Source organism: Taudactylus pleione, unplaced genomic scaffold (assembly GCF_031769625.1).
Source record: "Taudactylus pleione unplaced genomic scaffold, aTauple2 ptg001683l, whole genome shotgun sequence".
Taxonomy (NCBI): Eukaryota; Metazoa; Chordata; class Amphibia; order Anura; family Myobatrachidae; genus Taudactylus; species Taudactylus pleione.
The window spans coordinates 733,301-805,389 of NW_028286080.1; the positions used below are offsets into that span (position 1 = coordinate 733,301).

Below are 72,089 nucleotides of genomic sequence, written 5' to 3' on the forward strand. Positions count from 1 at the left end.
CGCACGCTTGGCACTACTTTGTTGAAGCACGTGCGGCTACTGCGCACACAATTCACAAACACAGAAAATAATTTTTTTTTTGGTTTGGACTGGAGTGTACTTTCGGGGGTTACAGCACCCTTAACGGTCAAGCCAGCCAGCCCTTTACTTATGACACAGGCGCACGCTTGGCACTACTTTGTTGATGCACGTGCGGCTACTGCGCACACAATTCACAAACACAGAAAATAATTTTTTTTTGGTTTGGACTGGAGTGTACTTTCGGGGGTTACAGCACCCTTTAACGGTCAAGCCAGCCGGCCCTTTACTTATGACACAGGCGCACGCTTGGCACTACTTTGTTGATGCACGTGCGGCTACTGCGCACACAATTCACAAACACAGAAAATATATTATTTTTTTAGCACTTGGGGGGAGCACCCCTGATGGACAGAGCACCCCCTGGACAACACTACAGCACCCCTTTAGGACTGGGACACTGCACAGGACTTTGGAGTGGACACAGCCCCTATGGAGAACTGACTGCACAATACAGTCCAGCCAGCCCCTATGGACTTTGAAGTAGTGGACACAGCCCCTATTAACAACAGCAGCACAGCACAACACAGCCAGCCCCTATGGACTTTGAAGTAGTGGACAACAGCAGCACTACACTACACTACACTACACAGCACTAACTCCCACCCTCCCTCTTCACTGTCCACAGCCGAGTGAGAAAATGGCGCCGACGTGGGTACCTTATATAGGATCCAAAACCCGCGAGACTCGGAAGGCGGGATGATGACGTTTTGCCTCGATTTCAGAATCCGAGTCAGGCGGGAAAAGTCGAGCCTGACTCGGATCGGACTCGGATCGGGGGGGCTCGGGGGGGTTCGGATTTCAGAAATCCGAACCCGCTCACCCCTACTTTATACCAACTCTACTGCTACAAAAACACAAATCCTAAGCACCCAGCATACTATATAACCAGCTTTGGCTGCAGCTGCGGTGCTGTATAGCTTAAAATTTTTTTGTAAGAGTCGCGCCATGCATCTCATGTCATATGGCGTAAAAATTATGGGTGTATAAGAGACACGTGTATAAAAATCAGATTTCACTTAGCGAGGATATAAGTGTTCAGAGAGTGTAATTATAGCTGTGTCTTTATGCGAGCGCAAGGGCAAAACCAAGGTGTTTTGCCATCACAAGGCATGTTACGATATTGGCTAGCTTCCACTATTCGATGGTCATCCCTAGTCTATATCATGATGAAGGGCACAGCCAGGAAATGTCTCCAACACAATGGGGGGTGTGGTCACGCACCCGGCATCGTGCCTACCACTTTTCAATTGCTAAGCTGCCCCCATACTCCCCTCCAAGCATCCACCCACCTCCAAATTTGCCCACCGTGGGATAGACATGCCTGTGGCAGAGACGGTGGGACAGAGGCCCTGATTCAGAGCCGGTCGCTCTGAATCAGGGCCGGGCTTTTGTTTTTTTTGACGGCCTCCCGGCCGTTCGCATTGCTGTGGGTGAACATCCACAGCTACTGCGAGCAGCTATGATGATGGTCGCGATGGTCCAGACCACCGCGACCATCGGGCTTGCGACGAGACCCTTGTGGTAGGGTCTCGTGGCAGCAAGCCCCAGAGATTTCGGCTCTAACAGAGCCGGAAGCTCTCCCACTGACATCACTCGTGATGTCAGTGGGGCCGTCCCCAAACGACAGGCGTTCTCATGGGAACGCCTCCGTTTGGGCAGCCACCCCCCCGGCCCGCCCATCAAAGGGGGTGAGCTGTCACTCAACATCGACAGCTCTCCCCCTTACTTGCGAGACTCAGAGCAACGGATTGCCCGTCGCTAGCCGGGTCTTGCGCATGCGCACGACGGAGCCGGCTCCGTCGTGCGCATGCGCTGTGGGCCACCATCGACCCAGTTGCGAGCGCTCAGCGCTTGCCACCGGGTCTGAATCAGGCCCAGAGCCTTCAAATCAGTTGGGAAGTATAGCCTAATAACCATATTCATTTTAATATACAATGGCCCTGATTCAGACCCGGACGCAAGTGGGCGTACGTACGTTCGGCGTACGTAAAAAAATATTTAAATTCAAGCACTCGCTCGTATTTTCGTACGCAGATAAAAATCCACCCCAAACTCAACAGACCCCTCCTCTAACTAACGAGCGTGCCAAAGAGCGAGCGTACATCCCCGAAATGGCTTGAAGGGAACGCACGCACAAGTACAAACCGTTCTCGTTTATTCTGCCTACCTCCCTCAATCGTATCATGCCAATCAATGTATCAATTAGCTTAATTTTTTTTTTTCAACACAATGCAATAAACTTTAATCTTGTCTGTGTTTGTGTTTACCCGCAGAATACGTACGGCTTAAACATTCGCTTTTATTGGTCAAAATACATGTTAGCCCCAATTAAACAATTGTTCTATTTGTTTGGATCCCCGCATATTTTCCGGGGTTCATTTCTTTATTTAAATTTGCTTACGCATGTCACTGCATCAAGCCTATCATAACTCTCAAGAGATTTCTGGCCCTGTCGAACACATGACTCATACACTAACCAATAGAATTGGTCCTGTTAATTTCCAAAATACATTAGCCAATCAAATTTATTTTTGGTGCTCTATTAAAATTAATTTTGAAAAAAGAAATCATGAGATCCGCCATCATGAGAGCCGCCGCATTCATCAGGCGCGAGCTGCTGGTGCTCATGGAGGTGATGGACAGGCGGATCACCAGGCAGCCTCCACCCATCACAAATCGCAGAAAGCGTTCCGCATATGCGGAGGTACGTCGCCGCCTGCGCTCCTTCGGCTCACGCCGACATATCGGCCAGCTGGAGCGCAGGTGGTCGGACCTGCACCGGCGGACGCCCCGCTTGCTGGCATGCTTTCGCATGCAGATCGCGGAAAGTAAGTTTTATGGACTGTGGTTTTCATGTTTATCTTGTGGGCCCTAACTGCGTGTGCATGTTTTCATGTCTGTCCTATTTATTCATTGTACTCATATCTGCATGGCCATGTTTTCATGTCTGTCCGATTTATTCATTGTACTCATATCTGCATGTGCATGTTTTCATGTCTGTCCTATTTATTCATTGTACTCATATCTGCATGTGCATGTTTTCATGTCTGTCCTATTTATTCATTGTACTCATATCTGCATGTGCATGTTTTCATGTCTGTCCGATTTATTCATTGTACTCATATCTGCATGGCCATGTTTTCATGTCTGTCCGATTTATTAATTGTACTCATATCTGCATGGCCATGTCTTCCTATTTTTGTTGTCTTAAGTTTTTTTTTTTTTTTGATTCATGTTGAAACTAACCACAATTTTATTAACATCTTTTAGGGGCACAGCAAAGACTACGGCATCATCGGCAGACAAGACGCCGGTCACGGCCCCTCTCGCCAACCCCCAATTCCTCAATTACCCCCTCCTCCCCAGACCCTGTTGCCGAGATTTCGGGGCTACTTCCCCTCCAGCCCAATTCCCCCTCTCCTCCAACCGCCCCTCCTCCAAATACCCCCTCCCAGGATTCAGCCAACACCCTGCCCCTAGATTTGGGGAATGTAGCCACCTCCGAGGAGGTCGAGGGAGTGGCTTCTCGCTCTGGCGTTTTGGCGAACGGTATGTTTTTTTTTTGGACACCACAAACTGTTTGTATGTAATCATGTGTCGTCCCCTTTTTTGTGGGCTTTTTGGCGCCATTTTTTTTTTTTTTGGGGTTGTCTTTACCTGTTCCTGCTGATTTCACCATACACATATCACACCTGTGGGCATTTTTTTTGGGCCCTTGTATTTTTGGCCGACCACATTTTGGGGTGCTGGGTTTTATCCGTGTAATGATGTTTTTTTTCACAAGCTTTTAAGTTTTGGTTTGCTTGTTTTTTGTTGATTTTGAATGTGGCTTCATTATTGATGTATTAATCCCCATACTTTTGTCACCCACAGAGGAACAGAGGCGTCGGGCTGAAATAGGTCAGTGTGTGGCCCGTATGCGGGAGCAAGTCACCGGGCTGCTGCAGGGCCTTGACCATCTGGCGGTCCTCCTTAGGAATTAGGGTTTTTTTTGTTTTTTTTTAAATTTGTTTTAAAATAAATCAGTTTTAATTAATGCTCTGTCTCATGCGTTTTTTGTAAATCAAAGATTCTTTACACTGACATAAGTAGACTCTTCAAGCAAGGATTGCCAATTATTCTCACTAAAGATTGTGTGTTGTATTTTGAAGGCAAACAGGCACAAGAAACACCTCCCAGTACCAATGTCATTTTCCTTTTTTGGGGTGGGCAACATTATAGTTTACAACATTTTACAGGTTCCTATTTGGTGTGCAAGCTGCTTAGGCCGATCTTACGAAGCCAACTGATTGTACAGGATTCCTTGGTGTGTTGGTTTGTACCCCGAAAAAAAATTACATTTTAGCTCAACTTGCTTCATTACTGGGTTACCCCTTAGGCAAATGTAACGTTTGTGAGCCTGGTTACACTTGCTTCTAACGTGCCCAAAAAGGAACCAAATTACACTCTCAAAAAATTTATTCACAACATAAATCAAAAAACAAAGTGGTCACTCACAAACAAAACACACAGTGATAATCAGAAATACACCACATACCAAAAACAGGAAAAAAACACACAACAAATCAAGAACTGGTTGACGAAGGTCCATGCCCACATGATTCCACAAATATGGCGTTGCAATATGGGTTACATAATATATTCCACAAGTTTCCACATAAAGGTTTTTGAAGGGTAGCAAGAAGTAGTCATCGTGGGAGTGCCAAAGATTATGCAAACAAACAGAAGATGGGGAAAAAAATTATAAAAAAAAAAGATGAACGCAAACAAATCGTAACACATTGGGTATAAACACTGTTGTTTGGTCAATAATTACCTAAAAAATCTGGCCACCACATCATCGCGTATGGCCCCCCCACATACTGACCTCCGACCAACCTCGGGGGGGCCATCCTCAGGTAAGGCATCCTCTGGCTGCATTGGGACACCACTCCTTATGGCGATGTTGTGAAATATCCCACACAGGACCACAATTTTCGAAACCATATCCGGCAAATACATGAGCTCGCCACCAGAGCGGTGGAGGCATCTGAATCGGCCTTTTAAAAGGCCGATACAGTGCTCCACCACTTGCCTGGTGGCTGTAAGTGCGGTATTAAACTCACTTTGTGGGCCTGGTGTGGGAGCCAAATAAGGAGTGAACAGCCAGGGCATGCAAGGGTAGCCACTGTCTCCTGTGAAAAAGAATAGACAACATCAGGATCACTGTGTATCAAGCTTAACATTGTTATGTACTAAAGGTCTCCACTTACCCAGAAGCCACGCATCACCAGCTTGTAGGTTGGTTAATTTGTGCCATATCCCTGATTGCCGGATGACGAAGGAGTCATGTGCACTTCCTGGTAATTTTGCATTCAGGGACAGGATCTGGAGGGAGGCATCACATACCACCATTACATTCAGGGAGTGATAGTGTTTACGGTTGCGAAATATGGCCTCCAGCCGTGCTGGAGGCTGAAGTGGTATGTGAGTACCATCCACAACCCCTATGATGTGTGGGAAGCCAGCTATTTGGTAAAAATTGGCCTTGGCCACACTAAGGGCACCCATATCCAAAGGCATTTTAATAAAATGATGGAGGTGCTTGAAAAGTGCCTCCATCACTGCCCTCAGGATCCTGGAAAAGGAGGATTGTGAGATGCCCGCCACTATTCCCACCGTTGTTTGAAACGATCCTGAGGCACAGAAATGTAACACCGCCATAAATTGCGTAAGTGGTGGTATTGCTGTAGGACTGTCAATTTGCCGCTCAAGATCACTCTCTATTAATGAGAGAGTGTCTATGATGATTTTGGGAGGAAGATGGTAGCGTCTTAAAACCTCATCATTGGGCATTCCAAAAAGGGTGACACGTGTTCGAAATATCTGGGGCCTTGCACGCCTACGATGCCTACGCCTGGGACGAGATTGAGGTTGGCCGGCTTCCGGGAGCATGGCCAGAACAATCCGACCCAGATCAACCTGAAATGGCAAGATTTGAATGTAAGGCTTTTTACCCACCCCAAAATAATATTAAAACAACTTAGCTTGATGATACCATCCATTGCTGCTTACATGCCGGGGTATTGTCATGATACGTCCAAACTGTAAATATTCCCAATATTTAAAAAAATCTGTTCAGTCTGTGCATTTATGTTTGTAAATTTGGTGCAAGACAAAACATAAAATAGGCGAAACACACATTTGGCCAACGAGCAAAACGACATTGCACACAGTACGTCAAATTGGGTTCAAATGTAAGCAAAAAATGCTAAAGGGAAAACCCAAACAAATTTACAGGATGAATAAACAGATAAAAATGCGCTAATTAGTTCGCCAATACAAGTCACTATACAAACAGATAAAAATGCGCTAATTAGTTCGCCAGTACAAGTCACTATACAAACAGATAAAAATGCGCTAATTAGTTCGCCAATACAAGTCACTATACAAACAGATAAAAATGCGCTAATTAGTTCGCAAATACAATTCACTATACAAACAGATAAAAATGCGCTAATTAGTTCGCAAATACAAGTTAAAAAATGGACTTACCAAGAGCTAATATATAAGATTCCCGATCAAAAGGTCTTTGGGGCAAAAACAAATAAAAACCTAACAGAGAGGAAATTAGGAAAAAAAAACTTTAGAAAAATATGAAAAAGAAGGAGACACAAATTGAACCAAAGTTAGACTGTCCAAAACTTACCAAATCAAGAAACGAGCCCAAAAAAAACACCAAAAAAAAAGCGTCCGGAAAATAAAAAGGCAAATATAGCAAACAAAATAAACTCCCAACAACGCCAACTCCAAAATCCGCAAACATGAAACTCCGACCAAGATAACCTCCAACAATCCAAAAACGCCACCTCGACTCAAGACACACCAAGCCATAAATAGTGTTTAATTTCCCGCACAAATTAAGGAGGGATCATAGGAACGCACAATCAATGATGCGGCCGCAAAATAAGGACGCATGTATAAATACGTCACGAAACACAATTAAAATTCTGGTGTATTTCTTGTTTGGAGCTCAGACATGGCTACAGACCAGGGAAACAATGGACAAGAGTCAGGCGGTAAGTCTTTCATGCATTTTGTCTCAATGATTAATTTGAAACATAATATTGGGCAAGTTGTGAAGTTGAAAATTCTGAATATTTACACAAATAGGTGAGGAGGATGACATGGAAGAGGCTGCTGGGCCCAGTATTCCGGCCAAAGCGGGCAAAAAAAAAAGGCAGCCACATTTCACAAGAAAGGAGATGGAGGTTTTGATCCAGAAGTGTGTGGACATCCTGCCACAGGCAGACAGGAATATGAGTATAAGCCAGAAGTGGAGAATGTGGGAAGAGGTAGCCGTTGCTGTCAATAGGGTGGGTGATTATGTCAGTCTAGCCCGGGATGTCAAACGGCGGTAAGTAAACACTTGCCCCCCCTAAAAACAAACCCCATTTTAAACAAAAGGATAATGGTTCCAATTTTATCCCACAGATGGGGCGACTTCAAATATCGCCTAAAGCAAAAACTGGCGGACAGGGCTAGGCATGCAAGGGGGACAGGTGGGGGTCCCACCCCTGTGTCATTGGAGTTGACCGATTTAGAAGAGCTGGCACAGGGGTGTGTGCAGCCTGTGGAGGTGTTTGGCGTGTCCAACATGGATACGGACATGCCAGACTTTGCGGCTCCTCATGTTGTCCCAGGTAAATATTGTGATGTCACCAACTCTGAAATGTTATTGTGCCAATATGTAGATTATAATGTGAGTCTTTTCTCATTTTTCCAACAGAGACACAGGCGGATGAGTCTGCTCCAGAGGGGAGCCTTGGCCGCAGAATTTCTGCTGGCTCTGCAGGGGAGGAACCAGTACATCCGGTTGAGGACCCTGCAGAAGCCAGTCCAGGGCAATCCCCCTCACAGGCAGTGGCCCTCCTCACAGAACTCAATTTCAAATCGGATTTCCATACGGAGATTCTGCAGAGGATGGACGCCAGTCTGATACGGGTGGCTGAGGCCCTGGAGCAAAATGCGGCGGCCAACGTGACCATTGGTCAGGCCCTGGCGGAAAATACCAGGGCCAACATCCGCATCGCCAATGCCCTGGAGCAGCTCGTTCGCCAGCACATGGTGGAGCCGACCTCCTTTCCTGCCGGAACATCAGGATCCTCCACCTCTGGCACAACATCAGCCAATCCTCCAAATGTGCCTAGCCCTGTGCCAAGTCCAGAGGCCACAACATCTGCCTCTGGACAGGCCAGCCCGATGACATCCCGGACCCGGTCTGGCGCCCTCCCTCCCCCAGCCAAACGGGTGAAAAAACGGTGACAGCAATGGCGACTTTTCCCACACTCCTTCTGTGCTTGGCTCATATTCCTTTCTGGACAAAACTTCCCTCTCCTTTCTTGTGAATTGTTTTTAATTTTGAGTTTTACGTTTCATCAAACTTTTCTGTTGGCCCAATTATTGTAACTTTGGGAATGAACCCTGCAAAAATTTTTTTTCTACAATCTGTTTTTTATTTTAGTTTTTGTTTGAGCAATAAAATTCAAAAAAAAATCTGAAATTGTATTCACACATTATTGTCAAAATGGGTTACATTTAATCCTGGGCCAAAAGGCAAAAACGTACAAAAACCACATTTTACATGAATTAAAAAAAAGGGCTCTTTAAGGAACGTTTAAAAATTTACATAACGATGCAAATTCACCAGGCCAAAAGAAAAAGGTAAAAACAAAAAAAACATGATGACATTATTGTTACAATAGGCCCAAACCAAGAAATTGAGGCCAAAATAAACCCCCCCAAATGTACGCAAATTGATTGTGTAATCCTGACATTAGCAGGTATGATTTCCACCTGCGTACGCTTTGTGCTAACCCAAAAAACTGCTTTCAAAACACATACCAAGCCGGTTTTCAATCCAACACTAATTGCTGTTCTGACCACCCGCGATTAATCGCTGCAACATCGTGGAGTGCCGGGACGGAGGAGAAGGCCATCGCCACTGTGGTCGAGTTATCCAGCCCCTAAGCTGTGCGAGCATTTTGAAGGGAAAGAGGATCATCCAGTGACGTATGAGTCGGTCCGAACACATTTTACGTTCGCATCTGCTAATGTATGTACGCCCCAAAAACGCCTCGCCACGCCTGCGTTTTTCAATCTCCACCCCGTCAACACCCAAAAACGCCCTGTTCTGTCAATCACATTGGACATGTCACTTCCTGTACGCTATTTTACGAACGAGTCAAAAAAAGCTCGCAATCTGCCGTACGCACATGCGCAGTGTTACACCGACGCATGCGCGGTTAGTCAACATCGGAACGCAACGAGCGTACTGCTGTTAACGAGCGGCTCTGAATGAGTGCCAATATTAGAAGTCATTTTGACCTTTCCATATCATGACACAAGAAGCAGCACCACTGTCGCACGCAGTTGGCCGATGTTATGTCTGCGCATACGTCTGCGTTGCACCACGCATCGCCCCCCGTTTGTCTGTGAAGACCCTTACACACTACACGATATCTTTACAGATTTGGCCGATTCCAACACATCGGAACAACAAATCGTTAAAAATGTTGTGTGTATGCAGTACATTGTGTAGTGCGCGCTCCCGCGAGGCCGTCAGCCTCATCGCCTGATCTTATGTGCAGCATGTAAGTTCAGTCGTTGCGGCTGGTGATCCCATGCAGCGCTATGTGGGGGGGGGGCGCATATCAGGCACCAGATCGCCCCGTGTGTACAGACCGCCCAATATGATGGCCCGTCAGCGCTGCGATGGTCGGCGACATCTCTGGGTACGCACATCGTTTTAATGTGTACCCAGCTTGCTACTCAGAATCGGACGCACAGCCACTCGTACATTAGGCCGTGCTGAGACAGAGACACTGCACCTGCTGGCGCAAGATTCAATGGTGCGACCAGAGGCGTCTAAATACGCACATTGACGGAAAAGCACTGTCTTAAGGCGCTGCAAGTGTGTCTCGGTGGTTTATAAATCTGCCGTGGCATTAGCACGAAGGCGCAGGTGCCACTGCCACAAAACGTGCGGCCACGTCTGCGTTCGTCACTGAATGAGGCCAATACGGGGACAAGAATCAGGTTTGGAAATTGCTGTAAAATCTGTATGAGCTGGAGGCTGAGAGCCAGAACAAATGTTTAATTCCGCCCCCGGCTTGTCATGCCTGTAATTACAGGGTAGGATGGTGAATCCTACTGAAACTTGGCCAGAGGGAGTTTCCGAAACTGGAAATATTAGTTAATTGTTTTACTTCCAGAGACAGAGGAGAACCACAAACCAACCACAAAGAGCTGCACCTCTACCCCTGTGATACAGACAGACAATATATAGCTACACATGTATAGCCACGCCCCCAGAGGCCCCGCCCAGTCAGTGTCAGTGCTGTCAGTGTCTCATCACAAGGAGGAGTCACTGATACATTGTGTCACACCAGCAGCCAGAGGAAGGAGTCACAGTGTTTCCTGCAGGGTCTCGCAGTCTCTGTTACACACAACCCCCCACTGAGATCAGCATGAAGATCCCTGTCACATGAACGTGCAGTAAGCCCACTGGTGACTATTCCACAGTAACCAGTCCTGTGACTGCTGGGCAGGGGGGGCTGCAATCTGCCATATACCACTCAGGAAGCCACAGGAGGGGGCACATTCCGGGCTACAAGGTACGGTGTTGAGATTTATTCCTATTAATGATGTAGTAAAGCCTGTAGTGCTGTATCATTGTCACCTTCTCATACTGTATACAGCCCTTCAGCTCATAATGGGCATATACAGGATTAGAAACACTAAAAGGACCCCAAAAACAGGGAAAGCCCCATACAGTATATCCGTGTGACTTTCATGTGCTAAACACAGTACAGAGATGTCACACAGGGGTTTCCTGTGCAATTATCAAGAGGGTATTTACCTACTCAGATTATTATTATTATTATTATTATTATTATTATTATTATGTTATTGTTGTCTTTATTTTGATGTTTGTAAATAGTGTTTTATGTTGTGCAAAGATTATTTGAGAAACACCAGACGTTCGGCCTAACTGCAGCTAAAAATAGATGCCACTGTCTTAATTATTAATTGCTTGGTTGCATTTGGATGTCTGTCGTCTTGTGTTGACCGTGTAACATACCATGGGCTCAATCCAGTTAGCCGTGACGATCTTGCGGGTGCTAGTCATAGCCGCACTTTACGGCAGCCCGAACTCGCACAAAAGTGCTCGCAGCCCCATAGGGCTCTGAGCAAAATGGTGAGAATTCGGGCTCGGAGAGGGCTGCGAGATGCGGTGCCGTTGCCGGCGTTTTAACGCTGTGGCAACGGTAACTCGCACCCTTCGCAGACAATCGGATTGACCCCCGTGAATCTGATTCAGAGATGCACACGATGTCGATGTCAGACACAATGATTGATTTTTTGACTACGGCGCATGCGGCAAAGCTGCACTGCGCACGCCCACCAATGGATTTGAGATGGCAGATACAGTGAGGATTTGTTCGCAAAGTGAGTGGCAGGTAGTCAGCGTTTGGGGAAAGTTACGGGGGATGGCTAGAGAAACGCGGGAGCGTAGGGACCATTTTCTGCGCGTGTCCTAGTGAGATTCTACGTATTCGTACGCAGCCGTAGTAGCGTCTTTGGTGAGGTGCTCATTCTGAGACAGCAATAGTCCTGATCAGAGGTTCACTGTACGACCGATGTTTCCGCATTTGATGTGAGACGCCATCGGTGGGAGTCTCTGTGCACAATACATCAGCAAAAATCATTCGCATAGTTTGTAGATCGTAGTCATGACAGGATTTGTGCGCACCTCCGAACCAGGCCCCACGTCCGGTTAATATATGCAGGACTTCAAACCAGCCCTGTTTGTTTCCCATCTGTAATCTAATACCCCTTTTCCACCCAAATTCCGGGTCTGACCCGGAGTTGGAACAGTGGACCTCATTCAGAGGCGGTCGCAAGAAGCGATCGCTCTCTATGAATGAGGGCGGGTGCTTCTTTTTTGTGTGTGTGTGACCTCTTGGTTGCAAGCTAAGCTGTGGGTTACCACCCACAGCTTAGCTAGCGACCAGGGTGATGGTCGCGATGGTCAAGACCATCGCAACCATCGGGGCTTGCGACCAGACCCTGAGGTTGGGTCTGGGCACTCGCAAGCCCCAGGGAGCTTTCTGCTCTGATCGAGCAGGAAGCTCCCCACTGATATCACTGATGATGTCAGTGTGGCCGTCCACAAAACGGTAGGCGTTCCTTAAGGAACGCCTCCGTTTTGGAAACCACCCCCCTGGCCCGTCTACAAAACGGGGTGAGCTGTTGATCAACATCGACAGCCGCCCCTTTTATAGCGAGCTCATGAGCAAGAGAGAGTTTCTCTCTCGCTCCGGGGCTTGCGCACGCGCAGTGTGGCCACCGTGCATGCGCAGGGCTACCCATCGACCCGGTTGCGAGCACATCGGTGCTTGCGACCGGGTCTGAATGACCCCCAGAGTTCCTATCCGGAACAGACCTAGAATTTAGCCGGCGCCGACTTGGGTTCTTCCCAAGTCGGCGCCACTCACACCGGAGTCGGGTCTGCATAGACCCGGCTTTCCCGGCGTGAAAGTGGACGCTTGGAGATGATGTAATCTGCAAGCGCCACTGAAGCCGGACCAATCGGCCGCCTTGCAGCGCACTCCAGGTCATCGTGACCCGGAGTGCACTGTTCTCACAGCAGGGTTTCACGGGCTACGCCAGTGTTAAACCCTGCTATTTACCTGGGTGGATTGCCGGGTCACTCGACCCGGCGATCCAACCCTCACCCCTTTTACACCAGGGAGCTGCCCGGGTTAACCCTGCAATAACCCGGGTTTTAGCTTCGGTGTAAAAGGGGTATTACCAACACATCAGAACGACAAATCATTAAAAATGTGTAGTGTGTATGCAGTACATTGTGTAGGGCTCGCTCCCATGGGCCGTCAGTCTCATCGGGGGGGGCGCATATCGGGCACCAAATCGACCAGTGTGTACGGACCACATGATATGTCGGCCCGTCTGGGATCTTCGTTGACATCGCTGGGTACACACATCGTTTAGTGTGTACCCAGTTTTAGATGCCCTCTTAGGATGCTGCTAAAGTAGTGTGACTCTGTTTACTGGAATAGGATTCTAGAGGCAAAACACAGCGAATACATTATAACTTCAAGATGGCAGCAGGTGGAGTGTGTGGAAACTTTGCTGGGATCGGTGCATATAGTGTGAGAGAGGTGCAGGAATGTGCTTCCTGTTAGGGATGGACATTTGTGCTCAGTGCTTCTCTGCCAATGGCCGTATTTATACCTCAGTGTGAGAGAGGTGCAGGAATGTGCTTCCTGTTAGGGATGGACATTGGTGCTCAATGCTTCTCTGCCAATGGCCATATTTATACCTCAGTGTGAGAGAGGTGCAGGAATGTGCTTCCTGTTAGGGATGGACATTGGTGCTCAATGCTTCTCTGCCAATGGCCGTATTTATACCTCAGTGTGAGAGAGGTGCAGGAATGTGCTTCCTGTTAGGGATGGACATTGGTGCTCAGTGCGTCTCTGCCATTGGCCGTATTTATACCTCAGTGTGAGAGAGGTGCAGGAATGCGCTTCCTGTTAGGGATGGACATTGGTGCTCAGTGCTTCTCTGCCACTGGCCGTATTTATACCTCAGTGTGAGAGAGGTGCCGGAATGCGCTTCCTGTTAGGGATGGACATTGGTGCTCAATGCTTCTCTGCCAATGGCCATATTTATACCTCAGTGTGAGAGAGGTGCAGGAATGTGCTTCCTGTTAGGGATGGACATTTGTGCTCAGTGCTTCTCTGCCATTGGCCGTATTTATACCTCAGTGTGAGAGAGGTGCAGGAATGTGCTTCCTGTTAGGGATGGACATTGGTGCTCAATGCTTCCTTGCCATTGGCCGTATTTATACCTCAGTGTGAGAGAGGTGCAGGAATGTGCTTCCTGTTAGGGATGGACATTGGTGCTCAATGCTTCTCTGCCAATGGCCGTATTTATACCTCAGTGTGAGAGAGGTGCAGGAATGTGCTTCCTGTTAGGGATGGACATTGGTGCTCAATGCTTCTCTGCCAATGGCCGTATTTATACCTCAGTGTGAGAGAGGTGCAGGAATGTGCTTCCTGTTAGGGATGGATATTGGTGCTCAATGCTTCTCTGCCAATGGCCGTATTTATACCTCAGTGCGAGAGAGGTGCAGGAATGTGCTTCCTGTTAGGGATGGACATTGGTGCTCAATGCTTCTCTGCCAATGGCCGTATTTATACCTCAGTGCGAGAGAGGTGCAGGAATGTGCTACCTGTTAGGGATGGACATTGGTGCTCAGTGCTTCTCTGCCAATGGCCGTATTTATACCTCAGTGTGAGAGAGGTGCAGGAATGTGCTTCCTGTTAGGGATGGACATTGGTGCTTAATGCTTCTCTGCCAATGGCAGTAATTATACCTCAGGGTGAGAGAGGTGCAGGAATGTGCTTCCTGTTAGGGATGGACATTGGTGCTCAGTGCTTCTCTGCCAATGGCCGTATTTATACCTCAGTGTGAGAGAGGTGCAGGAATGCGCTTCCTGTTAGGGATGGACATTGGTGCTCAGTGCTTCTCTGCCAATGGCCGTATTTATACCTCAGTGTGAGAGAGGTGCCGGAATGTGCTTCCTGTTAGGGATGGACATTGGTGCTCAGTGCTTCTCTGCCAATGGCCGTATTTATACCTCAGTGTGAGAGAGGTGCAGGAATGTGCTTCCTGTTAGGGATGGACATTGGCGCTCAGTGCTTCTCTGCCAATGGCCGTATTTATACCTCAGTGTGAGAGAGGTGCAGGAATGTGCTTCCTGTTAGGGATGGACATTGGTGCTTAATGCTTCTCTGCCAATGGCAGTAATTATACCTCAGGGTGAGAGAGGTGCAGGAATGTGCTTCCTGTTAGGGATGGACATTGGTGCTCAGTGCTTCTCTGCCAATGGCCGTATTTATACCTCAGTGTGAGAGAGGTGCAGGAATGTGCTTCCTGTTAGGGATGGACATTGGTGCTCAGTGCTTCTCTGCCAATGGCAGTATTTATACCTTTCCAATGACTGCGCCCACCACCAGCGAATGGTGTGGAAGCGACGGCCAAATGGTGTAAAAATGCAGCTGAATTCAGCAGTTTAACATCAAGGCTGCCCACTGCTCGCTCTTGCTCATGCGTGAATCATAGCAATGGTTTCTCATCCAATTCCTTAGATGCGATAGTTAATTACTATCATAGCGCTAGATTCGATGGTGGTTGCCCTTCCACCACTAGCGTATTAATGTATGGGCACACTGGGCAGCTGCCCAGGACCCCGCGATTCTAGGGGAGGGGACTTTAAGAAAGGACGGGCAAGGTCGGGGTGTCTCTGGAGCTTCTTGGGAGGCAGGTAGAGAATGCAGCCCAATATCATAATCATATGAACACACAGAATATATTCAATGTAATCATTATATCCTGCTGCCATATAGATAGAATAAACATTTATAGCAGTGGTTCCAAACAAAATTAAGAAATTCAGAAAAAATTAAATGAAGTAAATTGTGCTTATATGTCACCCTTTAGGGTCAGTCTTTTTTTTTTTGAATGGCGGCAATTAGCACTTGTTTTGCCTATCACACTGACTAAAAATAATTTATTTGGTACTGAACCACTAACCCAGGGCACCCCTGCAAGTGCCTCTAGGCACCCCAGGGTGCCATGGCACTCAGTTTGGGAACCACTGATTTATAGTCATTCAGCTCTGGCACGGTGCTGTTATAGATGGTATATATATAAGCCCAACTTTTTCAGGGTCTTAACTAACCTGTAATTATGCACCTGTATCCGCAGTTATCCTGAGGACAGCCATATATAACTGCAGCCAGCCAGAGCCTACTACTAAATGTTTATTTTATCTATATGGCTGCAGGATAGAAGAATACAGTAAATACAGACTTTGTGTTTATATACCGTATGTATGATATATTATATAACAAAGCTTTGCTACATTCTGTACATGAAAAGAGTTTTAAGCCACAGCTACGAGTATTCTGATTGTATTTTATGCTGAATACAGGCTATATATATATATATATATATATATATAAAATATATTTCACCTTACATAAGCTTTTTTATTCACAATACTGCTGATCTTTGTTCATCCACATTTGTAGTGGCTAATCAGCCCCTTGTGCGCCAAAGTGCCTCATTCCAAACTATTCTAGAAATCAGGGCAGACGGTGTGAACTCTCCCTGTAGGCAGCACCGGGGTCATTACACTGTCCACAAACAGGAGAAGCTCAGGTGTCTACACACTATACGCAGAGAAAGCTGCCCGCTCGGCCACTTTGTGTGTAATCCTCAATCAGAGCGGCCGGGGAGCATCTTCCTCTGCCTGTCTCTCAGCCGGCTGCCCCATGTACTGAGCGAGCGGCCGCACACTCCATGCTATATTACACACAATCAGAGCGGCCGCACACTCCATGCTGGATCACACACAATCAGAGCGGCCGCACACTCCATGCTGGATCACACACAATCAGAGCGGCCGGGGAGCATCTTCCTCTGCCTGTCTCTCAGCCGGCTGCCCCGTGCACTGAGCGAGCGGCCGCACACTCCATGCTGGATCACACACAATCAGAGCGGCCGCACACTCCATGCTATATTACACACAATCAGAGTGGCCGGGGAGCATCTTCCTCTGCCTGCCTCTCAGCCGGCTGCCCCATGCACTGAGCGAGCGGCCGCACACTCCATGCTGGATCACACACAATCAGAGCGGCCAGGGAGCATCTTCCTCTGCCTGTCTCTCAGCCGGCTGCCCCGTCCACTGAGCGAGCGGCCGCACACTCCATGCTGGATCACACACAATCAGAGCGGCCGCACACTCCATGCTGGATCACACACAATCAGAGCGGCCGGGGAGCATCTTCCTCTGCCTGCCTCTCAGCCGGCTGCCCCATTCACTGAGCGAGCGGCCGCACACTCCATGCTGGATCACACACAATCAGAGCGGCCGGGGAGCATCTTCCTCTGCCTGTCTCTCAGCCGGCTGCCCCATTCACTGAGCGAGCGGCCGCACACTCCATGCTAATTTACACACAATCAGAGCGGCCGGGGAGCATCTCTACCTGTCTCCCAGCGTGCAGTCAGACATTGAATGGCTGTCAGCATGCTGATTGGTGGATGTCTGGAGCATGTGGGGAGACGGCGTGGGACCACAGGAGGTAAGTTATGAATTTTTTTTTAAAATTTTGGGACTGATTTTTTTGTGTGGAGGGGGGGTTGGATTGCCAGATCTAGGGTCTACTTGTATTAATTAGGGGGCATTTAGGCATCCAATATGGGGTCTGAATGTATTCATTGAGGAGAGAGGGCAGTGGGTGTCTGCTCTGGGGTCTGATTTTATTAATGGGGGAGGGGGGATCAGTGGGTGTCCAATCTGGGGTCTGATTTTTTTTACGGGGGAGGGGGCAGTGGGTGTCTGATCTCAGGGGCCCGAGTACATTGCTTTGCCAGGGGCCTGCAATGCTGTTAAGATGGCTCAGTCGTCCACCATTCTCTGGCGGGCTTCCTGTGTCCATCGTTACTTCCTGTATCACCCAGGTACCAATTCTAGACTTTGGGTTGGAGGACAAGATAATTGCATGAGTTTCATTTCATGTTATACTGGCGGGATTCCCAGATTAGTGGCTCGTTCCACCCACATAGTTATTTTCTTTATACATGTCACGACTGAGTCGGTAAATGGGTCTTTTGTACAATAAGTGGCAGATTTATCAAACAGGTAACAGGCAAGTGGCGGTGTTGTTCAAAGCAACCAATCAGATTATAGTTATAATTTTATCTATTGCATTCCAGAAAATGATAGGCAGAAGCTGATTGGTTGCTATGTCCAGCACCTCCCACTTGTCTGAAACATCTACCTCATTCGATGCAGATTTACTGGCCTCACGAGCTGGCAGGAGGTGGCCATTCTGAGTAAGCTTTGGACGCAGGCATCAGATCCTGAACGGAGGCGTCTTTTTCCTTCAGACACCTCCTGCAGCATTAGCATATATCTTACCAATTACCAATGTGACCATGGAATGAAGACAGTCGGATGTCCCATCACTTTTTTTAACATATTGGGAGGAAATGGAAAACTTAATTAACGAGGGGGGTTTGTCCACAATTCATAATAGACAGACCTTAAAGTCACAATTTTCCATCATCCAGCCTCTGCATTTCCATCCGGGCCGGTGAATCCCTTTAGCAGTGTCTGTACCTATATATGTAAGAGTGGAACAGATAGGCTCATGCACCCCTAAATGTATTGCACCAGCATCACGTGTGCGTTTCAGGTGAAAATTTAAAGCGGCACTAACATTAAGTTCACAGCTCGGTGTGCTTTACAATTAATGTTAGTGCCACTTTAAATTTTCACCTGAAACCCGCCGCTTCACAAATATAGGCCCTGGTTGGTTTAGATCAGTGATTCCCACAGTAGGTGGTACCACCCCCAGCGGTGTCATCTCTTCCGAGTTCCTGACCCGGCTGATGTCCAGATGTGTCCACATGCATCTATCCTCCGTGCGCTACAAGTCGTGATTCACATAACGCGGGAGCTAGGTGTCACTTGGTAGCGCCGAGCATATTTCCGTACGACTTTTTACCTTCAAATGCGTCTTATTCGCACAGTGATGCGATTAGGAAGCACAATCTTCTGCTGATTAAAATGATATGCGGCATGCCTATATTCTGTGTGCGTCTGCGGGTGTATCTGTATATGAAATGCTATGTTACAGTGTCATGGGATGTGACACTGTAATGTAGCGTTTTGAATGCAGATGCACCCGCAGACGCACACAGAACATAGACATGCCGCATATCATTTTAATCAGCAGAAGCTTGTGCGTCCGATTCGCATCACTCTTAGAGTAGAAGTATCTCTCTGCATTATAAGACAGTATAACTCTTGTTGCATTTATTGGTGCTAACATGTTTTTTCATGGTTCAGCCATATTAATAATAAAATAAATACATGCGTGGAGATAATTTGAGGCTGGTAGAGGAGCTTTATTTTTGTCACTGTAATTATAGTGAGATCATGGAAAATACTTGTGCGTTCTGTGATTCAGTGGCTCCTTTTTTTAGATGTGGCTCACACAGTATATTCACAGTGGTTGACTTGGAAATGAAAGGTTTGGTGAGTTATTCTTGGGAAATGATATATGTTTTTTTTCCATGTGTTATGAATAAATTCTTGTCATATGTTCTCACTGAGGATAGAAAACTTTCTCTACAGGTCTAAACCTTCAGATGCAAAATATTTCTATCATTAGTGCTGTGTAACCATGGGGTCTATTTACTAAGCCTTGGATGCAGATAAAGTACCAGCTCCTAACTGCCATGTCACAGGCTGTGTTTGAAAAATGACAGTTAGGAGCTGATTGGCTGGTACTTTATCTTCGTCCACTTTATCTCTCTCCAGTCTGTTCGGGAGTTGGATCCCCCGGAGGATTGGACATGTGTGTAATCAGCTTAAGCGAAACCCAGTGTAATGCTGAGTATTACCGGGGCTCTCCTGGTACCCCGGCCGCTGCGTATCAGGGATTTACTGTAATACATATTGCTAATATGGCTCCTAAGTAATAAATAACGCCTAGATCCCCCAGTACTAAATAATTCTTTAATTTTGTCCCCGTTTATTAACTTAATAATGCATAGAGCCCCCATTTATAAAATACGTAAACCACCCTTTAGTAAATGCCCCCCCCCCAGAAGATGCAGGAAGAGGAGATGAAAACGATGCCGGTAACTAATGGTAAATAACCTATTGGGCCACGCTCACCATTTGTAGTACTCGTTACTTGTACTCTTTATGAGCAGACGGGGACAAAGTTATTTTTGTTTAAAAAAATTGCGTCCGAAATTCTATATATTACTTTCCTATCTGTTTATTAAAGGGCCACCACCAGTCTCTCACCGGCGATAACGTCCAAGTCTATATAACAAGGGTCGCACAATAAATCTCAGGATGGAGATGACAGACTATATAAAAATGACTTTGTTGTTTAAACTTGGGTTATAAAATAGCACAGGGAGCAGAGGGCCTAATTCTGCGCACTGCTGAACGCAGATTCCCGATGTTCGGGAATCTGCGCAGGTGCCAGGCGACCCATTCTGCGCATGTGTGAGCCTGCACGTAAACTGTCAGCAGACGGTCAGTGATTGACAGTCTGCTGCCGTTTGGGGGCGGCGATGGCCTCAGTTTCCTGAAACGGCGGCGTGTCGCCACCGTTGGGGGGGGGGGGGGGGAGGGAAGAGGCCAGGATCTCCCTTGGCTGACGGAGATTTCTGGCTTCTTCCACGCAGCTGTGACGGCCGGCTGCGGGACCCCATGGGTCACCCTAGCCGGCCGATGGTCCGCAGAGTATTTAATACTGTATTGGACAACGCAGCCCGGATACGTAATGCACCAGGAGGCGTGATACCCCCTCCTTACCATATCAGCACGGACGGAATAGCTAAGCTGCTTGCGAGTTCAGGCCCTGAGATATGATCTTATACCCTTTATGCAAAAGCCACAAGCCCCATTGGCCAAATCTATACCCATCTCCAGCGCATAAGTCTGAAATTTTAGGCGTCACTTCACATTATCACATTATCATTTACCATAAGAACTCCACTGAGGTAGTGTAAACAGTGGAAAGTAATATATGGAATCTGAATGAAATTTTTGGATATTGTTTAATGTAAATTGAAATCCATAATCGTGTACCTATATACTGTTCCACAGCAAACTACTTTGATTAATCAAATGTTTCACTGTAGTTGTTGTTGTTTCTCTGAAAATAGACTGTAAAAACATGTAAAACTAAATATTTGCAAAACAAATGTGAGTAACCTCTGCTCAACCGTAGCCTAATATTACCAGGGGAGAGAAATAGTCCTAAACTGGATTTCAGTGCCCCTACATAGAAGGCTTTTGTCACATGAGCTAAAGAATGCCAGAAATATACATATAACCTCTGCCTTTACTGGCCATTCAAATTAATATACATTTATTGCATACTGTATACTGTATTTTTTTGCCTATACAATTCTGGTGTCTTGTCGCTTATTTGACAATAGCTGTTGACATTTTCCTGGGATCCTCCCTAGTGCACGATACCCCCTGCGATTAGCAGCTATGGTAAAATAATTTGCTGATTTACTGCGCCTATGATAAGTGTGGGGATTGGAAAATGTGTACTAATAATATATATTAGGTGCTTCAAATACACACAGCAGCTCGACGCCACTGTCAAGGTCACCGGCAAGCTAATACAATCTGAAGGAAAAGAGAATAGAGGTTAAAAACGCAGAGCGGACACCTGTAAAACAAATATCTTCTCGATCTCAACTTATAATTAATACAAAAATGATTCTAAAAATCATTTTTCATTCGATTGGAACGACCGATAGTGTAATAAGTGCCGTGTGTGAGCATGATTACGATGCCAAAGCGCGATCCCGCTGTCGTTGGTCATGGACGCTGATCAATTAAACCTGCAGAAAGATATCGGCCTATCTTTCACAATTTGGCACACATCGTTTCCTGTGTATGAACGATGCGATGGACGATTTGTCGTCACTGATCCTGGCCACTCCCCCCCCCTCCATTTTGTGCCAGACGACGAGGACGACAGAGAGAGCTGCAGTGTGCATCGTCTGGGGAGAAACGATAGATCATGAACAATTTGCAATTGTTACCGACCCATCTATATTGTTTGGTCGTTTGTACAATCGTTCCATTTGTAGGCACGATATTGTTTGTTCAGGATTTCGAGGGAAAGGGGGCCTTTACTCTTGGCCTCAGTGGATTTTTGAAACATAAACCATATTTACATTTTTTTCTTCTTATTTGTCTGTTTATATCAACAACATGTTGATAATGGTAGTCTACAAAAAAAAATAGTTGATAAAGTTTAAAAATAACTTTTTAACATTCAAAATATTTTTGTACATTAGCCAATGTTTTATTTTCTGCACACGTATAAAGGGATGGAAAGAGGCACACATGGTAGACGGAGAGAGAGGCTGGCACAGAAAGGGGAGGGATGGGGAGAGACGCTAGCACAGGGGAAAGGGAGAAACTGGCATAGAGAGGGTAGAGCGAGAAAGGATGGGGAAGAGATGAGGGCAGAAAGACTAGCATAGAGAGGGAGAGAGACTAGCATAGAGGGGGAGGACAGACTAGCATAGAGAGGGAGGAGAGTGACTAGCATAGAGAGGGGGAGAGACTAGCATAGAGGGTGGGGGGGGAGACTAGCATAGAGGGTGGGGGGGAGAGATTAGCATAGAGAGGGGGAGAGACTAGTGTAGAGAGGGAGGGGAGAGACTAGCATAGAGGGCGGGGGGGAGAGACTAGCATAGAGAGGGGGAGAGACTAGCATAGAGGAGGGGGAGAGACTAGCATAGAGGGAATAGAGACTAGCATAGAGGGGAGGAGAGACTAGTGTAGAGAGGGAGGGGAGAGACTAGCATAGAGGAGGGGGAGGGACTAGCATAGAGAGGGGGAGAGACTAGCAAAGAGGGGGAGAGACTAGCAAAGAGGGGGAGAGACTAGCATAGAGGGGGGAGAGACTAGCATAGAGGGGGAGAGAGACTAGCATAGAGGGGGGAAGAGACTAGTGTAGAGAGGGAGGGGAGAGACTAGCATAGAGAGGGGGAGAGACTAGCATAGAGAGGGGGAGAGACTAGCATAGAGAGGGGGAGAGACTAGCATAGAGAGGGGGAGAGACTAGCATAGAGAGGGAGAGAGACTAGCATAGAGAGGGGGAGGGACTAGCATAGAGGGGGGGAGGGACTAGCATAGAGAGGGGGAGAGACTAGCATAGAGAGGGGGAGACACTAGCATAGAGAGGGGGACATACTAGCATAGAGGGGGGGAGGGACTAGCATAGAGAGGGGGAGAGACTAGCATAGAGGGGGGGAGACTAGCATAGAGAGGGGGAGAGACTAGCATAGAGAGGGGGAGAGACTAGCATAGAGAGGGAGAGAGACTAGCAAAGAGAGGGAGAGAGACTAGCATAGAGCGGGAGAGAGACTAGCATAGAGCGGGAGAGAGACTAGCATAGAGCATGGGAGAGACTAGCATAGAGAGGGAGAGAGACTAGCAAAGAGAGGGAGAGAGACTAGCATAGAGCGGGAGAGAGACTAGCATAGAGCATGGGAGAGACTAGCATAGAGCGGGGGAGAGACTAGCATAGAGCGGGGGAGAGACTAGCATAGAGCGGGGTAGAGACTAGCATAGAGAGGGGGAGAGACTAGCATAGAGAGGGGGAGAGACTAGCATAGAGAGGGGGAGAGACTAGCATAGAGCGGGAGAGAGACTAGCATAGAGCATGGGAGAGACTAGCATAGAGCGGGGGAGAGACTAGCATAGAGCGGGAGAGAGACTAGCATAGAGCGGGAGAGAGACTAGCATAGAGAGGGGGAGAGACTAACATAGAGAGGGGGAGAGACTAGCATAGAGAGGGAGAGAGACTAGCATAGACAGGGGAGAGACTAGCATAGAGCGGGGAGAGGCTAGCATAGAGCGGGGGAGAGACTAGCATAGACGTGGGAAAGGGAGAGGTTGGCACAGATGGGAAGGGAGATACTGGAATAGAGAATGGAGAGGGAGAAAGGATGAGATAGAGGTGGGATAGAAAATCTGGCACAGACAGAAAGGGGAGAGACTGGCATGGAGAGGGGGGATAGAAAGGCTGGCACAGACAGAAAGGGGAGAGACTGGCATGGAGAGGGGGGTAGGCACTGACTGGAAGGGGAGTGGCTAGTATAGAGTGGAGGAGAGACTGGTATAGAGAGTGACACTAGCACAAAACGGGGAGGGGGAGCGCAGAGGCTGGCAGAGATGGGAAGAGAGATAATGGGATAGAACGGTAGAAAGGTTGGCACTGACAGGAAGTGGGGTGGTGCTGGCACAGATGGGGAGGGGGAGAAAAGCTGTCACATAACCAGTTTTCAATTGAGGTTTTAAATTAAAACAATTGTCCTTGTGAGTCACCTTGGGTGGTAATGATCTTTCCTCTTTGTTGCACATTACAGGTTACAGTAGAGACTGAAGTATGTCCGAGATCCTCCACGAGCTGTTACGTGTTTCGGAGAAGGCCGCGTGTATAGCGCGAGCATGCCGCCAGGAAGAGACCCTTTTCCAGCTCCTAATTGAAGAAAAAAAAGAAGATGAAAAAAATAAAAAGTTTCTCACCGACTTCAAAACTCTGGCGGACGTTTTAGTCCAGGAAGTGATAAAACACGACCTTGGGAAAAAGGTAACGAGTATCAAAGAGATACTGTCCATGTCCAAGGATGGATGGTGATTACATCCCTCCTGGGAAAAGTTTCGCTCATCCCCGTGCTGCACCCACGCTATTCACCGGTATTTCTTTTTCGGTAGCCAACTTTCTGCACATTAAATTTATGCCTTACCAGGATGATTATCTGTGGGGTCTTCCAAGTCACGCTACCTGGTACCAGTTTACTTCAGTGCCCTATAAATCATTGCCAGTCAGGTTTTATAGGTTTAGACAAGGGTTAAAGTGGGCAAGAACGGGGTGGAACTGAGTTCCGTCACCTCTAATGGTAGGTGGAACTAGTTCCCCCCCTCTGCCATGTCCCTGAATAGAAGTCCTACAGACAGAGTACCACTTTCTGGTGGCGACCGCTTCACCATCCTCGGTTTCCGGCTCCATGTTCCTCATCCTCGTCCGCGGCCTGCCCCTCCCTGTCACTCACTTTGTGGCCCTGCGTCCCGGTGGCTTCTTTTGCGGCACAGAGTATGTGACATCATGCCCTTAGTGCACTGAGGAGCCATGGAGAGGAGCAAGGGCCAGCGCAGGCACGAAGGTGAGCTACTGCTAGAGGGACATGGGAGGGATAAGCTGCTGGAGGTAGAGGAGACACAGGGGCGGGGAGCTGCTGCTAAATGGACCCGGGGGGGCATAAGCTGCTGGTGGGAGAGGAGCACAGGGGCGGGGAGCTACTGCTAGAGGGACCCGGGGGGCATAAGCTGCTGGTGGGAGAGGAGACACGGGCAGGGAGCTGCTGCTAGAGGGACCCGGGGGGGCATAAGCTGCTGGTCGGAGAGGAGACACGGGCAGGGAGCTGCTGCTAGAGGGACCCGGGGGGGCATAAGCTGCTGGTGGGAGAGGAGCACAGGGGCGGGGAGCTACTGCTAGAGGGACCCGGGGGGGCATAAGCTGCTGGTGGGAGAGGAGACACGGGCAGGGAGCTGCTGCTAGAGGGACCCGGGGGGGCATAAGCTGCTGGTCGGAGAGGAGACACGGGCAGGGAGCTGCTGCTAGAGGGACCCGGGGGGGCATAAGCTGCTGATGGGAGAGGAGACACAGGGGCAGGGAGCTGCTGGTGGGGGACACGGGCAGGGAACTGATGGTGAGGGACGCAGGGGCAGGGAGCTAATGGAAGGACACAAGGGGGTAAGTTGGAGAGACACGGGGGTGTTGGAGCGAAGACACGGGAATGGGGTGAGATGCAGGGGGCTGATGCTTGTGAAACACAGTAAGATGGTGCTGAAGAGACGGTGGGATAGAGAACTTTTTTTTTTCTTTAACGACCGAACATTGTAGACTCAACTAAAATGTATTTCACACTGTCATAGCCCCCAAAGCTCCCGGGGGCCTAGGCTGCCCCCGGCCATTCACTTTAAAGGTGTGTGTGTGTGTCTGTGTGTGTTCGTGTCTGTGTCTGTCTGTCTCTTTACATTGTTCTGGCCTCTCTGAGTATCTCCGCCTAATGTGTGGGGAGTGGGCGGCGGGGGAGGTGAGTTTCCACCACCTCTCTAGGAACAATAAAAGACAACAACAAAAAAACATTTGAAAGGCAGAAACCAATTAGCATTATAGCGCTTGAATCTGAGTAGAACGCAGCAGCCTCTATTGGCGGCCGCCGTTCTGTGAGTTTATGCAAATGGCGCTACAAACTCCTCCCCTGTGTACATCCGTGCGGCCGAATGTGCAAAGACTGAGACGCCCACACGCAGTAATACCGAATTGGTGCGTCTTTTACGCCACCATCGAAACTTTCACCAGCCCTATGGCTTCCGATGCCTGCGCTTGTGCATCTGGGAATGCAGCCATTTGTATAGACACGCCCGCGTCGCTCCCATAATACACCCACTAAACAGATAATTTTTGCATGGCATCGTCCCAGGAACGCCCGTCACTTTCCCCCTGCATTTCAGATCCTGCCCGTTTCAATCGCAACAGCGCCTTTTGCGTACGTTCAGTTTATCGTTTGAGCTTTTAGAAGTTTTTACGTATGCGCAGTTGCAAAACATGGATCAACTACGTCGTGATCGGCATTGCGTGCGGATTGCGTGTGACTTAAGATCAGGCCCATAGTCCGTGTACAAGGACGCCAAAACCTCTCTACCATAATGTGTATTTACCGATGTTAGGTGTTTATGATACAGTAGGTTGTTGTGTGTATTTAATAAATGTAATAGTGTTATTATATTTGTCTGTCTCCCACCTTATGTTTGATCGTTCTTCTTGGAATGTTGAATATGCAGAGAGCCGTCCTATAAAAGATATGCACATTCTCATAGTCTATAGATTGTAAGGGGTAAATTTACTAAAGTGAGCGTTTTTAGAAGTGAGTTTTAAAAGTGATGTTGCCCATAGCAACCAATCAGATTCTACTTAAGTTAACTAGCACCTTCTAGAAGATAATAGTTAGAATCTGATTGGTTTCTTTGGGCAACATCACTTTTAAAACTCTCACTTGAGTAAATTTACCCCTAAGCCTACGAGCAGGGCCCTCCTACCCCTATGTCTGTCTGTTATTCCCCAGTTTTGTTCTATTAATGTTGTTTCCAATTGTAAAGATCAATGTGATCTGCTGCGCTAGATAAGAAACTGTTAATATTAATAATAGTGTATAAAACCAGCATTATCCAACACAAACAAATAGTGGATCCCACTGTCTATAATACCTGAGCCAGAAACTGCTGCAAAGCGATCGTGCAATGGACTTACAGAAGGTAGCCGCCATTCCCTCATTGACCGTTATCGATCCATTCTATGGGGGGAATTTAAGGGCAAATCCGTTTGCCGAGTTGAATCTGCACGGCAACCGTTGCACCTCACGGCAACAGGATCTCGCACAAATGTGTTCGCTACCTCATAGGGTAGCGAGAACTTTTGTGCAAATGAGGCATTCGTCCAGCCACCAAAGGGTGCGAGATGGGCTGCCGTTGCCACGCAATTTGCACCCTTCGCCGACAATTGAATTCCCCCCCTATGACTGTACACTTAGGGCCTCATTCAGACCCGCTCGCAAGCGCTGAGCGCTCGCAAGCGGGTCGATGTTGAGGCCCTGCGCACGCGCAGTGGCCGCACTGCGCGTGCGCAAGCCCCGGAGCGAGAGAAAAATTCTCTCGCTCCGGGGCTCACTACAAGTAGGCGGGGTGGGGGGGGTGGCTAGCCAAACAGAGGCGTTCCCGGCCCCACTGACATCACTCGTGATGTCAGTGGTGAGCTTCCGGCTCTGTTAGAGCCGAAAGCTCACTGGGGCTTGCGGCAGACGAGACCCTACCACAAGGGTCTCGTCGCAAGCCCCATCAACCTGGCCGCTCGCTAAAGCTGTGGGTAGTCACCCACAGCTTAAAGGCCAGGAGGCCGGCTCTTTACAGAGAAGCGGCCACCCTCATTCAGAGCGAGCGCTCACATTTTGCGAGCGGCTCTGAATGAGGTCCTTAATCTTCCATTATAACGTCTCCCTCACAAGTATGACAAACATTAACTTGACCAGCAATCACTGTAGACCAAACTTTGACCCATGTGCCTGTTGGGTTCGCTCAAAATCACTATTAAGCATTAAGTCAATGGGGGGTCCTACACTGCTGCGTGCGCGCCTACACAACTGTTACGGACGTTGTACAACTTTACTCACCCCCCCAGGAGTCCTCTATGCAGGCCTGACATTAAACGTGAGGGTTGGTCTCTCCTCTATCTGCTGAGCAAGTACACAGTCAACCTATGCCCCCAAATCTTAGGGTAAGTCAGCCCTTAGTCATCCCTCTCATTAGATTTTTGGTGGAGCATCTCCCTTGCAGCAGGACTTCACAAAATTCCCCTTTGATTTTAGGCAGGGGATCTCCCCTGTAGCGCATCTTTGTGGGGGGTAGGAATCCTGAGATGGCCAGATGGGATGTCTCAAAGTCTGGCTGCGGTGTCCATATAACCTTTTATGTTCTGCATTAGCCCCAGCATTAGAAGTGCAGCGTAGTCTCCCATGGTGGGCGCCTGTTTGCCTGGGATGTGGTGCTTAAGTCCTACAATTTAGTGCCCTTGGGTCAGTCACCTTGTTGTGGCTCGGGGTCTCGCAACTCAGGCACCTGTGAGTCAAACGTTCGCAAACAGGTAGTCCAAGGAGTATCAGGTTTATAACTTGTATCGCCTACAACTGACTTCTTTCTGAACCTGCTTCAGTCAGTGGGCTTTCCTTTGGGGAAACCGGATGACTTTGTAAACACTCCTCGTTTATTATGAGGGACCCCACTCCACTAGTCCAGAATTGTGTTTATTGCCCCGACGTTAGCAACCAGTGGGGCAGGGTGTGGGGCTATTTGAGTGTGGGGCTCTGCCTGTCTGGGTGGGTGCCTCAAGCTGGGTTTTTTTTGTAGCCCCTCCTCCCAGGCCAATTCTTTTATAGGCTTCATCCCTGTGCTGACCAGGCTGGGGCTAATTCCCCTATGTCAGGGGAACACATGTGTTCCTTTTTTATAATGGGATCTGACATAGGCCCTCATTCAGAGCCGCTCGCAATTAGCGCTCGCTCGTTCAGTAAAAGGGGGTGGTTATTCAAAAGAACCGTACGCTCCTTGCGGTCTGTTGCCGCCTCCATGTCTGAACGAGCGAGCAAAACATGCGCTCGTTCATTTAATAAAAACGCCCCCTGGCCGCTCGCATCATACGTCATGTCCGCTATTTATTAGATTAATCGAGTACATCGAACAGCGTATGAACTGCTCGCTAGTCTTGTGGTTGGTTTTTCCTACCGAAATCTTGCCAGCAGTTTTGGCTAAAAGACAACCAACTGACGTGGTCAATGACGCTGCTGTATTAATTATGCACACCCATAAAACGCCCGCTTTGACCTTTAAGCACGCCTGCGTTCGGATCTCCACTCCCCGTTTTCAAGCACCTTCCCCTGTTACCACCCACATACGCCTCATTCTGTCACTCAAAATAGCAGGCACTCGCTATCTAGCGAACAAACAATTTTCCGCCGCACAGACTGGTTCGTGCATGCGTATTACAATCCGTACGCAGTTGTGCAAACATCGCTCGGAGCGAACGAGCAGCCGCTAATGAGCGGCTCTGAATCAGGCCCATAGTCAGTGGTTGGTTTCACCTATGTCAGAGGGACCCTGGAGTCTGCTAATGTATTTTAAGGGAAAAGGTCACACGGTGCCTGAGTTTTTAGTCAATTTTTTTTTTTTAAAGGATAGTTTTACCATATGGCTTGGGACTTCTCAATCTATTATACAGTACGTCACATATGATAACCTGCAAACCGCAGTAACTCCTTTAACCAAGGAATTCTTTGTTCTTATCGTTCATTCATATTTCGGCTCCTGGTGATGATTTTCATTATGTTTATTTTATATTCCTGCATAAAGCTTTATACTTTGTTTGTATTATTCATATTTTGTCACCTTCCCTTTTGTGTTATGAATATTTTATGCCTTATATTATGTAAGATTATTGAATTTTGCTGTTTCAGTTTCCAGGTTTAGAGAAAAATGTAAGAGGAGAAGAATCCAATGAGTTTACCAATGAACTTGGTAAGTAACATGTATTATTATTATATTATAAGGAAACGTGTTCCGGGGATTTTGGAAACACGTAACCGGCTATAAACAGAATATTCCGTAGTGCTGTGAGGAACTGTACCCTGAAAACATGTCCCGTCTTAGGTTGCCGACAACGTGGTAATGTGTGTCGGCCGAGGGGCGATGTGGCAATGGTTGTCGGCCGAGGCGCTAGGTGTTTCTACTGAGGGGATAGATGTGTTATAAAGGAGGGGTGAGCAGAAATTAGTTACTACATTGTTGAGGGGGAAATGTTTTACTGCAGAAGCCATAATGGGATGTGTTATAACAGTGGTGATGGGGGGATGTGTTATTACAGTGGTGATGGGGGGGATGTGTTATTACAGTGGTGATGGAGGGGATGTGTTATTACTGTGGTGATGGGGGGATGTGTTATTACTGTGGTGATGGGGGGGATGTGTTATTACAGTGGTGATAGGAGGGATGTGGTATTGCAGTGGTGATAGGAGGGATGTGGTATTGCAGTGGTGATAGGGGGGATGTGTTATTGCAGTGCTGATGGGGGGATGTGTTATTGCAGTGGTGATGGGGGATGTGTTATTACAGTGGTGATAGGAGGGATGTGTTATTACAGTGGTGATAGGAGGGATGTGGTATTGCAGTGGTGATAGGAGGGATGTGTTATTGCAGTGGTGATAGGGGGGATGTGTTATTGCAGTGGTGATGGGGGGATGTGTTATTGCAGTAATGATGGAGGGATGTGTTATTGCAGTGGTGATGGGGGGATGTGTTATTACAGTGGTGATGGGGGGGATGTGTTATTACAGTGGTGATGGGGGGGATGTGTTATTACAGTGGTGATAGGGGGGATGTGTTATTGCAGTGGTTATAGGAGGGATATGTTATTGCAGTGGTGGTAGGAGGGATGTGTTATTGCAGTGGTGATAAGGGGGATGTGTTATTGCAGTGGTGATGGGGGGGATGGGTTATTGCAGTGGTGATGGGGGGGATGTGTTATTGCAGTGGTGATAGGAGGGATGTGTTATTGCAGTGGTGATTAGGGGGATGTGTTATTGCAGTGGTGATGGGGGGGATGTGTTATTGCAGTGGTGATGGAGGGATGTGTTATTACAGTGGTGATGGGGGGGATGTGTTATTACAGTGGTGATAGGGGGGATGTGTTATTGCAGTGGTGATAGGGGGGCTGATGTGTTATTGCAGTGGTGATAGGGGGGCTGATGTGTTATTGCAGTGGTGATAGGAGGAATGTGTTATTGCAGTGGTGATGGGGCGATGATGTGTTATTATAGTGGTGATAGGAGGGATGTGTTATTGCAGTGGTGATAGGGGGGATGTGTTATTGTAGTGGTGATAGGGGGGATGTGTTATTGCAGTGGTGATAGGGAGGATGTGTTATTGCAGTGGTGATAGGGGGGATGTGTTATTGTACGGTGATAGGGGGGATGTGATATTGCAGTGGTGATAGGGGGGCTGTGTTATTACAGTGGTAGGGGGGATGTGTTATTGTACGGTGATGGGGGGATGTGTTATTGCGGTGGTGATAGGGGGGCTGTGTTATTGCAGTGGTGATAGGGGGGATGTGTTATTGCAGTGGTGATAAGGGGGATGTGTTATTGCAGTGGTAATAGGGGGGATGTGTTATTGTACGGTGATAGGGGGGCTGTGTTATTGCAGTGGTGATAGGGGGAATGTGATATTGCAGTGGTGATAGGGGGAATGTGATATTGCAGTGATGATAGGGGGATGTGTTATTACAGTGGTGATAGGGGGGATGTGTTATTGCAGTGGTGATAAGGGGGATCTGTTATTGCAGTGGTGATAGGGGGGATGTGTTATTGTACGGTGATAGGAGGGCTGTGTTATTGCAGTGGTGATAGGGGGGATGTGATATTGCAGTGGTGATAGGAGGGATGTGTTATTGCAGTGGTGATGGGAGGGATGTGTTATTGCAGTGGTGATAGGGGGGATGTGTTATTGCAGGGGTGATGGGGGTATGTGTTATTGCAGTGATGATAGGGGGAATGTGATATTGCAGTGGTGATAGGGGGATGTGTTATTGCAGTGGTGATAGGGGGGATGTGTTATTGCAGTGATGATAGGGGGATGTGTTTATTGCAGTGGCGATAGGGGGGATGTGTTATTGTACGGTGATAGAGGGGGATGTGTTATTAAAGTGGTGATAGGAGGGATGTGTTATTGCAGTGGTGATAGGGGGATGTGTTATTACAGTGGTGATAGGGGGGATGTGTTATTACAGTGGTGATAGGGGGGATGTGTTATTGCAGTGGTGATAAGAGGGATGTGTTATTGCAGTGGTGATAGGAGGGATGTGTTATTGCAGTGGTGATAGGGGGGATGTGATATTGCAGTGGTGATAGGGGGATGTGTTATTGCAGTGGGTGGTGATAGGGGGGATGTGTTTTTACAGTGGTGATAGGAGGGATGTGTTATTACAGTGGTGATAGGAGGGATGTGTTATTGCAGTGGTGATAGGAGGGATGTGTTATTGCAATGGTGATAGGGGGGCTGATGTGTTATTGCAGTGGTGATAGGGGGCTGATATGTTATTGCAGTGGTGATAGGGGGAATGTGTTATTGCAGTGGTGATAAGAGGGATGTGTTATTGCAGTGGTGATAAGAGGGATGTGTTATTGCAGTGGTGATAGGAGGGATGTGTTATTGCAGTGATGATAGGAGGGATGTGTTATTGCAGTGGTTATAGGGGGGATGTGTTATTGCAGTGGTGATGGGGCGATGATGTGTTATTACAGTGGTGATAGGAGGGATGTGTTATTGCAGTGGTGATAGGGGGGATGTGTTATTGTAGTGGTGATAGGGGGTGTTATTGCAGTGGTGATAAGGGGGATGTGTTATTGCAGTGGTGATAGGGGGGATGTGTTATTGTACGGTGATAGGGGGGCTGTGTTATTGCAGTGGTGATAGGGGGAATGTGATATTGCAGTGGTGATAGGGGGATGTGTTATTGCAGTGGTGATAGGGGGGATGTGTTATTGCAGTGGAGATAAGGGGGATGTGTTATTGCAGTGGTGATAGGGGGGGATGTGTTATTGCAGTGGTGATGGGGGGATGTGTTATTACAGTGGTGATGGGGGGGATGTGTTATTACAGTGGTGATGGGGGGGATGTGTTATTGCAGTGGTGATAGGGGGGCTGATGTGTTATTGCAGTGGTGATAGGGGGGCTGATGTGTTATTGCAGTGGTGATAGGAGGAATGTGTTATTGCAGTGGTGATGGGGCAATGATGTGTTATTACAGTGGTGATAGGAGGGATGTGTTATTGCAGTGGTGATAGGGGGGATGTGTTATTGCAGTGGTGATAGGGGGATGTGTTATTGCAGTGGTGATAGGGAGGATGTGTTATTGCAGTGGTGATAGGGGGGATGTGTTATTGTACGGTGATAGGGGGGATGTGATATTGCAGTGGTGATAGGGGGGCTGTGTTATTACAGTGGTAGGGGGGATGTGTTATTGTACGGTGATGGGGGGGATGTGTTATTGCGGTGGTGATAGGGGGGCTGTGTTATTGCAGTGGTGATAGGGGGGATGTGTTATTGCAGTGGTGATAAGGGGGATGTGTTATTGCAGTGGTGATAGGGGGGATGTGTTATTGTACGGTGATAGGGGGGCTGTGTTATTGTACGGTGATAGGGGGGCTGTGTTATTGCAGTGGTGATAGGGGGAATGTGATATTGCAGTGGTGATAGGGGGAATGTGATATTGCAGTGGTGATAGGGGGATGTGTTATTGCAGTGGTGATAGGGGGGATGTGTTATTGCAGTGGTGATAAGGGGGATGTGTTATTGCAGTGGTGATAGGGGGGATGTGTTATTGTACGGTGATAGGAGGGCTGTGTTATTGCAGTGGTGATAGGGGGGATGTGATATTGCAGTGGTGATAGGAGGGATGTGTTATTGCAGTGGTGATGGGAGGGATGTGTTATTGCAGTGGTGATAGGGGGTATGTGTTATTGCAGTGATGATAGGGGGAATGTGATATTGCAGTGGTGATAGGGGGATGTGTTATTGCAGTGGTGATAGGGGGATGTGTTATTGCAGTGGTGATAGGGGGGATATGTTATTGCAGTGATGATAGGGGGGATGTGTTTATTGCAGTGGCGATAGGGGGGATGTGTTATTGTACGGTGATAGAGGGGGATGTGTTATTAAAGTGGTGATAGGAGGGATGTGTTATTGTAGTGGTGATAGGGGGATGTGTTATTACAGTGGTGATAGGGGGGATGTGTTACTACAGTGGTGATAGGGGGGATGTGTTATTGCAGTGGTGATAGGAGGGATGTGTTATTGCTGTGGTGATAGGAGGGATGTGTTATTGCAGTGGGTGGTGATAGGGGGGATGTGTTATTGCAGTGGTGATAGGGGGGATGTGATATTGCAGTGGTGATAGGGGGATGTGTTATTGCAGTGGGTGGTGATAGGTGGGATGTGTTATTACAGTGGTGATGGGGGGATGTGTTATTACAGTGGTGATAGGAGGGATGTGTTATTGCAGTGGTGATAGGAGGGATGTGTTATTGCAGTTGTGATAAGGGGGATGTGTTATTGCAGTGGTGATGGGGGGGATGTGTTATTGCAGTGGTGATAGGAGGGATGTGTTATTGCAGTGGTGATAGGAGGGATGTGTTATTGCAGTGGTGATAAGGGGGATGTGTTATTGCAGTGGTGATGGGGGGGATGTGTTATTACAGTGGTGATGGGGGGGATGTGTTATTACAGTGGTGATGGGGGATGTGTTATTGCAATGGTGATAGGGGGGCTGATGTGTTATTGCAGTGGTGATTAGGGGGGCTGATGTGTTATTGCAGTGGTGATAGGGGGAATGTGTTATTGCAGTGGTGATAGGAGGGATGTGTTATTGCAGTGGTGATAGGAGGGATGTGTTATTGCAGTGATGATAGGAGGGATGTGTTATTGCAGTGGTTATAGGGGGGATGTGTTATTGCAGTGGTGATGGGGCGATGATGTGTTATTACAGTGGTGATAGGAGGGATGTGTTATTGCAGTGGTGATAGGGGGGATGTGTTATTGTAGTGGTGATAGGGGGTGTTATTGCAGTGGTGATAAGGGGGATGTGTTATTGCAGTGGTGATAGGGGGGATGTGTTATTGTACGGTATTAGGGGGGATGTGATATTGCAGTGGTGATAGGGGGGCTGTGTTATTGCAGTGGTGATAGCGGGGATGTGTTATTGTACGGTGATGGGGGGGATGTGTTATTGCAGTGGTGATGGGGTTGATGTGTTATTGCAGTGGTGATAAGGGGGATGTGTTATTGCAGTGATGATAGGGGGAATGTGATATTGCAGTGGTGATAGGGGGATGTGTTATTGCAGTGGTGATAGGGGGATGTGTTATTGCAGTGGTGATAGGGGGGATATGTTATTGCAGTGATGATAGGGGGGATGTGTTTATTGCAGTGGCGATAGGGGGGATGTGTTATTGTACGGTGATAGAGGGGGATGTGTTATTAAAGTGGTGATAGGAGGGATGTGTTATTGTAGTGGTGATAGGGGGATGTGTTATTACAGTGGTGATAGGGGGGATGTGTTACTACAGTGGTGATAGGGGGGATGTGTTATTGCAGTGGTGATAGGAGGGATGTGTTATTGCTGTGGTGATAGGAGGGATGTGTTATTGCAGTGGGTGGTGATAGGGGGGATGTGTTATTGCAGTGGTGATAGGGGGGATGTGATATTGCAGTGGTGATAGGGGGATGTGTTATTGCAGTGGGTGGTGATAGGTGGGATGTGTTATTACAGTGGTGATGGGGGGATGTGTTATTACAGTGGTGATAGGAGGGATGTGTTATTGCAGTGGTTATAGGAGGGATGTGTTATTGCAGTTGTGATAAGGGGGATGTGTTATTGCAGTGGTGATGGGGGGATGTGTTATTGCAGTGGTGATAGGAGGGATGTGTTATTGCAGTGGTGATAGGAGGGATGTGTTATTGCAGTGGTGATAAGGGGGATGTGTTATTGCAGTGGTGATGGGGGGGATGTGTTATTACAGTGGTGATGGGGGGGATGTGTTATTACAGTGGTGATGGGGGATGTGTTATTGCAATGGTGATAGGGGGGCTGATGTGTTATTGCAGTGGTGATAGGGGGGCTGATGTGTTATTGCAGTGGTGATAGGGGGAATGTGTTATTGCAGTGGTGATAGGAGGGATGTGTTATTGCAGTGGTGATAGGAGGGATGTGTTATTGCAGTGATGATAGGAGGGATGTGTTATTGCAGTGGTTATAGGGGGGATGTGTTATTGCAGTGGTGATGGGGCGATGATGTGTTATTACAGTGGTGATAGGAGGGATGTGTTATTGCAGTGGTGATATTGGGGATGTGTTATTGTAGTGGTGATAGGGGGTGTTATTGCAGTGGTGATAAGGGGGATGTGTTATTGCAGTGGTGATAGGGGGGATGTGTTATTGTACGGTATTAGGGGGGATGTGATATTGCAGTGGTGATAGGGGGGCTGTGTTATTGCAGTGGTGATAGCGGGGATGTGTTATTGTACGGTGATGGGGGGGATGTGTTATTGCAGTGGTGATGGGGGGGATGTGTTATTGCAGTGGTGATAAGGGGGATGTGTTATTGCAGTGGTGATAGGGGGGATGTGTTATTGTACGGTGATAGGGGGGCTGTGTTATTGCAGTGGTGATAGGGGGAATGTGATATTGCAGTGGTGATAGGGGGATGTGTTATTGCAGTGGTGATAGGGGGGATGTGTTATTGCAGTGGTGATAGGGGGGATGTGTTATTGCAGTGGTGATAAGGGGGATGTGTTATTGCAGTGGTGATAGGGGGGATGTGTTATTGTACGGTGATAGGAGGGCTGTGTTATTGCAGTGGTGATAGGGGGGATGTGATATTGCAGTGGTGATAGGAGGGCTGTGTTATTGCAGTGGTGATAGGGGGGCTGTGTAATTGCAGTGGTGATAGGGGGGATGTGTTATTGTAGTTGTGATAGGGGGGATGTGTTATTGCAGTGATGATAGGGGGAGTGTGAGATTGCAGTGGTGATAGGGGGATGTGTTATTGCAGTGGTTATAGGGGGGATGTGTTATTGCAGTGATTATAGGGGGGATGTGTTTATTGCAGTGGTGATAGGGGGGATGTGTTATTGTACGGTGATAGAGGGGGATGTGTTATTGCAGTGGTGATAGGGGGATGTGTTATTGCAGTGGTGATAGGGGGGATGTGTTATTGTACGGTGATAGGGGGGGATGTGATATTGCAGTGGTGATAGGGGGGATGTGTTATTGCAGTGATGATAGGGGGGATGTGATAATGCAGTGGTTATAGGGGGGATGTGTTATTGTACAGTGATACTGGGGATGTGTTATTGCAGTGGTGATAGGGGCAATGATGTGTTATTACAGTGGTGATAGGGGGGATGTGTTATTGCAGTGGTGATAGGGGGGATGTGTTATTGTAGTGGTGATAGGGGGGTTGTGTTATTGCAGTGATGATAGGGGGGGATGTGATATTGCAGTGGTGATAGGGAGGATGTTTTATTGTACGGTGATAGGGGGGATATGTGATATTGCAGTGGTAATAGGGGGGATGTGTTATTGCAGTGGTGATAGGGGGGATGTGTTATTGCAGTGGTGATAGGGGGGTTGTGTTATTGTACAGTGATACGGGGGATGTGATATTGCAGTGGTGATAGGGGGGCTGTGTTATTGTAGTGATAGGGGGGATGTGTTATTGCAGTGGTGATAGGAGGGATGTGTTATTGCAGTGGTGATAGGGGGGGATGTGTTATTGCAGTGGTGATAGGGGGGATGTGTTATTGTACGGTGATAGGGGGGATGTGATATTGCAGTGGTGATAGGGGGGCTGTGTTATTGCAGTGGTGATAGCGGGGATGTGTTATTGTACGGTGATAAGGGGGATGTGTTTTTGCAGTGGTGATAGGGGGGATGTGTTATTGTACGGTGATAGGGGGGCTGTGTTATTGCAGTGGTGATAGGGGGAATGTGATATTGCAGTGGTGATAGGGGGATGTGTTATTGCAGTGGTGATAGGGGGGATGTGTTATTGCAGTGGAGATAAGGGGGATGTGTTATTGCAGTGGTGATAGGGGGGGATGTGTTATTGCAGTGGTGATGGGGGGATGTGTTATTACAGTGGTGATGGGGGGGATGTGTTATTACAGTGGTGATGGGGGGGATGTGTTATTGCAGTGGTGATAGGGGGGCTGATGTGTTATTGCAGTGGTGATAGGGGGGCTGATGTGTTATTGCAGTGGTGATAGGAGGAATGTGTTATTGCAGTGGTGATGGGGCAATGATGTGTTATTACAGTGGTGATAGGAGGGATGTGTTATTGCAGTGGTGATAGGGGGGATGTGTTATTGTAGTGGTGATAGGGGGATGTGTTATTGCAGTGGTGATAGGGAGGATGTGTTATTGCAGTGGTGATAGGGGGGATGTGTTATTGTACGGTGATAGGGGGGATGTGATATTGCAGTGGTGATAGGGGGGCTGTGTTATTACAGTGGTAGGGGGGATGTGTTATTGTACGGTGATGGGGGGGATGTGTTATTGCGGTGGTGATAGGGGGGCTGTGTTATTGCAGTGGTGATAGGGGGGATGTGTTATTGCAGTGGTGATAAGGGGGATGTGTTATTGCAGTGGTGATAGGGGGGATGTGTTATTGTACGGTGATAGGGGGGATGTGTTATTGTACGGTGATAGGGGGAATGTGATATTGCAGTGGTGATAGGGGGATGTGTTATTGCAGTGGTGATAGGGGGAATGTGATATTGCAGTGGTGATAGGGGGAATGTGATATTGCAGTGGTGATAGGGGGATGTGTTATTGCAGTGGTGATAGGGGGATGTGTTATTGCAGTGGTGATAAGGGGGATGTGTTATTGCAGTGGTGATAGGGGGGATGTGTTATTGTACGGTGATAGGAGGGCTGTGTTATTGCAGTGGTGATAGGGGGGATGTGATATTGCAGTGGTGATAGGAGGGATGTGTTATTGCAGTGGTGATGGGAGGGATGTGTTATTGCAGTGGTGATAGGGGGTATGTGTTATTGCAGTGATGATAGGGGGAATGTGATATTGCAGTGGTGATAGGGGGATGTGTTATTGCAGTGGTGATAGGGGGATGTGTTATTGCAGTGGTGATAGGGGGGATATGTTATTGCAGTGATGATAGGGGGGATGTGTTTATTGCAGTGGCGATAGGGGGGATGTGTTATTGTACGGTGATAGAGGGGGATGTGTTATTAAAGTGGTGATAGGAGGGATGTGTTATTGTAGTGGTGATAGGGGGATGTGTTATTACAGTGGTGATAGGGGGGATGTGTTACTACAGTGGTGATAGGGGGGATGTGTTATTGCAGTGGTGATAGGAGGGATGTGTTATTGCTGTGGTGATAGGAGGGATGTGTTATTGCAGTGGGTGGTGATAGGGGGGATGTGTTATTGCAGTGGTGATAGGGGGGATGTGATATTGCAGTGGTGATAGGGGGATGTGTTATTGCAGTGGGTGGTGATAGGTGGGATGTGTTATTACAGTGGTGATGGGGGGATGTGTTATTACAGTGGTGATAGGAGGGATGTGTTATTGCAGTGGTTATAGGAGGGATGTGTTATTGCAGTTGTGATAAGGGGGATGTGTTATTGCAGTGGTGATGGGGGGATGTGTTATTGCAGTGGTGATAGGAGGGATGTGTTATTGCAGTGGTGATAGGAGGGATGTGTTATTGCAGTGGTGATAAGGGGGATGTGTTATTGCAGTGGTGATGGGGGGATGTGTTTCTTACAGTGGTGATGGGGGGGATGTGTTATTACAGTGGTGATGGGGGATGTGTTATTGCAATGGTGATAGGGGGGTTGATGTGTTATTGCAGTAGTGATAGGGGGGCTGATGTGTTATTGCAGTGGTGATAGGGGGAATGTGTTATTGCAGTGGTGATAGGAGGGATGTGTTATTGCAGTGGTGATAGGAGGGATGTGTTATTGCAGTGATGATAGGAGGGATGTGTTATTGCAGTGGTTATAGGGGGGATGTGTTATTGCAGTGGTGATGGGGCGATGATGTGTTATTACAGTGGTGATAGGAGGGATGTGTTATTGCAGTGGTGATAGGGGGGATGTGTTATTGTAGTGGTGATAGGGGGTGTTATTGCAGTGGTGATAAGGGGGATGTGTTATTGCAGTGGTGATAGGGGGGATGTGTTATTGTACGGTATTAGGGGGGATGTGATATTGCAGTGGTGATAGGGGGGCTGTGTTATTGCAGTGGTGATAGCGGGGATGTGTTATTGTACGGTGATGGGGGGGATGTGTTATTGCAGTGGTGATGGGGGGGATGTGTTATTGCAGTGGTGATAAGGGGGATGTGTTATTGCAGTGGTGATAGGGGGATGTGTTATTGTACGGTGATAGGGGGGCTGTGTTATTGCAGTGGTGATAGGGGGAATGTGATATTGCAGTGGTGATAGGGGGATGTGTTATTGCAGTGGTGATAGGGGGGATGTGTTATTGCAGTGGTGATAGGGGGGATGTGTTATTGCAGTGGTGATAAGGGGGATGTGTTATTGCAGTGGTGATAAGGGGGATGTGTTATTGTACGGTGATAGGAGGGCTGTGTTATTGCAGTGGTGATAGGGGGGATGTGATATTGCAGTGGTGATAGGAGGGCTGTGTTATTGCAGTGGTGATAGGGGGGCTGTGTAATTGCAGTGGTGATAGGGGGGATGTGTTATTGTAGTTGTGATAGGGGGGATGTGTTATTGCAGTGATGATAGGGGGAGTGTGAGATTGCAGTGGTGATAGGGGGATGTGTTATTGCAGTGGTTATAGGGGGGATGTGTTATTGCAGTGATTATAGGGGGGATGTGTTTATTGCAGTGGTGATGGGGGGGATGTGTTATTGTACGGTGATAGAGGGGGATGTGTTATTGCAGTGGTGATAGGGGGATGTGTTATTGCAGTGGTGATAGGGGGGATGTGTTATTGTACGGTGATAGGGGGGGATGTGATATTGCAGTGGTGATAGGGGGGATGTGTTATTGCAGTGATGATAGGGGGGATGTGATAATGCAGTGGTTATAGGGGGGATGTGTTATTGTACAGTGATACTGGGGATGTGTTATTGCAGTGGTGATAGGGGCAATGATGTGTTATTACAGTGGTGATAGGGGGGATGTGTTATTGCAGTGGTGATAGGGGGGATGTGTTATTGTAGTGGTGATAGGGGGGTTGTGTTATTGCAGTGATGATAGGGGGGGATGTGATATTGCAGTGGTGATAGGGAGGATGTTTTATTGTACGGTGATAGGGGGGATATGTGATATTGCAGTGGTGATAGGGGGGATGTGTTATTGCAGTGGTGATAGGGGGGATGTGTTATTGCAGTGGTGATAGGGGGGTTGTGTTATTGTACAGTGATACGGGGGATGTGATATTGCAGTGGTGATAGGGGGGCTGTGTTATTGTAGTGATAGGGGGGATGTGTTATTGCAGTGGTGATAGGAGGGATGTGTTATTGCAGTGGTGATAGGGGGGGATGTGTTATTGCAGTGGTGATAGGGGGGATGTGTTATTACAGTGGTGATAGGGGGGATGTGTTATTACAGTGGTAATAGGGCGGATGTGTTATTACAGTGGTGATAGGGAGGATGTGTTATTGTACGGTGATAGGGGGGCTGTGTTATTGCAGTGGTGATAGGGGGAATGTGATATTGCAGTGGTGATAGGGGGATGTGTTATTGCAGTGGTGATAGGGGGGATGTGTTATTGCAGTGGTGATAAGGGGGATGTGTTATTGCAGTGGTGATAGGGGGGATGTGTTATTGTACGGTGATAGGAGGGCTGTGTTATTGCAGTGGTGATAGGGGGGATGTGATATTGCAGTGGTGATAGAAGGGCTGTGTTATTGCAGTGGTGATAGGGGGCTGTGTAATTGCAGTGGTGATAGGGGGGATGTGTTATTGCAGTTGTGATAAGGGGGATGTGTTATTGCAGTGATGATAGGGGGAGTGTGATATTGCAGTGGTGATAGGGGGATGTGTTATTGCAGTGGTGATAGGGGGGATGTGTTATTGCAGTGATTATAGGGGGGATGTGTTTATTGCAGTGGTGATAGGGGGGATGTGTTATTGTACGGTGATAGAGGGGGATGTGTTATTGCAGTGGTGATAGGGGGATGTGTTATTGCAGTGGTGATAGGGGGGATGTGTTATTGTACGGTGATAGGGGGGGATGTGATATTGCAGTGGTGATAGGGGGGATGTGTTATCGCAGTGATGATAGAGGGGATGTGATAATGCAGTGGTTATAGGGGGGATGTGTTATTGTACAGTGATACTGGGGATGTGTTAATGCAGTGGTGATAGGGGCAATGATGTGTTATTACAGTGGTGATAGGGGGGGATGGGTTATTGCAGTGGTGATAGGGGGGATGTGTTATTGTAGTGGTGATAGGGGGGTTGTGTTATTGCAGTGATGATAGGGGGGATGTGATATTGCAGTGGTGATAGGGAGGATGTTTTATTGTACGGTGATAGGGGGGATATGTGATATTGCAGTGGTGATAGGGGGATGTGTTATTGCAGTGGTGATAGGGGGGATGTGTTATTGCAGTGGTGATAGGGGGGTTGTGTTATTGTACAGTGATACGGGGGATGTGATATTGCAGTGGTGATAGGGGTGCTGTGTTATTGTAGTGATAGGGGGGATGTGTTATTGCAGTGGTGATAGGAGGGATGTGTTATTGCAGTGGTGATAGGGGGGGATGTGTTATTGCAGTGGTGATAGGGGGGATGTGTTATTACAGTGGTGATAGGGGGGATGTGTTATTACAGTGGTGATAGGGCGGATGTGTTATTACAGTGGTGATAGGGAGGATGTGTTATTGTACGGTGATAGGGGGGATGTGATATTGCAGTGGTGATAGGGGGCATGTGATATTGCAGTGGTGATGGGGGGGATGTGTTATTGTAGTGGTGTTTGGGGGATGTGTTATAGCAGTGGTAATGGGGTGATGATGTGTTATTGTACGGTGATAGAGGGGATGTGTTATTGCAGTGGTGATAGGGGGGATGTGTTATTGCAGTGGTGATAGGGGGGATGTGTTATTGCAGTGGTGATAAGGGGGATGTGTTATTGCAGTGGTGATAAGGGGGATGTGTTATTGCAGTGGTGATAAGGGGGATGTGTTATTGTACGGTGATGGGGGGGATGTGTTATTGCAGTGGTGATGGGGGGATGTGTTATTGCAGTGGTGATAGGGGGGAGTGTTATTGCAGTGGTGATAGGGGAGCTGGTGTGTTATTGCAGTGGTGATAGGGGGGCTGATGTGTTATTGCAGGGGTGATAGGGGCGATGATGTGTTATTGCAGTGGTGATAGGGGATGTGTTATTGCAGTGGTGATAGGGGTATGTGTTATTGCAGTGGTGATAGGGGGCATGTGTTATTGCAGTGGTGATAGGAGGGATGTGTTATTGCAGTGATGATAGGGGGGATGTGTTATTGCAGTGGTGATAGGAGGGATGTGTTATTGCAGTGGTTATAGGAGGGATGTGTTATTACAGTGATGATAGGAGGTATGTGTTATTGCAGTGGTGATAGGGGGGATGTGTTATTGTACGGTGATAGGGGGAATGTGTTATTGCAGTTGTGATAGGGGGGATGTGTTATTGCAGTGGTGATAGGGGGGATGTGTTATTGCAGTGGTGATAGGAGGAATGTGTTATTGCAGTGGTGATAGGGGGGATGTGTTATTGTACGGTGATAGGGGGCATGTGTTATTGCAGTGATGATAGGGGGGATGTGTTATTGCAGTGATGATAGGGGGGATGTGTTATTGCAGTGGTGATAGGGGGGATGTGTTATTGCAGTTGTGATAGGGGGGATGTGTTATTGCAGTGGTGATAGGGGGGATGTGTTATTGCAGTGATGATAGGGGGGATGTGTTATTGCAGTGATGATTGGAGGGATGTGTTATTACAGTGATTGGAGGGATGTGTTATTACAGTGGTGATAGGGGGGATGTGTTATTGCAATGGTGATATCGGGGATGTGTTATTGCAGTGGTGATGGGGCGATGATGTGTTATTGCAGTGGTGATTGTGGAGATGTTATTGCAGTGGTGATACGTATGTCTACGCATGTTAAGTGATCGCACAGTGGTTAGCAAAGCTGCCTCCTAGCACTGGGGATTTTGTTTCGATACCCACCAAGGCCCTATCTGTGTGCAGTTTGTATGTTCTCCGGTGTTTGTGTGGGCTTCCTCTGAGTGCTTCATGTTCCTCCTGCAAATCCAAAAACGCACTGATAGGACTGGAAATGGACTTTTTTACATTTTTAACAGCAGAATAGATTTACACTAGAAACATTCATTACATGTAAATAAACATTCGATATAACTTTAGTTCCACTTTGTGAAGAACATTCTTCATTGGATCATCATAGGTTCAGTGCAGTAGGTTTAAGAAATGGCTTCTAAAGATGGCGATCACATTTACCCATAATCCATCATTTCTCACCGTGCAGCCTGAGAGAGGTGGAGCCACGTGTACCGCTGACATACAGAGAACACGTATGTTTGATGAAAGTAATTATGCTCTTTATATGCAGGAGAGAAAATCATAGTGAGAGTCTGCCCCACCGAGGAGGAAACGAAGAGCCTATTGCAGAAGGTTCTGGACAACAACGAGGCGGCAGCCGGGGCATTGGCACATGTTGTTCACCAGGAGGTGGTTGTAACAGACAAGTCTATAGATGGCGTCACCGTGAGCATTCCACAAAACAACATTGCCGTCTGGGTGGATCCCATTGGTAAGTTATTACCACCAGGCATTATTGCACACTGCAATAAATAAATTCCCATATGTCGCTGTCACATGACCTGGCACCCCATGAGGCATCAGCTGTGCCTCTCTAGTGTATCATTACCGGTCCCAGCCACTGACCCCTCTTTCGGTCAGCCGGTGACTGGTAAGTGTGGGGGAAGCTTTGGGGAATAGGGAATTGCTCAAATTCTCAGAAGACCAATTCCCGCGCCCACTGTGACTCTCAGATCTTTGTCGTCTCCCACAATTTCTTAGTCCCGTACCATAAGATAGCAACGAAATAATCACCCAAATTTATCCCTGTTTGTGGCCATATTGTCATGCGCACTCAGGGCCTGATTCAGTGGTCAGCGTTAATCCCGTCGCAGCTGCGCTTCTGTACGCAGCGGTACTAAGAGAACAGGCTAATGCCGCAGCCGCTGGGACTTGTACAGAACCGCCCACTGCGGCATCTCTTATCCGCCAATTGCATACAAAGATACACCATCGGTCACACGATCAAACGTCTGAGAAACCCTGCGGGTGCTGTTAATGTCAGTCACAACAATTCCGCCAGGACTGCGTACAAAGCCTCTACATGCTAGACGATATTTTGAATGATAGGGCCGATTCCGGCGCATCGTAACGACAAATTGTCAAGTGTGTTCGCTCTATGCGCACTCCTGCGGCATTGTCCGTCGCATCTTCAGATCTTCTCTGCAAGCAGGAAGATCTGTCAATCTCGTTATCTTTCCCCGCAAATCGTGCAGTGTGTACACACTACAGAACCATCAGGCGATATGGTTACATTATATAGTTAACGATCTAACCACCAAACGATGCAAGATATATTGTTCAGTCGTTCGTTGGGTTGCACAGTGTGTATGGACTAGATCGTTTGTCCGGGAGTTCAAGGGAATTCGTTGACGACATCACATCGTTTGCAAGTCGTCTAGTGTGTACCTAGTTTTAGCCATCGCTACGCAGTGTGACACAGACGCATGATATCGCCTCTCATTATAGCTGGTAGAATAACTGAATCTTCAGCAATGATCCCAGTATATAGTATCTTCAAACAAAAAGTACAGGCCTGGGGGAACATAAATCCAGTAGAAGAACAAAATAAAAACACAAGCACACGGGACTTCTTATTGCTTTATGTAGTTAGGGTGTTATTATTGCTTCACGATTACACATGATCACCGACAGTAACTACTGAGTCTGTGGGTGCCAGGATATAGAAGATTGGGCAGTTCTAGTGGTATGCAATCGGGAAGCCGACTGCCTAAATACCGGCAGCCGGCTTCCCGACTGTCATATCCCGGCAAGGGTGAAATGCCGGGCGTCTAGATGTAGACGCCTGGCATTTCCCCGACGCCAGGAGACCGGCGTCCGGCATCCCGATTGTAGCGATGCCAGGCGCCGCGAGCAGACAGCCGTGCGGGGGGGGGAGGGTTAGGTTTAGGGCACCTGGGGGGGACTTAGGGTTAGGCTAGGGGGAGGGATGGTTTGGGTTAGGCACCCCCCCGGGGGACTTAGGTTTAGGCAGCGGGGAAGGGGGTGGTTAGGGTTAGGCACTTACAGGGGGGATTAGGGTTAGGCACTTAGGGGGGAGGTTAGGGTTAGGCACCCCTAAGGAGGGTTAGGTTAGTTTAGTCTATACTTACCTATCCACGATCGGGATTTCCAGCGCTGTCGGGCTTTTGCTGCCGGGATCTCTGCTGATGTCGGGCTGCCGGGAATCGAACCGCCGGCCATGCGGCCGCCGGTATTTCATACCAATTCCGTTCTAGTGCCCTCCATTCCCTGGCTCTAAAGATTTTTTCCGTAGTGTAGTGGTGGGGCAATGACATCATCATTAGGCGACTCTTCTCCCGCCCCGCCTACCTCACCAGGAAATACCAGTTGGCAATGGGCAAGTATTATTTTTGCTCCCTTTAACGCCATTAGTGTTAGGAAGGAGTAGGACTCTCTTCTTTAGCACTTTAGGGGTATATGCGGAGGGCGAGTTCCACTCGTCCTTAGCGTTAAAGGGGTTAAATTAAGCTGCTTACAGATATGCTTGCTTTTCTGGATGGATTGAAACTACTGGCAACAAAATGATACACCATTTTGGTTATACTATTGGATAATTTCAAAATAGATTGAATCGTAGACCATCAGGACACAATTGGTAATGTAGCTGAATTGTTAAATGAAACCTTATTACATCTGGTATTGCTGCAGTGATTGTAAAGAGAAAATAAATAAATACAAAGTTGCATCATTGGCAATAGCGCCACCTGCTGTTAGTAATAGAGAACTTTGATCATCTGAAGCAGTGGTTTCCAAACGTTCTCATTTCGAGGCACTCTTAGGGATTCCATCATTTTGTTTAAAGGATACCCCATAGCTAAAATAACGTAATAAGAGCCCGATTTAGACATTGGAATAGAGTAAGATAAAGCAAATAACTGCACATCTGGACAAACTATGTTGCAAATACTGGACATCTTGTTGAGTTTATTGGAAGTATAATACCAGCCTCAGAGGTGAATCTGCAATCAGAAGCAGATAGATATTGGGCAGCAAAATGGTTATAAATACTTCCTCGCAGCATTGGGGTCATGCGTTCAATTCCAAAGGTGGCCCTATCTGTGTGGAGTTTGTACGTTCTCACTCAGTTTGCGTAGGTATCCTCCAGGTGCTCTGGTTTTTCCCCACAATGACATACTGGTAGATTAATTGGCTTATCAATCCTCGCTTGTAGTATGTGTTTGACCATATGGTAGGGAATATAATAAACTCCAGTGGAGCAGGTATAGAAGTGAATTTATTGAATACAAGAGGGAGATTTATCAAACTTTCTAAAGAGGACATGTGGAGCTGTTGCCCATAGCAACCAATCAGCTCCTAACTGTCATTTTTCAAATATAGGGCAGAATGTATTAATGGCAAAATGCGATGGGCTCCCAGGTCATAAACCCAGAAGTCGTCCTTATCGGATAGAGCTGTCCTTTGCAGTTTTAGGGCGTATTTAATTAGCGGCGAAAAGCCGTAATCTGCAAAAAAGTATCGCGTATGACGTCATTTCGCCAGGCGGAAACTTTTCGCCGTATTCAATTGCAAAGGCTTTTCACATACGCGGAAAGTCAATACAATGTAATAGGCGAAGAAGTTTTGCCTATGAATACCCGGCGGAAAAAAGTGAAGAATTGCGGTTTTGGGGTGCAAAGGTGCGGAAACCACTCTGCACTCTTTGGACAGCCCCCCAAAGGATAACTCTGTCTCAAAAAAGCACAAAAAAAAGAGGAACACCCCAAAAAAGCACTTTGAAAATGGGGACGAAAAAGTACAAAGTGGGAGTACAAATGCAAAAACTAGCGAAATAGACTTTGGGGGGGGGGGGTCTGCAAGTATCGGGGAGGTGTTTTTTTGATTGAAGGTGCGTTTTTAACGCTTTTTAGACCTTTACCAAATTTTAACCATGCTTGCACCCATTTTCATGTACCCCAAATTTGCTGGGACTAGTTAATTTCACCAAAACAAACTGCTAATGCTATTCTCCACCACTTCTACAAAGACGCTAATTAGCAGCTAATGAGAGCATTGCAGTACCCCAAATAGCTTCAGCAGGGCTATTCGGGGGCATTTACCGTGAACCCCAATGTTAGTGCATCTTTTGGGGGGGGTCAGGCTGATTTCCCCAAATCTGACAGATTTTTCGCCTGTTTGAGTTTCGCCGGGACGCGTTTTTGCGTCCTTTGCCATTGAATACGGGTATAAGTGGGGACGCACCCGATAGGTTTCTGCGGCCAAAACACGCGATCTAGGCGGAAACTAGATTCCGCTGACGGCTCCGAAATTATCGCGGCTATTTGAATACGCCCTTTAATCTGTAAAGTGCTACATAATATGAAATTGCTATATTCAAAATTCTTCAATAATACATAGCGCTAGAAATGTTCACCATTTTTTTTTTAAATACGGTTTTGCACATATCCATGGAGAGTCCGCTCTTCAGTCTTGTCTGCCAGATGTTGGGAAGTGTCTGAATTATTATACAGTATTATTATACATATTCTATTCTAGAAACATTGATACCCTCCTATTTCTTCTGACTGTGTCCTATTCCAGACTCCACCTACCAGTATATAAAGGGATCGGCTGATATTAAACCAAACAAAGGAATTTATCCCAAAGGCCTCCAGTGTGTGACTGTGTTAATAGGCGTCTACCTTATAGACACAGGACTCCCAGTCCTGGGGGTGATTAATCAGCCTTTCGCTATAAAGGATCCTATAACACTCCGGTAAGAAATTTGTCACTTTTTTTTTTTTCTTTTTAATAAACCGATTTGTATGTAATATACATTTAAGAAAATCCTACATTAAATTGTCTGTTACTTTAACTTTCACCAGTAAAGGGCACCTTGGGGGCGGGGGCACCTTGGGGGTGGGAGCAATGTTTCGGGAGGAGCAAACTGGGCTTGGCGGGTGCTCAGAGGGTCTTTTTTATCCCCCACTGTATATAAATGTTCAGTTTCAGCTGTTGGTGGCTGAACAGAAAGCAGGGCTGGAATACTAATACTTACTGGCCTACTATTATATCGTAGTATCATCTGAGGTTTAGAAGTGTTGTCCAGGTACAGAGTTATGTAATATCATAGGTTAGACCGGAATCGGTATGATTCACCGACGGACCCATTCCCGGCGGTTCAAATCCCGACAGCGGCAGCCCGACAAGGATGAAAATCCCGATCGTCCCCAGGTAAGTATTCACTAACCTATTCTACCCCCTAACCCTTAGGGGTGCCTGACCCTAACCTTCCCCCCCCCAGTGCCTAAACCTAACCCCCCCTTCCCCGCCGCCTAAACCGAAGTCCCCCCCCCCCCCTACCCTAACCTCCCGAGGGCGTGCCTAACCCTAAGTCCCCCCCCCGGGAACCCTAAACCTAACCCCCTTCCCGCGGCTGCCCACGCTCTGCGCCCGGCGTCCCTTTGATCGGGATGCCGGTGTCTAGATTTAGTCGCTTGTCATTTAACCCTCGCCGGTTAGACCTTTGCGGGAGGTTAACAGCAGTGAGTCCTGGTTACCCAACTCTGCCCAAGACTAACCGCTAGCAGCAGTTTGACACAGAAGTTTGGTTGTGACAAAGATATATAGTATATAGTGGACTCTTGCTGGGCTGGTACATTGTCATTGGTTCACTGTAAACATTATAATGGCATTGCTTGTTATATTGTGCCATGGGCACCCTCAACTGTCTATATAACCGTTTATCATTGAGCTTTGCTTGTATTTAGTGATATTGGGCACGATGCCTCCCGCCACCCTTCGCATGCATACCGGCGTTAGTTACGCCGGCATGCATGAAGAAAATCGCAAAGGACCGCTGTCTCGGTAAGAGTGATCCTTTGCGAATGAGGGAGTTCCAGATCTTTGACCCAGATGACAAATGCGCCGCATCCAAGCCCCGGAATTCATCGCATTCCGTGGTTTGGTGCATATGACAAATGCGGTGAAAACCCGTATTTGACCGCATTTCTCCCTTTTGCTGCATCCCGCTCCTGATGGCGTTATCCTATAGGAGCAGATGAGCGTCTATCTGGAGAGCGCTGTGAGAGGGATAAACGCCCTAAGGTCTTCTAAGATTGCCTTGGAGACGACATTAGTTGTTTTTTCCTCCTGACGTCAACACGAAAAGACGCAAAAAGGGCTACGTAACGTTGTCCATGAGAAACACAGTCTCCACTTAGGTCAGCTCCAGCCACGTTGCGTGCCTGTCCCTGCGCTTTATTTATTGTTACGCCAAAGCCGGCTCTTACCGGGAATTGGACTCGTTTGAAATTAAAGAATCATTTTTCACATAAATGAAATAAGAACGGTAATAAAAGGGAAAAACTGACATTGTGTATCTTATCTTATATCAATTTTTCTAGAGAAACCGATAATACGTTTAATTCTCTTCATGGTATAAAATAAAGTCCATCGTTTTGATATATATTTAACGGTTCAGGCAGCGTAAGCCCTGAAAGAGCTCGGACCTCCGTTTTTCCATGAACTGGCGTCACTAAAACCGTCGCTCGGCTCCCTTTTGCCAGAATCGGTATGATTTACCGCCGGACGCCCGGCATGGGTGAAAATCCCGATCGTAGACTAACCTAATTCCCGCCCCTAACCCTCCCCTAGGGGTGCCTAACCCTAACCTTCCCCCCAGTGCCTAACCCTAATCCCCCCTCTAAGTGCTTAAACCTATCCCCCCCTTCCCCGCAGCCTAAACCCAAGTCCCCCGGGGGGTGCCTAACCCTAAGTCCCCCCTGGGGGTGCCTACCCCTAACCCTTCCTCCCCCTAGCCTAACCCTAATCTCCCGGGGGGGTTCCTAACCCTAAGTCCCCCTCCGGGAGCCCTAAACCTAACCCTCCACCCCCCGCGGCTGTCCGCACCTGGCGCACGGCATCCCTTCGATTGGGATGCCGTGCGCCAGTCTCCCGGCGTCGATAAAATGACAGGCGTCTAGATTTAGACGCCTGTCATTTAACCCTCGCCGGGATAAAGCAGTCGGGAAGCCGGCTGTCAGGATTAGGTCCGCAGGCTTCCCAATTGCATACCCTTACATTAATGTGTCCTACACCTTAACCTTCCTCCACACATGCTCTATAGAATAGTGACAACTGCATCAAAATCCATCCTGTGGTTCTCGAGATTAGTCTGAACACACAGTTAGACACCTGCCAGGGACTTTCATTTATACTACCGCTCTCAATAAATTAAACCAGAGGTACCCAAACGTGGTCCTCAAGGCTCCCCAACAGTCCAGGTTTTAGAGATATCCATGGTTGAGCACAGGTGACTTAATTAGTACCTCAGTCAATTTGATTTAACCACCTGTGCTCAACCATGGATATCTCTAAAACCTGGACTGTTGGGGAGCCTTGAGGACTGCGTTTGGGAACCTCTGAATTAAACCATAATTTCTCCCCTACTGATGTATATTGATTTAATATTTCCCCCATAAGAGAATTATAACGCTCCCTGCCTCCTTATTCAGTACATAACGATTGCCAACATTATAACTATATTGTTATTCCTGACCTACTGATTGGCCAGAGCGCTCACACAGTAGCGCTTTTTCTATCATCAGGCGACCGTTTCTAAACCCGGCTCTTAGTAAATCTGGGGTTTCTATACCTATAATGGTGATGATCTATCGATATGCTATAATTTTTTGAAAGTATGGATTCCAGGCAAGATGGCGGTGGTTTGGGGGTTTTCGTAAGTCTGCAGGATACAATCCCGGGAATAGAACGCCACTATACTGCCGACAAAGCAAACTAGCCACTTTGTAAATATACTCCACAGCGTCATGTCCGTTATAATGGAGCGTGACAATGATCGCTATGCTTTTCATGGCGTTAATTTGTGTCGTTTTTGTCTTTTTTTTTTAGGTGGAAAGGTCAGTGGTATTGGGGATTGTCTTATATGGGATCCAACATCTGCTCTCTACAGTCATCGTCTTCCAATGGACTAACGGACCACGGACTAGAATGCGGCTCCCCTCCGCTCGCTGCACATGGAAAGCGCTCCTACGCTGCCGTAACCAGCTCGGCAGAGGCAAAAAGTGTTCTCTGTGCTCTCTCTGCGGCGTGCAGCGGAAACCTGCACTTTGCTGCCGGAGCGGGATACAAGTGCCTCTGTGCCATCCAAGGGCTTGTGGATTTCTATGTGTTTTCAGAAGACACCACCTTTAAGTGGGATACCTGCGCTCCCCACGCCATCCTGAGATCGCTGGGAGGCGGGATGCTGGACCTCGCAGAGTGCCTCAAATCCGCGCAGCAGAGTAACAAACTATCCGCCAGGCCACACGTCCTGTACAATTCCGAAGTGCAGGGGACAAGGGGAGCCGACAGATGGGCCAACAAAGGGGGGCTTGTGGCTTACAGGTCAGAAGAAGACCTAGAAGGTTTCATGGACCTCTTTGTGAAAAACTTGTCATTACAGAATGAGCTGCATTAATAAGATGCTTAGAGCCTATGTTATTTTTAAGTTGACTCAACACATGTATGTTACACTTCCTGCATGCATGCACACAGTATACTGAAATATCATTGCTATTATAGTCTATAGCCAAAAAAAAGAGTATTTATTTATAACTGGATTGGGGAATATTTTAGCCCTCGGTAACCAGGTGAGGACAATAATGTCTATTGATGAAAGAGATATTTTATTGTGAAACCTTTGGCAACGCAAAGGCCCATGGGTAATAATATAAGGCGCTATTCTGCGCCATAAATCCAGATTATGCAGTATCACTTAAGCACTACAGATTTTAAACAAATAAAACATTTTTTTATATATATATAATATATATAACTACACACGTTGGACCGGCACTCTGCTGAACCAAGTAAATAGTACTCCCGTGCTCAAAAAATGGATATGGATAGTAGCAAAAATAGCGGCACTTGGAGATTTAAAGAATTATTTAATGTGTTCCACACACATATAGAACCGACGTTTCGGAGCCACATGCCCCTTTGTCAAGGTTCTAATTCAATAATTCTTTAAATCTCCAAGTGCTGCTATATAATATATATATATATATATATATATATATATATGTATACTATATTTATTTGTATCGTTTTTATAGGGCTGGGTCTGATCTTAAAGTATCTTTAGGGAAAAGAGGAAAATGTATGCAGGCTGAAAATTCTGCATAAAATCAAGTATATTACTATTTCATATAATTATGTGTTTAAATAGGGTACAATACTATTATTACTGGCAATTTATACAGCATCGCAGACATGTGGGTATACAGCAGTCATTGACGCCATCATAAATCTGTTTTTTATAACTTTTGCTCTGTCTTTTAAACTTACTCTTCTTGGATATGTTTTAATTCTAATTGTTTATTAAAACATCAAATGGTGATTGTGCTGTACTGCTGAGAGTTGACTTTTGTTGTTACCATTTTATATCCGAATAGAAATACTTTTATTTATTGGTGGTTTATTTCAGCAATCCTGGTGGCACTTAGGCTCCGATTCAGAGTTTCGTGCAGGTGTGCTCTGCTGATGGATCTCGCCAGGTTTCGTGACTGCGCATTCATCGGAGGCAGGATACACATCTTTCATCAACTCCGGGCGAATTCAGAGTCGTGCGCATCTTCACTTGCTGCTTGGTGGGTGTACCACAGCGTCAACCGTGCGTTTGCACTTAGGATGAGAGTGCCGTGGGCGTGTAGATGGAATTACGGGCTATTCAGCGTGTGGGTGCAGAGGTACGTCTGATTTCAGACGGATCTCATTGTATCAAGGATAGTGCTGGTGCAAGTCCGCGCTCACAGTGATGGCGGATGCTTTCACCATGGGGGCGGTTACACAGATGCATTCTTCTCTGAATTTGGCCCTTTCTTGCACAACCCTTTACATATATATATATATATATATATATATATATATATATATATATATATATAACAATTTCAGTACTTTGCTATTTGCTTTTGTTGTTTCCTGTATTAGATTATTTTTATTGTTTATTATTTCCACAGTGGATATTCTGTAGCTGGCTTTCTAATTAATTTTCATTCCAAGTATCAGCTAATCCTTATCTTAATCCTTAATGAACCTGTCATGCAGGATTAAAAGTGTCATCCACTGTAATTCTTAAGGAACATCTCAGTGAAATATAATTACTTATACGCGATTCCTGAGACAATCGGCCGCAGTACTGTGCCCCTCCCTCTCTGCCAGGTGTTTCCGCCCCAGTGTCGGTGGGGACTCTCCTCTTGGTCGGCTTCCATCTTTTTCTCCAAGGGTTATTTTGTACTGCATGTTTTGGACTGCTGATTATAAAGATTAGTAGGAAATTATAATGATACAGTATTACTGTGGTGTCCAAAAGGAAGACCTAGATAACTTGTAAATCTTACAGAAAAGAGGGGGGCCGCAAAGTCTAGCAGATTCATGTACCAGTGACGCATCAGTACTGCACTGACAGTTCAGGGGATCTCAGTAAAGGTTCATATTTCTTTCTTTTGCAGATGTAGCATATAGAAACACTACAATGCACAGCACTACATTTTTTTTAATGGAATTCACATAAATGGCTTTATTATATATATATATATATATATATATATATATATATATATATATACAATCTATATATATATATATATGTGTGTGTGTGTGTGTGTATATATATATATATATATATAATTTTTTTTGTAGTATTTTGAAATATCATTTTGATGCTATACTTATATGTTTTGAGTTATGAATGAGCTTAAATTATATTTAAGAAATAAAAAAATTACAAAAAATGTATTCAAAGTGAAAAAAGAAATATTAAATTAACTATATACATTTTTTTTTTCTATTTTAATAAAAATAACAGCATTTATAGGATCTCTCCAGAATATGAATATTTAATAATTTTGCCATAGCTTTTTCTTTTTATTATTTATATGTAACTTAATTACCATATGGAAAATCTATAACGTTTAACAATTTGGTGTGTTGTATGTATTTTATGTATCCCTTTTTATCTAGGTGTTGGTAATGACGTGTTTTCATATTACGTTTTTTTCATTAAAGAAAAAACTTGAGCAACTGTAAGAACATGTTGTTATTATTAGAAACCAAATTTATTTATTTTTTTGCTTTTCGGTGTATTCGCAAGTCAACATTTCTTCTGTTTTGAATGCAATGGTATTAAGATGATTCTTGTATTTTATTTGTGTTTTTTTTCCTACAGTAAGTCACTTTCATCTACGATGGGGAGAAAAAAAAAAAAAGAGCTCAGTGATTAAAAATCTTATCTTCCTAAGTAAGGGGTGGGCAATAAGCGGACCCCCAGATGTTGTAGAGCTACACATCCCAACAGTTTTGCTATTTGGCCAGGCTAAAACTGTTGCAAGGCATGCTGGGATTTGTAGTTCAACAACAGCTGCAGGGCCGCTTATTGCCTAAATGTGGACCTAGATGGTGGTAATCCCTGCTGAGGGCCTGATTCACAGATGGACGCAATGCTGAGGTTAACGCAGTAGAGCAATTATTAATAATCTGCGCATGCGTCAAGTTTCATTTACATTGTTGCTTGCAGTGACTATTTACTTGCAAAGTGATTGACGGGCAGGGGCCGTTTGTCGGCAGCAATTGGGGGGGGGGGGCATTTCGTGACCATTTTCGGGGCTTATCCCATACACGTTAAAAAAGGTTCCGGTGACTCCGTTCCCGCGGCCATTCTACGAAACCATGAAGTCACTCAGAAGGCCGATTGCTGCGTCTTTTTTACGCAGTCGCTTGGATTTGCAAACCCGCCTGTGGGCGCCTTGATACAAATCCCGGCAGCTGCGACATTTGCTTATTTTCACACCGCTGCGGCGTACAACCTAGCAGCTGCAGCGTCATTAGCGTCCGTCACTGAATCGGGCCCTGGGGACGGACAATCTGGCGGATATTTTGCGCCCAGCTCGGGGCCAGTGTAATTGCTGTTACTAATAATGGAACAACAGTGGGCGATGCGACCATGTGCGTAATGTCATCCGAATACTCAAATTAGCATAAGGTGATAAATCGGGTTGCCAGAGAAGGAATCAGTATGACATGCCACCGGACGTGAGCCCGGCGGATGTAATACCGACGCCGGAAGACAGTGAAGATAATGTAAGTAACTATACTATCCCTAACCCTAACCCTCCCTTAGTGGTGCCTATCCCTAACCTTCCCCCTAGTGCCTAACCCTAACCTCCCCTCAGGGGTGCCTAAACCTAACTTCCCCTAGCCTAACCCTTCTGGGGAGGTGCCTAACCCTAATTCCCCTGGGAGCCACTAGACCTAACCCTCCGCCACCTGCGGCTGTCCGCTCCCGACGCCCGGCCTGCCTTCGTCCGGTATGCCGGGCGTCGGGATTTCGGTGGGTGGATGATAGGCGTCGGGATTTCGACGCCTATCATTAGTCCCATGCCGGGATTTGCCAGTCTGGAAGCCGACGGTTGGCATTTCAACCGCCGGCTTCCTGACCACATACCGCCGTGGATTTCTGGGATAAAATACAGTACACACCATCAGCTTTAAATACTGACTTTAGAGTCACAGTGGCATTATAAAGAGGCCAAACTAGAACAGCGTTAATACAATTGAATTTACTCTTGTGCAGAGAACACACTTGGGGGTATACGAGATTGATATTGGTGGTGCCTACTAAGACCAAGCTATGTAGACGTGTGCCATGGTGGGAATAATGTGTGTGTTGGGTGGGCTGTGGTGCTGGTGGGTATACCAATACCTACAAAGACCCATCTGAGCTGAGGTCACTGTGACGTCATTACACACATTGATCAAATTGTGGAAGACTAAGAAACTTTGCTTTATTTCCATTTATACTATTTTTACAGCACTATTGTAAATAAGATGACATCCATTATATTCCTACTATTTTTCTTTGCTCCCTAAGGGTATTGACCGCCGTGCTCGTGCCAGTTTAGCCCTGTTTACAAAACAGGAAGTTGGCATTCCATGACAAGTGGTGCATTGTAAGTAAATGTGACAGCTTTGTTTGGATGTAATTAGCTGTATTGGGAACACATGACTGCTACCCAATAAGGACGCAGAGTTGTTAAAGTTTCCATCCCCTGAAATAGCTGATTAAAGGTGGTCTCCTGAGAGCTTCCCAAGGACTTGATCAGAAGTGACAAAGCCTCAGAGATGCTGCAAAGCTATCATTGGCCCTGACCCCCTGTACTGTGCTCGAATTGTATTGGGTATCAGATGCTCACTATGTAGTAGGGCACCACCCCTGCAGCCACGGAGAGACTCGCCATTCGCCCATGAGGTCAGTCAAAATGAATGATCTTGACTCTAATTTAATGGGGTTATAGCTGCTCTTGGACTGAGCCACCATACTCATGCAGCTCTTCACTAGGACCAAGCATCTACCATCAGTGGGGCTCCAAAATCACCTGGAGTGGCCCTGTTGCTCCCTCACCCACTCATCTGTCCGCTCTTCCTCACCTGATGTCTTTCTCACATCCTTTGTTATTGTGGCTTCGGCCTAGTCCTCCCACCATTTGGAGGCCCTCCCACTGCAGCCTGTTGCTCCCATGCAGCCTACTCTCTGTAATCGGGCACCCAAAACCCTCAATTTGAGCACCCAAACCTGCTAAGATCTTTACAAATCTGGCTCAGCCTCAGGAAGCAGAAGCTCCGCGTCCATGCTCCAACCTGGCCTACTCACCACCTTAGCCGTCAAAGGCCCTCATTCAGAGCCGGACGCTCTGAGCAGAGCGCTCGCTCTGAATGAGGGCCGTCCTCCATAAAAATGGAGCGTCCTCCTGGACGCTCGTATAGCTGCGGGTCACCACCCACAGCACATACGAGCGTGCAGGATGATGGTCGCGATGGTCTTGACCATCGCGACCATCGCCAGTGAGACCAGAAGCCTGTGGTCGGGGTTTTCGACCACAAGCCCTGGAGTGATTTTGGCTCTATCAGAGCCAAAATTACTCCCACTGACATCACTGGTGATGTCAGTGGGGCCGGCTTCTGACGGTAGGCGTTCCCATGGGAACGCCTCCGTCTGGCAGGCATGCCCCCGGCACGCCCACCAAAGGGGGCGTGCTGTCAATCAACATCGACAGCACGCCCCCTTTGATCAGACACAACGAGCGAAGGAAAGTCCTTTGCTCGTCGCGTCTGGCGCATGCGCGCGACGGAGCTCCCTCCGTCGTGCGCATGCGCATTGCACACCATCGACCCACTTGCGAGCGGACAGCCGCTTGCGAGTGGGTCTGAATGAGGCCCAAAGTTCTTACTCCACACAAGCAAAGCCACTACTACAGTATGTCTCAAACCTGGTCCTCATGGCCAGGTACTAAGGACATCCATGCTTGAGCACAGGTGGTATAATTATTCCCTCATTTTGATTTACCCATTCGCAGACAGTCATTCTTAAAAAAAAAAAAAAAAAAAAAATGTATAATAAATACAACTTACACATTCAGACATCAAATATAAAAGTATAAAAAAAAAAATGGAAATACAAAATAAATGCTGGCGGCTTCTCAGGTGCTGGGTTAGTGTTGCAGAAACATGAGAGTGCAGAATGCATATGAACTCCTACCTGCAATTATCTTCTTATTATGGAACCGGCCGTACAGTCCTACTAGCAGAAGGGAATAGTTAAGTCCTTTGGATCAAAAAGTCTTAATACACAGAGAGAGCGCCACTTGTGTAGCAGGAGGGGAAGTTAGAGTGTTCGGTATATTTTGTAGACTTCAGGATGTCCACGTGGTCGTAATGCTGACATACTTGGCTTGACAACATTGACCAAGTCGACATTCATCATGTTGATAATGAAATGTCAACATGATTAGAATGTCGACACAATGTTCCTGGTGGTCCAATTGTGACTTACCTGATGGTCAGCTGACTCTTAGTTTCAACTGTTTTTGCAGTGAGAATCACTAACCCCTACCCCTCTCCCAATAGCCTTACCCTAACCTTTTTCCTAGTGCTTAAACCTAATCTCCACTCCCCGCAGCCTAACCCTCTATCCTCTCCCAGCCTGATCCTCCCGCTATTGCCTAACCCTAACTTTCTGCTACCGCAGCCTAACCCTCCCATCTCACAGCCTAGCCCTAACCTTTCCATCTCGCTGCCTACAGTAGTCCTAACCCTTCCATCCCACAGCCTAAACCTCCTCTCCTGCAGCCTAACCCTCACCCTAGTGTCTAACCCTAACCTCCCTTCTCGTAGCCTAACCTTAACCTCCCCCCCCGTAGCCTAACCCTATCTCTCCCGTTCCACGGCCTAACCATAATCTTCCTCCTAGTGCCTAACCGTAACCTCCCCTCTCCCTAGTATTTAACTCTCCACTTCTGTAGCCTAACCCTAGCCCTCCCCCTAGAGCCTAAACATAACCACCCTTCCTGCAGCCTAACTTTCTTTTTCTGCAACCCAGCGCCGTATCTGGACGGCAGTGCGCCCTGTGCAGCACTGCCGCCCCTCTCACTCCCACCCCGCCCCCCTCCTCCCCCTGAGCGCTTACCTTTCCATCCAGGAGCGTGGAGGGCGGGCGGAACCTTTCGCCGGTGTTCTTGGTGCGCTGCTCCTCCTGCAGACTTCTGGAGCCGGGAAGTGTGTGGCTGGTGACCCTGGAGGCTTCTGCCCTGTGCGGAGGCACCGGCCACACCCCCCCCCCCTACGGCCCTGTTGCAACCTAACCCTCCCCCTAATGCCTAACTTCCCCTTAGTGCCTAACCCTCCAACCCTCCCTCCTAGTGCATAACCCCTAACCTCCCCTCCCACAGCCTAACCCTCCCCCTAGTGCCTGACCCTAAACTCACCTTCCACAGCCTAATAAACTGTCGGCATTCTGCAGAGTGTCGGCATATCACATGTCGACATTGTAAATGTCAACACAATGACTGCATCCAGGAAGTTAGGAGCCATAATGCTGAAGGTCATATGCTGACCCCTTAATAGTAACTATGTGAGGGAAAGTCAGCAGCCCCTCATTCACATACCTCACATTCTTCTGTCTGCCGCACAGGTTGGTTGAAATCCACTCACTATTATCCTGCCTTTCTGTAATTGTCCTTTGTACGACCCAGTATCTCACCTACCACGTGATGTTACTATAATGCGCTGTGCTTACACTATGGTTATCCGGTATAATACTTATGCCCTGTAATTCTGCTGTGTTTTTATGTTTGTACAGTGCTGTAGATACTTTGCAGCATCTCATATAAATAAAATATAATAACTATAATTTGCTGCCGGAGGTGAAGGGCGATAGACTGACGGTAATACGGGAGAGGTCAGGGGAAGGGAGGTAATTGAGAGGCTCCAGTGTACAGGTGCTATTAAGGCTGACGGAGCTGACGAGTACTTAGGACAAAGAAGTATGGAGGGAGAAGAGAAGTGGACCAAGGACAGACATGTCATTGACAACTACTAGAAGGGGTACAGCCATACCTAGGAGATGCAGATGACCAATCGGGGCGGCAGTGCCTTTCGAATCAAGTCATGCCCCATCCCCGACTAGGGTCCTCGTGATGGGGCCATGGCTAAAATGCAACAAATTGTGTCATATTGGTTCGGCGGGTCCCAGTAATAGGACGTGTGGCTATTAAATAACGAGACTGATGCTATAATTTAGGTTGAATATATTAAGTACATTTTATCCCCATTCCCCTTCTATGTCCTCCTCTTCTGCAGCCACACACTGCTGCCCTCTTATCTTCCATTGGTCAGAGCCGCGCTGTAGCTCAGTATCTGTCTGCTGTCTCCACAGCTCCCTCATATTCTTCTTTACCTCAGTAACTGATGCACAACGGGTTCCCTTGTTACAGATGTGACTTTAGGGAAAAGAGAGAAGTCACAGGGTGCTAGGCCTGGCGAGTATGGAGGGTGCTCTAGCACTGCCATCAGTTTCTCAGCCAATAACTGCGTCATAGAGAGAGCTGTGTGGGCTGGTGCGTTGTCCTGATGGAGGATGAAACCATTTTTTCCACTACTCTGTCCTCTTTCTCCTGATTCTCTCCCACAAAGTTACTAGAAGATTTTTGTGGTAATGTTGAGTCACCATTGCACCTTCTGGGACCCAATCTTCCAAAATAACACCCTTGATATAACAAAAAAAACATTAATATGGCTTTGAATTTGAATTTGCTTTCACATGCTTTCGTGATTCTTGGTGCTGATGGTGTTCCCCAGGACATGGATTGGCGTTTTGTCTCAGGATCGTACTGGAAGATCCGTGTTTCACCACAGGTAAAATAACATTTATCTAAAAAATACGAATCCACTTGAATTTGTTTCAAAATGTCTGTACAAATTCAGTTTCCATTTTCTATCTTCTCGGCAGTGAGAAGCCTGGGAACCATCTTAGCACAAGCTTTTGTCATGTTAAGCTTTTGATGCAAAACTTGCCTAACAGTTTCAGTTGATGTTATTTACCATTTCTGCTATCGTTCGACGGTCAATTTGAACAATTTTCTACATTTTTTTACACATTTTCATTATTTTTTTTTTCTTATGTGGAAGGCCTTCCGGAACGTTCATCGTCTTCATCATCCTCACGACCGTCACTAAATCTTTTGTGCCACTCAAACACTCGTGCACGTGACATACAATCTGCGAAAAAGATTTGTTGGGCGTTTTGTTCAATTTAACTAAAGGTTTACTTTAACACATTGTTCTACTTTTGAAGTATTTCTACAACGCAAGTGATAAACACAACTTCTTCTTCTTCCTGCAAAACCGTTTTGGGTTAGTCCAAGGTCAACTCTCGCGGGAGTACGGGGGATTACCCGAAAGTCTCCCACTTCTTGCAGGACAGTAGGTACGTATGGGTAGAGCACAGGGGCGAGAGGGGACAAACTGCTCCTTCATGGGAGTGGGTATGTGTTCCTGCAGTGGTGATCAGGGGGTGAATGTGTTACTACAGAGGTGATGGGGACCGGTCAAAAGTTTTAGAACACCCCCATCTTTCATTTTTTTTATTGAATTTTAAGCAATTCAAGTCAAGTAAACAATCTGAAATGGTACAAAGGTAAGCGGTAAACTGATAGAGGTTAAAATAAATAACATTTTTCTTTTTTTTTTAAAAAGAGGTATTTTTCAGGGAACAAGCGATGGGTTAAGAACTTACAGCTGTTCTGCAGCAATGAATGAGAGACTTACCTGGGCCATGATGCACTGAGGACAGAGAGAAGATCTTGTGGACCATTTAATCAAAATGTGAAATTTTTGGTCCATCATGCAGAGATTTTCTACGCTGTTGAGTAGACAAAAGTATAGTTACTTAGTGCGTGGAGTTTATTTACTAATTATTGTAGACCATACTGTACTTGTCTATTCTCCCAGGACGGCCAGGAGCCGAAAATCGGGTGCCACTCCTAGCCCCCCGCAAGAGTAGGCAAATTTCTCGGAATGGCTGCTGCCCCCTCCCCACACACCAGCACCCACTTAGCTAATGCAAGTGGGTGGTCTGGCGGTGGTTGGGGGCGCGATGACGCTAGGATCGCGTCATCGTAACCCCGCCTCCCGCTTTACAATGCCGGTAATATCGGCATTGTAAAGCGGGGTGGTCGGGGCCGTGTTGACGCGATTCAGTGTGAATAGAATGTTTTTGGAAGGAAACCCATGCAGACATTGGTAGGACATAAGGTGGAGAGTGATAAACGACCAACCAATCAGCTCCTAACTGTCAAACACAGTCTGTAACATGACAGGAGCTGAGTGCAGGCGCATAACTACCATGAGTGCAGTGCGTGCGGTTGCTAAGGGGATCGGCGTACCCTGCACCCAGCTCACCTCGGCGGCATTACAAGGAGAGAAGCCACCGATGATCCCTTCTGCAAACTACTTTTTAGTCACAGGCACAATGCAGCCTGTGACTAGGAAGCCGTTTGCTACACCGGCCGGATCATCAGTGCTGCAGGCCCCCTCCTCTGATACGTCTCATTGGAGATGCTGGGAGGAGGAGTGGCTATGATGACATCCCCGGACCATGGCCACGCCTCCTCCCAGGTTCAGTGAGGAGAGATAGAGCCGTGTGCCAGGCTCAGGAGAGGTTAGGGTTAGGCACCCCCCGGGAGACTTAGGGTTAGGCTGCGGAGACGGGGGGTTAGGCACCCTAAAGGAGGGTTGGGGGGGGAATAGGGTTAGTAAATACCTTTTTAGCTGTCAGGATCTACACTGCTGCCGGTCTTCCGGCGTAGGTATTTCATACCGATCTTGTCTGTTTTATGTGTACGGGGCACTGCACAGGGGGGACCACTACTGGGGGGCACTGTTTAAGGGACTCTTCATAGGTGGGGCCAACTACTGGGGGTACTCTATAAGGGTCACTGCACAGGGGGACCAATGCTGGGTGCTCTCCATAGGGGGGACCACTACTGAGGGCACTGCATAGGGGGGCCACTGTGTAAGGGGCACTACATAGGGGAACCACTACTGGGGGCACTACATAGGGGGACCACTACTGGGGGCACTGCATAGAGGGGACAACTACTGGGGGCACTGTACAAGGGCTTCTGTAGCTATCCAAGGAAGGGGGGGGGGCTAGGCTGAAGCTATGCCTAGGGTGCCAAGAAACTTTGCACTGGCCCTGTAAGGAACCACAAGTCCCAGCAAACACTACTTAGTCTTTCACAGCAGCAGGATATGTTGCTCTGGAGCAGAGGTAGGCAGCCTTATAGTCTTTAGCTGTGGAGGAGTCCTTACAGATCCATCCATCCATCAGCTGGCAGCAACCTCTGAGACTTGTAGTTCCACAGAAGCTGGATTGCCACTGCTTGTCTCCGTCTACTTTACAGCAACGTCAATTTTCTTGGTGTGAAGCGATTTACTCCGTGTGTATATACATAGTGTATGTGCATACTTTACTATCACGGGATCGCTTGGACTGCAGCAGAGATTTCTTCTTGTAAAAGAAGAAAATTATTGGCCAGAGTAGTTTATTATATTATAACATAAATCAAACATGTATAATATACCTGTTATACCTGTAATTCTATGCCATCCTGTACCCATTATAGATACACGTACACCAATGGTGCCAAGCAGTAAGAGCCGGGAATATTTTGTGTGCAGACAGCCCATGAGTTTGGGACATGAAATTCTGCATGATAACAAAAACAAACACCCATTGTCTGCCCTCTCAGCTCACTGGAGATGTATAATGGATTGGATTGTTTCCCAGATGAGCAGGATGTCACCGTCAACCAGGGATGCTCTGGGAAAAAAAAACATTCACTGTCCCGTTTTGTAATCGGATGAAATGACAAGCGGATTTTATTCTGCTGTCACATAAAACAAAGTGAATATTATTATTGTCTATTTATAGAGCACCAGCGTATTACACAGCAGTTTACAGGGACTATTTCATCATTCACATCAGTCCCTGTCCCATTGGAGCTTACATTCTAAATTCTCTGCCACAGACAGACAAGTGCCCAGTTTGTCAGAAACCAATTAACCTACCAGTAAGTTTTCAGACCATGGGAAGAAACCCATGCAAACTTGGGGAGAACATACAAACTTCACACAGATCGAACCCTGATCAGAATTGAATTCATGGCCACTTTCAGGCTTGCCGACTTCTTGGCTGTCCCCTCCGTGAAGGCGTGGGGTAGTAATGGTGCAGAGGGAAGAGAGGGGTGGTGGCCAGTCAGGTGAGACTTGCCCTCTCCTGCTGAGGGCTGGGAGGGCCACCCGCCTCCCAGCTGTTGCGGGAGAGTTGACAAGTTTGGTCCCAGTGTTGTAATGCAGCAATGCTAACCACTGTGCCACTATGGCACCTTCATTAGCATAGTGTTACATCTTACATTGTACCATACAAAAATAGTTTAATAAGCTGTTAAAAGACAGTATTGGTTGTGCGTACACCAGTATGCAGTAAACAGAATATTGATGGCACTTTGTTATTTTGTAGCAGAACATTTATTAACAGTGATGCAGATACCGGGAAAACACTTGTTCAAATAACTAATAACCATTCTGAGTAACCTGAGGGTTACGCGGATGACCGATGTTCACGCAGATGATCAGGTGCTTTGTCTTCAGACACAGCAGTGGATCACAAAAGCTGGCAAAGGGGCGTCAGTCTGTCTCTGGCTATCAGTCTCAGCTGGTGCTTCTGCAGCAGTCACTCAGCGCACCAACAGCGGGTACTCAGTGGCTTCTGCCACCTCCCCACTTCAGCGATAACTCATTGCCCAGTCTCTTCTCTCTCACAGCAGACCTTCGGCAGCTCACTACGCTCTGCACTCTGCTCGTCGGTGTCTCCCAGTCTCATCTGCACATGTGCAACCACAAACACTCTGTCCTGTTGCTGACTTGTCTCAGTTCTGGCGCATTTCGGCTCCATCTGGTGGCAGACTCCTATATTGCAATGTCCATTAGCTCCTGTCAGAGCCAGGGGTATAACAGTGAACAGTCTGACGCGGACGTAGAGAAAAATGACCACAGGCAAAATCAGCCCCTCTATGGGCTGACGTTTCTAAATCACTGCCACCAAAATTCAAGGTCTCTGTAGCTGGACTTGAAAATCAGACCCACACTCTAATCTGTGCTTTTCTCACATTCACTGTGCACTCACATGTATTGTAGAGACATGTATTAGGCTAGCATACGCCGATGCTTATTATACTGATGCTGTTTTAAGTCTGATCGTGATTATTCCCTGGATTAAAATCGCTTTCCTTTGACCGATTAGTTTATGGAATTTATACAACACAGAAATTGTGTCTAGTGCTATCATGTCTACTTCCAATCAAGGCTATATGAGGCCTAGTTGGGTGTGGCTCAGGCCAGCCCCTTTCTGTATGTTCCCCTCTGTACCTGAGAGGTGAGTGCATGCAGTTGTAATGTAATGGTGTGTTGGGCATATATGTTAGTGTAGCAAATGGGGTCCCTTGACGCTGGGCTGCAGGCTTAAATGCTTTGATCAAATCATGACAAAATCCCCTTTGTTTTATTTGCTGCACACACATAAATTTGCAGTATATAATTGTTAGCGCCGATAGCAAAAGTTTTTCTGTTTTGTATACATTTATGGCATTAATATTGCCACGCTGCTGGTACCATGTATGATATGGGTAAAACCGAGCGCGGGCATATTCCTTTTGTTTTGTTTCAAAAATTTGCCTTGTGCTATCATGGCAGCTTTCAATTAAGGCTATAAAGTGTCTAGTTGGGTGCGGCTAACAGCCAGCCCCTGTATAGATGTGCCCCTCTGTATCTAGGAGGTGAGTACATGTAACTGCAATGTAATACTGCCACGCAGCTGGTCCCATGTATAATATGGGTAAAACCGAGCGTAAACATATTTATTTTCTGTTTAGTTGATGAAATTTGATTGAAAAAAATAAATAAAAATCCAACCAATCGTGAGCAGGATATCGCTACTGATTATTACTATACATAAAGTGAAATAATAGAAATAGTATGCATTAAGGATACATTACCATCATATTACCATAATTGCAGTTCAAACATGACTCATTTTATATTGGCTCGTGTGTATTATACGCTTCATACCCATTCATGATATCATCTATTTTATTCATTCATCTATATTTAGCTGCACGTGGAGATGATAAACCTGTTATTCATCCTGGACTGGATTCTATAAATCTGATATTCCACAGTGTCATTGTCTGTAGATAATTGGGATCCTTATTGTAGCCTGTTCATAGATTATTATGCTTGTCCAATCTTAATTATGTGGTCATTTATTCTAGAGATGAGCAGGTTCGGTTTTCTGAAACCCAAACCCAGCGAAATTATGCATATCTGAGTACTTCCGAACCCGGGCGGTTTCTCTCGCCAGACTCGGAATCCAAAACATCTTTCTGGTGTCAGGTCTCGTGTGTTTCGAGTTCGATAAAAGTTCCTTCCTTGTGATCCCAGGCGCCATTTTACACAGGACGCCGGAAGGTTAGGCTGGGCTGCAGCACTAAGTCAGTGTCAGGGAAGTGGGGTACACTTAAGCACTGCTATGACAGACTGTAACGGGGAGTGGGCTGCTTGCAGCACTAAGAAGACTGTGTCAGTGAAGGGCTGTGGAGTGCAAGCACTACTACTGTGGCTGTGTCAGACTGTGAAAGGCTGTGGGATGCAGCACTAACGACCGTGTCAGTGAATGGCTGTGGGGCGCAGCACTAAGGACCGTGTCAGTGAATGGCTGTGGGGCGCAGCACTAAGGACCGTGTCAGTGAATGGCTGTGGGGCGCAGCACTAAGGACCGTGTCAGTGAATGGCTGTGTGATGCAGCACTAAGGACCGTGTCAGTGAATGGCTGTGGGGCGCAGCACTAAGGACAGTGTCAGTGAATGGCTGTGGGATGCAGCACTAAGGACCTTGTCAGTGAAGGGCTGTGGGGTGCAGCACTAAGGACCATGTCAGTGAATGGCTGTGGGGCGCAGCACTAAGGACCGTGTCAGTGAATGGCTGTGGGATGCAGCACTAAGGACCGTGTCAGTGAATGGCTGTGGGATGCAGCACTAAGGACCGTGTCACTAAGGACCGTGTCAGTGAATGGCTGTGTGATGCAGCACTAAGGACCGTGTCAGTGAATGGCTGTGTGATGCAGCACTAAGGACCGTGTCAGTGAATGGCTGTGGGGCGCAGCACTAAGGACCGTGTCAGTGAATGGCTGTGGGGCGCAGCACTAAGGACCGTGTCAGTGAATGGCTGTGGGGCGCAGCACTAAGGACCGTGTCAGTGAATGGCTGTGGGGCGCAGCACTAAGGACCGTGTCAGTGAATGGCTGTGGGGCGCAGCACTAAGGACCGTGTCAGTGAATGGCTGTGGGGCGCAGCACTAAGGACCGTGTCAGTGAATGGCTGTGGGGCGCAGCACTAAGGACCGTGTCAGTGAAGGGCTGTGTGATGCAGCACTAACGACCGTGTCAGTGAATGGCTGTGGGGCGCAGCACTAAGGACCGTGTCAGTGAATGGCTGTGGGGCGCAGCACTAAGGACCGTGTCAGTGAATGGCTGTGGGGCGCAGCACTAAGGACCGTGTCAGTGAATGGCTGTGGGGCGCAGCACTAAGGACCGTGTCAGTGAATGGCTGTGGGGCGCAGCACTAAGGACCGTGTCAGTGAATGGCTGTGGGGCGCAGCACTAAGGACCGTGTCAGTGAATGGCTGTGGGGCGTAGCACTAAGGACCGTGTCAGTGAATGGCTGTGGGATGCAGCACTAAGGACCTTGTCAGTGAAGGGCTGTGGGGCGCAGCACTAAGGACCATGTCAGTGAATGGCTGTGGGGCGCAGCACTACGGACCGTGTCAGTGAATGGCTGTGGGGCGCAGCACTAAGGACCGTGTCAGTGAATGGCTGTGGGGCGCAGCACTAAGGACCGTGTCAGTGAATGGCTGTGTGATGCAGCACTAAGGACCGTGTCAGTGAATGGCTGTGGGATGCAGCACTAAGGACCTTGTCAGTGAAGGGCTGTGGGGCGCAGCACTAAGGACCGTGTCAGTGAATGGCTGTGGGGATGCAGCACTAAGGACCGTGTCAGTGAATGGCTGTGGGGTGCAGCACTAACGACAGTGTCAGTGAATGGCTGTGGGGCGCAGCACTAAGGACCGTGTCAGTGAATGGCTGTGGGGCGCAGCACTAAGGACCGTGTCAGTGAATGGCTGTGGGGCGCAGCACTAAGGACCGTGTCAGTGAAGGGCTGTGTGATGCAGCACTAACGACCGTGTCAGTGAATGGCTGTGGGGCGCAGCACTAAGGACCGTGTCAGTGAATGGCTGTGGGGCGCAGCACTAAGGACCGTGTCAGTGAATGGCTGTGGGGCGCAGCACTAAGGACCGTGTCAGTGAATGGCTGTGGGGCGCAGCACTAAGGACCGTGTCAGTGAATGGCTGTGGGGCGCAGCACTAAGGACCGTGTCAGTGAATGGCTGTGGGGCGCAGCACTAAGGACCGTGTCAGTGAATGGCTGTGGGGCGTAGCACTAAGGACCGTGTCAGTGAATGGCTGTGGGATGCAGCACTAAGGACCTTGTCAGTGAAGGGCTGTGGGGCGCAGCACTAAGGACCATGTCAGTGAATGGCTGTGGGGCGCAGCACTACGGACCGTGTCAGTGAATGGCTGTGGGGCGCAGCACTAAGGACCGTGTCAGTGAATGGCTGTGGGGCGCAGCACTAAGGACCGTGTCAGTGAATGGCTGTGTGATGCAGCACTAAGGACCGTGTCAGTGAATGGCTGTGGGATGCAGCACTAAGGACCTTGTCAGTGAAGGGCTGTGGGGCGCAGCACTAAGGACCGTGTCAGTGAATGGCTGTGGGGATGCAGCACTAAGGACCGTGTCAGTGAATGGCTGTGGGGTGCAGCACTAACGACAGTGTCAGTGAATGGCTGTGGGGCGCAGCACTAAGGACAGTGTCAGTGAATGGCTGTGGGGCGCAGCACTAAGGACCGTGTCAGTGAATGGCTGTGGGATGCAGCACTAAGGACCTTGTCAGTGAAGGGCTGTGGGGTGCAGCACTAAGGACCGTGTCAGTGAATGGCTGTGGGGCGCAGCACTAAGGACCGTGTCACTGAATGGCTGTGGGCCGCAGCACTAAGGACCGTGTCAGTGAATGGCTGTGGGGCGCAGCACTAAGGACTGTGTCAGTGAATGGCTGTGTGATGCAGCACTAAGGACCGTGTCAGTGAAGGGCTGTGGGGTGCAGCACTAAGGACCGTGTCAGTGAATGGCTGTGTGATGCAGCACTAACGACCATGTCAGTGAATGGCTGTGGGGCGCAGCACTAAGGACCGTGTCAGTGAATGGCTGTGGGGCGCAGCACTAAGGACCGTGTCAGTGAATGGCTGTGGGGTGCAGCACTAAGAACCATGGGCCTGATTCAGACCCGGTCGCAAGCACTGAGCGCTCGCAACCGGGTCGATGGTGGCCCAAGTGCGCATACGCACGACGGAGTCAGCTCCGTCGTGCGTATGCGCGAGACCCGGATAGCGACGGGCACTCCGTCACTCTGGGTCTCGTACCAAAGGGGGCGTGCTGTCGATGTTGAGTGACAGCATGCCCTTTGGTGGGCGGGCCGGGGGAGTGGCTGCCCAAACTGAGGCGTTCCCATGTGAACGCCTCCGTCTGGGGCCGGCCCCACTGACATCACGAGTGATATCAGTGGGAGAGATTTCGGCTGTTAGAGCCGAAATCTCTTGGCTGGTAGCGGCCTGTGGGCCGTGACAAAGATGCAGCCTTTGGGCTATGTAGCAGCCTTGAGGGCTGGAATGTCTTGGCTGGTAGGGGCCTGTGGGCCGTGAGAAAAATGCAGCCTTTGGGTTATGTAGCAGCCTTGAGGGCTGTAATGTCTTGGCTGGTAGGGGCCTGTGGGCCGTGAGAAAGATGCAGCCTTTGGGCTATGTAGCAGCCTTGAGGGCTGGAATGTCTTGGCTGGTAGGGGCCTGTGGGCCGTGAGAAAGATGCAGCCTTTGGGCTATGTAGCAGCCTTGAGGGCTGGAATGTCTTGGCTGGTAGGGGCCTATGGGCCGTGAGAAAGATGCAGCCTTTGGGCTACGTAGCAGCCTTGAGGGCTGGAATGTCTTGGCTGGTAGCGGCATGTGGGCCGTGAGAAAGATGCAGCCTTTGGGCTGTGTAGCAGCCTTGAGGGCTGGAATGTCTTGGCTGGTAGCGGCCTGTGAGCCATTTAGCAAGATGCAGCCTTTGGGCTGTGTAGCAGCCTTGAGGGCTGGTATGACTTGGCAAGATGTGGCAGATGAAGATTTGTACAATAAAAAAGTCACTGGCGTTGGAATGCCGAATGATGCACTGAACACGCTGGAGGGTGGCCTGTGCCGCCGGGTTGACACAAGCAGATGACGCTGTAATGTGGCCTGTGCCGCTGGGTTGACACAAGCAGCTGATGCTGTAATGTGGCCTGTGCCACCGGGTTGACAAAAGCAGCATTCGCTGTCTGTGAACTCTGGACACAGAGTACTGTCCGTGCCACCTGGATGACATGAACGGCAGAGGACAGGTATGCGAACCGTGCCGCCAAGATGACACTAACAGCAGGCAGATGACAAATGACACAAATGGCAGAATAACACAATACAATAGACAGGAAAGCTGGAGCTCGACTGGATGACAGGAGACTAAGCTTAACAGGAAACACGAATACTCTATCACCGGCAGGGAGTAAAGGGCTGGTTGTAAATTTAACAGATGCAGGGTCCAATCAGGGCAAGCTGTGCAAGCCTCCCTAATGACAGACTAGTGTACACCTGGCCTGTGCACACAGACAAGACAATTAACTAGTGTGCAGCTGATACTACTAACCGCAGATCCTAACAGAGAACAAAATATTAGGAGGTGGACCTGCAGGCCATACTAACCCCCTCCTCCTTCATCCATTTTCTTAGTCAATCAAACAATAAAATTATATTAACTAATCATTCCTTCCTTTACCTGCCTTCCACTACATACATACTCCACCTCTATTACCCTGTCCTGCCCTTGGGCCTCTGATCTAGTTCTTGATTAAATAAAACATTCTTGGTTTCTATGGCGTCATACAGTTTACTGAACTGCCATCCTGTCTACCACTGCTGTGTACCGATGTTTCATAGATGTGCTATAGTCTTTTAAACTGCTGTGTGTTTGCCGCTGATCTGTTGCTTAGTTTAGCCAGCCAGCTTGCTGCAGCCTTTAGGGCTATTTCACACCTGTCGGTTTTCACTGGCCGGCAAAAATCTTGAAGTTTTTTTTTTCCCATTGACATTTTCCTTTCACACACAACGGTTAGCACAATGGTCCTCATTCAGACCCGGTCGCAAGCGCTGAGCGCTCGCAACCGGGTCGATGTTTATGCCCTGCGCACGCACAG

General features: G+C 47.7%; 1 protein-coding gene across 2 annotated transcripts; it reads left to right on the forward strand.

Annotated features, from left to right (window-relative positions):
* Positions 1 to 10,509: 10,509 nt before the first annotated feature.
* INPP1 (inositol polyphosphate-1-phosphatase) lies at positions 10,510 to 54,923 on the forward strand. Of its 2 annotated transcripts, XM_088464546.1 has the most exons (7): positions 10,510 to 10,736; positions 24,145 to 24,368; positions 29,845 to 29,905; positions 44,552 to 44,752; positions 48,862 to 49,036; positions 52,174 to 52,668; positions 53,750 to 54,923. In XM_088464546.1, exons 2-7 carry the CDS (start codon positions 24,165 to 24,167, stop codon positions 53,766 to 53,768), a joined length of 1,155 nt encoding a protein of 384 aa, XP_088320672.1. In that variant the 5' UTR covers positions 10,510 to 10,736; positions 24,145 to 24,164; the 3' UTR covers positions 53,769 to 54,923. The 2 variants fall into 2 exon arrangements, with proteins under 2 accessions (XP_088320672.1, XP_088320671.1); XM_088464545.1 differs by having other exon boundaries at positions 52,174 to 54,923.
* Positions 54,924 to 72,089: the final 17,166 nt, after the last annotated feature.

Coding starts and splice junctions, on each gene's coding strand:
- INPP1 (XM_088464545.1), top strand. CDS start 24,165: ATGTCCGAGATCCTCCACGAGCTGTTACGTGTTTCGGAGAAGGCCGCG. Junction 24,369..29,844: donor AACACGACCTTGGGAAAAAG/GTAACGAGTATC, acceptor TTGCTGTTTCAG/TTTCCAGGTTTAGAGAAAAA. Junction 49,037..52,173: donor AAGGATCCTATAACACTCCG/GTAAGAAATTTG, acceptor TTTTTTTTTTAG/GTGGAAAGGTCAGTGGTATT.